Source organism: Salmo salar, chromosome 04 (assembly GCF_965601325.2).
Source record: "Salmo salar chromosome 04, fSalSal1, whole genome shotgun sequence".
Lineage (NCBI taxonomy): Eukaryota > Metazoa > Chordata > Actinopteri > Salmoniformes > Salmonidae > Salmo > Salmo salar.
This window is the reverse complement of record NC_138294.1, coordinates 7,831,630-7,903,718: the sequence shown is the minus strand read 5'-3', so window position 1 is coordinate 7,903,718 and position 72,089 is coordinate 7,831,630. Positions and strand designations below refer to the sequence as shown.

The window sequence follows — 72,089 nt, the reverse complement described above, 5'->3', positions numbered from 1 at the left end:
TGTACTGTATGGAGGAAACTGGGAGCTATACTACTCTGTAACATGTTTAACTTGTATACTGTATTACTGTAGTGTTTACTGTACTGTATGGAGGAAACTGGGGGCTATACTACTCTGTAACATGTTTATCTTGTATACTGTATTACTGTAGTGTTTACTGTACTGGATGGAGGAAACTGGGAGCTATACTACTCTGTAACATGTTTATCTTGTATACTGCATTACTGTAGTGTTTACTGTACTGGATGGAGGAACCTGGGAGCTATACTACTGTGTAACATGTTTATCTTGTATACTGCATTACTGTAGTGTTTACTGTACTGGATGGAGGAACCTGGGAGCTACACTACTCTGTAACATGTTTATCTTGTATACTGTATTACTGTAGTATTTACTGTACTGGATGGAGGAAACTGGGAGCTATACTACTCTGTAACATGTTTAACTTGTATACTGTATTACTGTAGTGTTTACTGTACTGTATGGAGGAAACTGGGAGCTATACTACTCTGTAACATGTTTATCTTGTATACTGTATTACTGTAGTGTTTACTGTACTGGATGGAGGAAACTGGGAGCTATACTACTCTGTAACATGTTTATCTTGTATACTGCATTACTGTAGTGTTTACTGTACTGGATGCTATGTTGTTGTTGTAGAACTGAAAGACAACCACCACGTGGTACAACATGTCTATTTACAGGAGAACAGGAGGCTGCCATTATGTAAATGGTAGTTGAACATAATGCCATAAGACTGCAGGAAAGCCATCAACAGAGGATTGAAAACCCTGCCATCTTCCATAACATCAGAGTGAGTTTATCAACCAAAACCCACATCCTTAATAAACATCATCTCTGGATGAAGCACATCTACAGTCCCATTTGAAAGGAATTCCCAAAGAGTGAAGGATAAACACTACAAATATCTGCAGTAAGTAATATACTAGTATTACTCTCTAGAAACATCAGAGACTCATTGATGTTACCAGTAATATACTAGTATTACTCTCTAGAAACATCAGAGACTCATTGATGTTACCAGTAATATACTAGTATTACTCTCTAGTAACATCAGATACTCATTGATGTTACCAGTAATATACTAGTATTACTCTCTAGAAACATCAGAGACTCATTGATGTTACCAGTAATATACTAGTATTACTCTCTAGAAACATCAGAGACTCATTGATGTTACCAGTAATATACTAGTATTACTCTCTAGTAACATCAGAGACTCATTGATGTTACCAGTAATATACTAGTATTACTCTCTAGTAACATCAGATGACTCATTGATGTTACCAGTAATATACTAGTATTACTCTCTAGAAACATCAGAGACTCATTGATGTTACCAGTAATATACTAGTATTACTCTCTAGAAACATCAGAGACTCATTGATGTTACCAGTAATATACTAGTATGTAGCTCTCTAGTAACATTAGAGACTCATTGATGTTACCAGTAATATACTAGTATTACTCTCTAGAAACATTAGACTCATTGATGTTACCAGTAATATACTAGTATTACTCTCTAGTAACATTAGAGACTCATTGATGTTACCAGTAATATACTAGTATTACTCTCTAGAAACATTAGAGACTCATTGATGTTACCAGTAATATACTAGTATTACTCTGTAGTAACATTAGAGACTCATTGATGTTGCCAGTGAACTTTACTATTCAGCAATTACAGTATTTACTGTCATTTCAGAAAATCATGGAGTTGGATTCAAGTCCCATCCTCCAGGAACTCATATTCATAGATGAGGCTGGAATCAATTTAGCGAAGAAGAAGAGGAGAGGAAGGAACATCATTGCACAATGTATCATCATTGAGGTACCTGTCCAGCGCAGGGGAAATGTCACCATAATATTATGTGCAGCTATGAGCCACAATAGGGTCCTCCACCACCATGCCACCCTTGGACCAGACCACACTGCCCATCTCCTTCATTTCCTCAACACCTTACATGACAGTCTTTACCAGCCAGAGCAGAGAGGGTCAGGTGATCCTGAGAAGCTAATGTATGTTCTAATTTGGGACAGCGTGAGTTTTCATCGGGCTGCTCAGGTCAACTGGTTACCCCGGTAGAAGATTAGGATGAAGTTAAATCCATTTAACCTGTTAGGGCTAGGGGGCAGTATTGACACAGCCGGATAAAAAACGTACCCGATTTAATCTGGTTACTACTCCTGCCCAGTAACTAGAATATGCATATAATTATTGGCTTTGGATAGAAAACACCCTAAAGTTTCTAAAACTGTTTGAATGGTGTCTGTGAGTATAACAGAACTCATATGGCAGGCCAAAACCTGAGAAGATTTCATGCAGGAAGTGGCCTATCTGAGAAGTAGTGTTTCATCTTGGCACTTTTTATTGAAGACTGAGGATCTGTGCAATAACGTGACACTTCCTACGGCTCCCATAGGCTCTCGGAGCCCGGGAAAAAGCTGAACGATATCGAGGCAGGCTCTGGCTGAAAGACTTTATTGCTTTTGGCAAATGGCCACTCAGAGTACTATGGGCTTAGGCGCGTGCCCGCGTCGACCGAATGCTTTCTTTTCTTTTGTCTGTTTACCTAAACGCAGATTCCCGGTCGGAATATTATCGCTTTTTTATGAGAAAAATGGCATAAAAATTGATTTTAAACAGCGGTTGACATGCTTCGAAGTACGGTAATGGAATAATTCGATTTTTTTTTGTCACGAATTGCGCCATGCTCGCCACCCTTATTTACCCTTTCGGATAGTGCCTTGAACGCACGAACAAAACGCCGCTGTTTGGATATAACGATGGATTATTGTGGACCAAACCAACATTTGTTATTGAAGTAGAAGTCCTGGGAGTGCATTCTGACGAAGACAGCAAAGGTAATAACATTTTTCTTATAGTAAATCTGACTTTGATGAGTGCTAAACTTGCTGGGTGTCTAAATAGCTAGCCCTGTGATGCCGGGCTATCTACTGAGAATATTGCAAAATGTGCTTTCACCGAAAAGCTATTTTAAAATCGGACATATCGAGTGCATAGAGGAGTTCTGTATCTATAATTCTTAAAATAATTGTTATACTTTTTGTGAACGTTTACCGTGAGTAATTTAGTAAATTCACCGGCAGTGTTCGGTGGGAATGCTAGTCACATGCTAGTCACATGCTAATGTAAAAAGCTGGTTTTTAAATATAAATATATAAATATGAACTTGATTGAACAAAACATGCATGTATTGTATAACATAATGTCCTAGGGTTGTCATCTGATGAAGATCATCAAAGGTTAGTGCTACATTTAGCTGTGGTTATGTTTATGTGACATTATATGCTAGCTTGAAAAATGGGTGTCTAATTATTTCTGGCTGGGTACTCTGCTGACATAATCTAATGTTTTGCTTTCGTTGTAAAGCCTTTTTGAAATCGAACAGTGTGGTTAGATTAACGAGAGTCTTATCTTTAAAATGGTGTAAAATAGTCATATTTTAGAAAAATGTAAGTAATAGTATTTCTAAGGTATTTGAATAACGCGCCACAGGATTCAACTGGCTGTTGAGTAGGTCCCACCTAGCCCATAGAGCATGGGTGTCAAACTCTGGTAATTATATTTGGCCCGTGAGACAATACCAAATTACTACTCGAGCTGGCCCGCAGGTATTATACAACCCATTCACCGCTAATACTACGAATCCCATAATGCTCTGCTGTTGTTTTCGCGCGCCAATCAGGACAGGACCCAGAAACGCCCTCTCCTCTGTGACAGTAGTCATAGCAACATAGACGCTACAACTGTCAGCGCGCTATCCCTTCCCAAAAATGGCGAAAAGAAAGGCAGAAAACAGGAGCTTTCTGGACAAGTGGGAGGCAGAATATCTGTTTACATATGTGAAAGACAAACCTGTTTGTCTTGTTTGTGGAGTCAACGTGGCTGTAAGTAAGGAGTACAACATTAGACGACGCTATGAAACGAAACACCATGACAAATACAAGGACCTGGACATGACTCAAAGGAGCCAGAAAGTAGAGGAGATGAAAAGAAGTTTGGTTTCACAAGAAAAAAGCCACATTGCAAAGTGAGGCTGCTGTAAAGGCTAGTTATATAGTGGCAGCAGAGATCGCAAAATCAGCCCGGCCCTTTAATGAGGGAGAGTTAGTGAAAAAGTGCATGATGAAAGTTTGTGACCTCGTATGCCCAGAGAAAAAGCAAGCATTTTCAAACGTGAGCCTGAGCAGGAACACAGTAGCTGATCGCACATGTGATCTTGCCACCAATCTGTATGACCAGCTGATGGAAAAGGGAAAAGATTTTGTTGCGTTCTCCCTCGCTGTGGATGAGAGCTGCGACGCATCTGATACTGCTCAGCTGTCAGTCTTCATCCGTGGAGTATTATCATTTTATTTGTAAAATTATTAGCCAGTGGAAAAAGTTTATTTTGGTATTTAAATCAGAAGGCTGCAAATAGAAAAGAGGCATACGATTTTTATTTAAATTTTATTTATTTAATAAATGAATGCCATTGATGTGTTTTTTTCATTTGAAATTCGATTTTGCATGTCTCCACTATTAAATTATATATTGTATGGTAATAAGCGATGCTTGTTCCATATTCAATGTTAAAGCAAAACTTGTTTGGGTCCATATTAAAAGGTTCATTTGTTCAATGTTGGCCCGCAACTTTGTTCAGGTATTACATTTTGGCCCACTGGGTATTTGAGTTTGACACCCCTGCCATAGAGGTTAACCAGTTTTATTTATACATTCTTTAGTAGGTGTCATGATGTGGCCCTTTCTGTATATAGATCGTGGCATCCCCTCTCTCTCACTCACTCTCTCCTACACCCAGGTTCTGTTATCTCAGGCCATAAATTCCTGGCGGAGACTCTCCCCCTGGTCATGCAGAGAGAGAGAGACACAGAGAGAACAAAGGATTTCACATGAACTCCTAAATCCCCAACATGGGAATTTGAAACATAATGTCCACTTGTGAGAAGGTGGGAATGGTCCGTGGACACTTACGGGACGGGTATGACGAGTGTGTTTCATTTGGTGACCTCAGAGAGGACAGGAAACACACATAACTATATCTCTGAATGCGAACATTTCTCAATTATGAGGTTTGCATCTAATACTAGTATAAAATGAATGAGTAAAGATGAAACAATTTGTGAAACATGTAATGTGATGTTAAACCTTTAATGTGAGAGAATTGTATTCCCTTTAAAGTTTAACTAAGTCATTGGCCCGCCTCCGTGAGCGGAGACATGATCTGTCGTCATGGATCCGCCCTTTCCTGTTGTTATGAATAAAAACCCCTCCTGAGGAAATCCTCTTTAGACCATAAAAACCTCAGTGTCCTCTAAGGTTGTAATGGTTGTTGAATTCCTAACTGTACCCCGTGGAGCATTGGCTACACAACGGGAAATGGTTCAACTCTGAAACTATCGATCCGACAGAATAAGAGCAAATCTTAGATACTAATTAGTAGTCCGCAGCTAGAAATTATGTCAACCTGGGATGAGAAGACCGACAACCGCCAAAACATCTATTCTATAACAACATTTCTGATTGGTACTCTGAAGTATCCATTGATGCATTTCTGTGATTATTTAGTTAGTTAGTAAATAAATGATTCAGCCAATTGGCGTATGGATGATTCATAGTAAAGGCTGGGTTCGTGCAGATAAACAACAGTTTACAACGTTTGGAATGAGACTAACGTGAGGTAAAGAATAATTCATTAATTAGAACACTAATTGATCAGATGAAAAAATATCTGAAGAGTTAAATTAGGAAAATTATAACATTGTAATCTGATGATTTTCCTTGGTGCCCCGACTTCCTAGTTAATTACATTTACATGAAAAGTTTAATCATGTAATAATAATAACAGAGAATTGATTGGATTAAATAAGTCTTCACGTTTAATGATGCCAAAGACACGACACCTGTCTGGTCCAGCGATGGAAGGTTTGTGCCCATAGGCAACGTTGTTGTCAGTGATGTCTGTTGAGGACCTGCATTACAACAGGCCTACAAGCCCTCAGTCCAGCCTCTCTCAGTCTATTGCGGACAGTCTGAGCACTGATGGAGGGATTGTGCGTTCCTGGTGTAACTCGGGCAGTTGTTGTTGCCATCCTGTACCTGTCCCCCAGGTGTGATGTTCGGATGTACCGATCCTATGCAGGTGTTGCTACACGTGGTCTGCCACTGCGAGGACGATCAGCTGTCCGTCCTGTCTCCCTGTAGCGCTGTCTTAGGAGTCTCACAGTACGGACATTGCAATTTATTGCCCTGGCCACATCTGCAGTCCTCATGCCTCCTTGCAGCATGCCTAAGGCACGTTCACGAAGATGAGCAGGGACCCTGGGCATCTTTCATTTGGTGTTTTTAGAGTCAGTAGAAAGGCCTCTTTAGTGTCCTACATTTTCATAACTGTGACCTTAATTGCCTACCATCTGTAAGCTGTTAGTGTCTTAACGACCGTTCCACAGGTGCATGTTCATTAATTGTTTATGGTTCATTGAACAAGCATGGGAAACAGTGTTTAAACCCTTTACAATGAAGTTACTTGGATTTTTACTAATTATTTTTGAAAGACAGGGTCCTGAAAAAGGGACGTTTCTTTTTTTGCTGAGTTTATTTCAGGTGTTTATTTTTCTAAAACCCTGTTTTTGTTTTGTCATTATGTTGTATAGTGTGTAGATTGTGGGGGGAAAAAACTATTTATTCAATTTTGGAATAAGGCTGTAACATATCAAAATGTGTTAAAAGTCAAGTGGTCTGAATACTTTCTCAATGCACTGTATCACAACCAGTAAATCTTAAACTTTACACAAATCTTTTATCATCTACAATGTTGATTTATGGTCATTTTAATTCAAATTGCTAAACTTGATCAACAAGTTGTTTTATCTCATAACATTTATGATTTTGTCATTTTTTAAAATAGTTTGGTCAATTTAATTATTGTCTTTTGTTTGCATGTGAGCATGTCTTTTTAGTCGGTTCTAAAAGTGGGGATGTTTCATAGTATTTCTGATTATCTTAACTGACCAGAACCAAAGAACCATTTTGTTTTACAGAAAACCACAGACCCACTACTGCAATATAGGCCTATGGAATGGCCTCACCTCAACATGGATCTAGTCCAATCAGACGTCTCACCTCAACATGGATCTAGTCCAATCAGACGTCTCACCTCAACATGGATCTAGTCCAATCAGACGTGTCTCACCTCAACATGGATCTAGTCCAATCAGACGTGTCTCACCTCATCATGGATCTAGTCCAATCAGACGTGTCTCACCTCATCATGGATCTAGTCCAATCAGACGTGTCTCACCTCAACATGGATCTAGTCCAATCAGATGTGTCTCACCTCAACATGGATCTAGTCCAATCAGACGTGTCTCACCTCAACATGGATCTAGTCCAATCAGACGTGTCTCACCTCAACATGGATCTAGTCCAATCAGACGTGTCTCACCTCAACATGGATCTAGTCCAATCAGACGGGTCTCACCTCAACATGGATCTAGTCCAATCAGACGTGTCTCACCTCAACATGGATCTAGTCCAATCAGACGTGTCTCACCTCAACATGGATCTAGTCCAATCAGACGTGTCTCACCTCAACATGGATCTAGTCCAATCTGACGGGTCTCACCTCAACATGGATCTAGTCCAATCAGACGTGTCTCACCTCAACATGGATCTAGTCCAATCAGACGTGTCTCACCTCAACATGGATCTAGTCCAATCAGACGTGTCTCACCTCAACATGGATCTAGTCCAATCAGATGTGTCTCACCTCAACATGGATCTAGTCCAATCAGACGTGTCTCACCTCAACATGGATCTAGTCCAATCAGACGGGTCTCACCTCAACATGGATCTAGTCCAATCAGACGTGTCTCACCTCAACATGGATCTAGTCCAATCAGATGTGTCTCACCTCAACATGGATCTAGTCCAATCAGACGTGTCTCACCTCAACATGGATCTAGTCCAATCAGACGGGTCTCACCTCAACATGGATCTAGTCCAATCAGACGGGTCTCACCTCAACATGGATCTAGTCCAATCAGACGTGACTCACCTCAACATGGATCTAGTCCAATCAGACGTGTATCACCTCAACATGGATCTAGTCCAATCAGACGTGACTCACCTCAACATGGATCTAGTCCAATCAGACGTGTCTCACCTCAACATGGATCTAGTCCAATCAGACGTGTATCACCTCAACATGGATCTAGTCCAATCAGACGTGACTCACCTCAACATGGATCTAGTCCAATCAGACGTGTCTCACCTCAACATGGATCTAGTCCAATCAGACGTCTCACCTCAACATGGATCTAGTCCAATCTGACGTGTCTCACCTCAACATGGATCTAGTCCAATCAGACGTGTCTCACCTCAACATGGATCTAGTCCAATCAGACGTGTTCACACTGATATTGATCTAATAGGCAACAGTGACTTTTTTAATGCAACAGAATAAACAGTAAAAACACATTACATTTCAATAGGTGCAATAACTTATCTCTGTACACTATTCTGATTAGATACTATTTAATGCTGAGTTTGGACACAGGTTTTTATAGGAACACTAAGGCACCTGGACCACATATTGAGATGTGCCTTTTGTAAAGTAAATCAGCTGTTACATAAGGTGACAGTTGTAGGACTGTTAACAAAGTAGCTGAATTGTCCAAGACCGAAGCCTGGGGTCACCCAAATAAAAGTAATCCAGAACTTTCTCTTGTAAAGAATTACAAATCTACCACTTTCATATAAACACCTGGACACACAGCAGAACATCTACATTGAATCAATCCACCAAACATCCTGATTTGTTTTAATGAACACTTTTTATGACACTAAAATAACCTTCAATTACAGTATATATGAAGGGATTATTGTCATTGTTACATTATATAGGCTACAGTAAGTTATATTCTTCCATTTTAAATAACAGGCTCTCCCACCATCTAGAATCACCAGGTCTGCTTGCAGATCAACAGAATGTCTTGGAAAGACAGACCTTTACACCTCATAGGCCTGTCCAATACATTGTTGATTTTTTATTATTTATACTTTCCTTACAAGTTGGGATTTAAATTGATGTACACTCCATGATGTCTCAGTGAAAAATGTATTATATATTTATATATTAATTATGAAAACAATTTAGAAAACGTCACTCAAATCCTGTTAAAATGTATATAGAGGTATTGGTCTCATGCTACGGTATATAAATGATATTGTTCCATTTTAAACAGCCTAACAGGCTCTCCCACCATCTCTAATGATCTGGTCTGCTTGATGATGAACAAAATGTAGACCACAGCATGATTATTATATGACTACCACATCTCTGTACCCCTCAACACACAATCCATGTTTGATGCTCTTTTCATTTACAATTTAACCCTTAGAATGCAATTTCTATGGTCCTGTGGAAATGTAATTAACATTAAAAAACAATCCCCATTAAAATACATCTATTTAAACTAGAGATATTTTTTGCATCTCAATCCAGCTCATCCACCAATATCTCCATTCCTCATCTGAGGTGAAAGGTCACAGAGCTGTGTTTGTCAGACCTTAAAACATTCAGAAAATGGGTCTTCTCACGAAAATGTCTGTAACGTCCGATCAGTTTGGCCTGTAAACTATGGAAAGATGAGACTCAGGAACACGATGATGTTCTCCGTTTTGCTCTACGACCCCATAAGCATCGTCTGAAGTCATACAGTCCATCTGCCAACTTCTGTCTGTAGTGTCAGAACCGTTTGGACAACACACTAACATGACCCCACTATGGAAAGGTGAGTCTCTCAGGAACACGTACAGGTTGTTATGATCTAGGACACACTAACATGACCCCACTATGGAAAGGTGAGTCTCTCAGGAACACGTACAGGTTGTTATGATCTAGGACACACTAACATGACCCCACTATGGAAAGGTGAGTCTCACAGGAACACGTACAGGTTGTTATGATCTAGGACACACTAACATGACCCCACTATGGAAAGGTGAGTCTCTCAGGAACACGTACAGGTTGTTATGATCTAGGACACACTAACATGACCCCACTATGGAAAGATGAGTCTCTCAGGAACACGTACAGGTTGTTATGATCTAGGACACACTAACATGACCCCACTATGGAAAGGTGAGTCTCTCAGGAACACGTACAGGTTGTTATGATCTAGGACACACTAACATGACCCCACTATGGAAAGATGAGTCTCTCAGGAACACGTACAGGTTGTTATGATCTAGGACACACTAACATGACCCCACTATGGAAAGGTGAGTCTCTCAGGAACACGTACAGGTTGTTATGATCTAGGACACACTAACATGACCTCACTATGGAAAGGTGAGTCTCTCAGGAACACGTACAGGTTGTTATGATCTAGGACACACTAACATGACCCCACTATGGAAAGATGAGTCTCTCAGGAACACGTACAGGTTGTTATGATCTAGGACGTCCACAAGCTTTACAAGACTCGTCTGAAGGTCTCCTGGTACCAGTTTAACACATTTATGGAAGTATATATGGAGATAGTTTAGTTCCCAAAATAAGGGGTTAAATATACGTAAATAAAATTATATTATGAGTTTCCTGGACTTTCTTATATCTCTCAGATGCCCCCCCAAAAATACCACAAAATATAAAAATCCCAAGACAATTTGGCCATAAACAGACATTACATCGTGACAGACAATCTGCTAGAAAACTGAGGAAAAAATGTACAATGTACAAATGAAGAGAGCATAGCCTTGCTATTGAGAAAGGATTGGAACAGGCAGAGAGAAGACAGGCTACGTGCCCGCTGCCCATAAGGTGGAAACTGAGCTGTACCTTCTAACCTCCTGACAAATGTACAACAATATAAGAGACAGATATTTCCCTCAGATTACAAAGACCTCAAAATCATTTGAAAACAAATATAATATTGACAAGCTCCTGTATCTGACAGGTAAAATACCGCCGTGTGCAATCATGGCAGCAGAATGTGTGACCTGTTGTGATGAGAACAGGTTAACCAGTGGAGAACAAACACCACAGTAAAGTGAAAAAGCTCCTAGTGGAGGCAGCTGGCTGAGAGGGCCCTAGTGGAACCAGCTGGTTGAGAGGGCCCTAGTGGAACCATCTGGCTGAGAGGGCCCTAGAGGAGCCAGCTGGCTGAGAGGGCCCTAGAGGAGACAGCTGGCTGAGAGGGCCCTAGTGGAGCCTCCTTTACCCTCCTCTCTCCACTACCCTCCTCTCTCCACTACCCTCCTCTCTCCACTGCCCTCCTCTCTCCTCTACCCTCCTCTCTCCTCCTCTCTCCTCTACACTCCTCTCTCCCCAACACTCCTCTCTCCTCCACCCTCCTCTACCCTCCACCCTCCTCTACAATTCTCTCTCCCCTACCCTCCTCTCTCCCCAACACTCCTCTCTCCTCTACACTCCTCTCTCCTCTACACTCCTCTCTCCCCAACACTCCCCACTCCTCTGTCCTCCTCTCTCCTCTGTCCTCCTCTCTCCTCTACACTCCTCTCTCCCTCCCCTTATCTCTCTTAGCAACTTATCTAGGATCAGTGGTTGAACACACTACAGCAAACTGATCTGTTAAAAAAAACTCCACAGGAAACTGCTGACAGAGCAGCAACATTTCACATAGTGTTCTATAATATCACCTCTAACTTTCTACTGCTTGAGTTCACCTCTTATAGAATATTGGATTAATGTTCCAGCACCTAAATATAAACAGTACCAGCACCCAAAATGAGTACTGATGAGGTCTCATGTTAGAGCAGGAGAAGGGGGGATGTGGTGTAGAAGCTAGAGGTCTGTTACCCAAGTCAATTCAACAGGTCTGATGCTATATGTCAGGGTCAGGCTGGGCTGGGACAAGAGAGGAAAAGGTTACTGGTTATGATGACATCACTGGTGAGAAGTCAGTGGTACAATGATATTTTCTCTCTCCCCCCTCCTCCATCTTGTCCTCCCCCTTCCCTCCCCTCTCTCTGGTTCTTACCATTACTCCCTCCCTTCCCCCAAGTTGCGTATGTTATGGTCTTATCTCAACATGTCTACAGATTCTCCCTGTATTTGTTGGCTTGGAAATGTTGATACCAGAGACTGTTATCAGAAGAAACTGTGTAACCAAGCATTTATAGCCACTCAGAAATGCATTATCATTAATTAGAAGGTTGGTTATCCTCCAACAATGTCACAATGGATGGCAGAAATGTCTCGTTATGTATCACTGGATTTGATTTACTGGTCAACTTTCATGAGGTCAGGATGCCTTATATGGAATACTGTACGACAAAAGGAGTCTGTATTAAAAGATGACCACTTCATGTCTTCAATAGCTGCTGGGTTGTTCAGTCCTGTCCTGGTGGTCTGCTGTCCTGTGGGTTGTCACTCTGGCCTTGACCTAACACACCTGAAACCAATAATGAATGTTTCAATAAGATCCTAAAGCTGAGTGGGATGTGTTGGGTTGGTGGAGGACGGGCCGACCCAGCTACACCTTACAGTATGTACAAAAGTATGTGGACACCCTTCAAATTAGTGGATTTGGCTATTTCAGCAACACCCGTTCCTGACCTGTGAATAAAATCAAGCACACAGCCATGCAATCTCCATAAACAAACATTGGCAGTAGAATGGCCTTACTGAAGAACTCAGTGACAATCAACATGGCACCATCATAGTATGTTACCTTTCCAACAAGTGAGTTCATCATTTGTACCCTGCTTTAGCTGCCCCGGTCAACTGTAAGGGCTGTTATTGTGAAGTGGATATGTCTAGGAGCAGCAGTGGCTTAGCCAGGAAGTGGTAGCTCACACAAGCTCACAGAATGGGACCGCGAGTGCTGAAGTGCATCGCGGGTAAAAATCAACTGTCCTCGGTTGCAACACTCACTACCGAGTTCCACACTTCCTCTGGAAGAAACTTCAGCACAAGAACTGTTTGTCTGGAGCTTCATGAAATGGGTTTCTATAGCAGAGCAGCAGCACACAAGCCTAAGATCACCATGCGCAATGCCACGCGTAGGCTGGAGTGGAAACGCGTTCTCTGGAGTGATGAATCACGTTTCACCATCTGGCAGTCCGAACCACAAACCTGGGTTTGGCAGATGCCAGGAGAACGCTACCTGCCCCAATGCAGAGTGCCAACTGTAAAGTTTGGTGGAGGAGGAATAATGGTCTGGGGTTGTTTTTCATGGTTCCGGTTAGGTCCCTTAGTTCCATTGAAGGGAAATCTAATCGCTACACCATACAATGACATTCTAGACTATTCTGTGCTTCCAACATTGTGGTAACAGTTTGGGGAAGGCCCTGTCCTGTTTCAGAATGACAATGCCCCCTGTACACAAAGCGAGGTCCATACAGAAATAGTTTGTTGAGATCGATGTGGAAGAACTTTATTGGTCTGCACAGAGCCCTGACCTAAACCCCATTGAATACCTTTAGGGATGAGTTGAAACGCCGACTGTGAGCCAGGCCTAATAACCCAACCTCACTAATGCTGTTGTGGCTGAATGGAAGCAAGTCTCCACAACAATGTTCCAACATCTAGTGGAAAGCCTTCCCAGAAGAGTGGAGGCTGTTATAGCAGCAAAGGGGGGACCAACTCCATATTAAGACCCATGATTTTGGAATGAGATGTTAGATGAGCAGGTGTCCACATACTTTTGGTCATGTAGTGTACATTCCCCTTCCATGCAAATGTGTAACTCTCTTTGCAGATGAGATTAAATCTAATTTAATTAATTTGCTTTTGTCAGTTTTTTAAATCATTAATCTCAGAGGTCAGGGTCAAGCTGAGCCGGACCAAGAGTGGAAAAGGTTACTGGTTATGTTCCTCTCACCTTACTCTCCACTCCTCAACCCCACAGAGGAATTATGTTCCTCCCACCTGACTCTCCACTCCTCAACCCCACTGAGGAATTATGTTCCTCCCACCTTACTCTCCACTCCTCAACCCCACAGAGGAATTATGTTCCTCTCACCTGACTCTCCACTCCTCAACCCCATAGAGGAATTATGTTCCTCCCAGCTTACTCTCCACTCCTCAACCCCACAGAGGAATTATGTTCCTCTCACCTGACTCTCCACTCCTCAACCCCATAGAGGAATTATGTTCCTCCCACCTTACTCTCCACTCCTCAACCCCACAGAGGAATTATGTTCCTCCCACCTGACTCTCCACTCCTCAATCTCAATGTCTGATTCATTCCTGTAACATATACTGCAGTGAATTGTAAACAGTAGAGAGGTGTCATTCCTGTAACATATACTGCAGTGAATTGTAAACAGTAGAGAGGTGTCCTTCCTGTAACATATACTGCAGTGAATTCTAAACAGTAGAGAGGTGTCATTCCTGTAACATATACTGCAGTGAATTATAAACAGTAGAGAGGTGTCATTCCTGTAACATATACTGCAGTGAATTCTAAACAGTAGAGAGGTGTCATTCCTGTAACATATACTGCAGTGAATTATAAACAGTAGAGGTGTCATTCCTGTAACATATACTGCAGTGAATTCTAAACAGTAGAGAGGTGTCATTATTGTAACATATACTGCAGTGAATTGTAAACAGTAGAGAGGTGTCATTATTGTAACATATACTGCAGTGAATTGTAAACAGTAGAGAGGTGTCATTATTGTAACATATACTGCAGTGAATTGTAAACAGTAGAGAGGTGTCATTCCTGTAACATATACTACAGTGAATTATAAACAGTAGAGAGGTGTCATTCCTGTAACATATACTGCAAGAGGGGAATCACACAAGACTGATCTCAGTTAATTCATACTGTATGTTGTAGTCTGTCCAAGAGGGGAATCACACAAGACTGATCTCAGTTAATTCATACTGTATGTTGTAGTCTGTCCAAGAGGGGAATCACACAAGACTGACAGCCTGTAATTTTATTAAAAGCATTTGATTACATGACAGTTTAGAGAGCAACATCATAACAATAATCTACATCGTAATCAATAATCGATATCATAACATTTATAATCAATAACATTATTATCTATATAATACTAACAACATCACAATAATCTACATCATAATCAATATCATAACATTTATAATCAATAACATCATGAGAGGTAAACAACAACAAACCCCTTTATTAAAAAATGTTTCAAAATACAAAGAATGACCAGATGATTATAATAATACATGAACTAATAATGGAAACACTTCAAGATAAAGAATCTAAGAGACACTAAATAAGATAAAGAATCTAAGAGACACTAAATAAGATAAAGAATCTAAGAGACACTAAATAAGATAAAGAATCTAAGAGACACTAAATAAGATAAAGAATCTAAGAGACACTAAATAAGATAAAGAATCTAAGAGACACTAAATAAGATAAAGAATCTAAGACACTAAATAAGATAAAGAATCTAAGAGACACTAAATAAGATAAAGAATCTAAGAGACACTAAATAAGATAAAGACTCTAAGAGACACTAAATAAGATAAAGAATCTAAGAGAACACTAAATAAGATAAAGAATCTAAGAGACACTAAATAAGATAAAGAATCTAAGAGACACTAAATAAGATAAAGAATCTAAGAGACACTAAATAAGATAAAGAATCTAAGAGACACTAAATAAGATAAAGAATCTAAGAGACACTAAATAAGATAAAGAATCTAAGAGACACTAAATAAGATAAAGAATCTAAGAGACACTAAATAAGATAAAGAATCTAAGAGACACTAAATAAGATAAAGAATCTAAGAGACACTAAATAAGATAAAGACATGAAGACAAAAGCAAAAAGCAATTTATTCTGGAACACAAAACAAACGTAATTGAGCTACTCTCTTAAAATAATCAAACCCCATGTTACTCCAAACCCCATGTTACCCAGAACCCCATGTTACCCAGAATCCCATGTTACCCAGAACCCCATGTTACCCCAAACCCCATGTTACCACAACCCCATGTTACCCCAAACCCCATGTTACCCAAAACCCCATGTTACCCAGAAACCCATGTTACCCAGAAACCCCATGTTACCCAAAACCCCATGTTACCATAAAAGCCCATGTTACCAAAACCCCATGTTACCCAAAACCCCATGTTACCCAGAAACCCATGTTACCAAAACCCCATGTTACCCAGAACCCCATGTTTCTCTGGTGGTAAAAACCAAACTAAAAGGAATAATGGTGGTTGCAGTCACTCCTTTTAGATTTCTTCCAAGGCTCTAGAAAGAGAAACTAATTCTGAACTTGTTATTAAAATTAGAACCACTTCAGGTTTGTCTCCACATTTTAAACACCAGTCCACTGCTGACCATCCATTTAAAACACAAAACTGACCTAAGATCAGCATGTAGGGTCAGCTTCATTCTACTCCTACTCCGTCCCCTGGGCTGCTCTCTCCTCTCCCGGTCCAGCTTCAGCTCTGGAGCTCAGAGAGACCATCTCCATGGCATTGACATAAAGATCCATGCTGCTCACCCTGTTCACTCTCTTCTGCCTCCTGGTGGGCTAGAGAGACACAGCACCAACAGTCAGACATTTACTCTCTAGTATCTCCATTCTCTCCCCCTCCCTCTCCCCCTCACCCTCTCCCTCTAGTTTAAATGACTTGTAACGTCTGAGAAAATGTCTTTACCTTGTAGTACAGGTAGGAGGTGGTGATGGCTGTCGGTAGGATCAGCAGCACTACAACGTGTCTGATGATGAAGGCTGGCAGAGGAGAGGCTGCAAACAGAAACACATTTGATGAGGGGACTGATCACCACCAGATAGATCTGTGTGAAATCTGTCAGTGACAAAGTTATAAGTCTGGTTCATGTTCAGTTACCTGTGATGGTGAGGGAGAGGAGCTCACTCTCAGAGGAGAAGTTATGAGAGAAAACATATTTGTCATAAACACATCTGTAGTTCCCTTGGTGGGAGTCATCTGCAGCAGGGAAGAGGAAGGCAGCAGAGTGATTGACAGCTGGCTGGGTCTGGGTTCTGTTGGAGCCGGTGAACGTGAGGAGGAAGGAGCCTCCTGGGTACTGTGGCTGAGTGGAGCAGGTAATGGTGAAGCTGTAGCCCCTGAACACCTCGGGGCCCTGGTGGCCCCCTGAGACCCCTCCCATTGAGTCAGTCAGGGAGATATCAGGCTGGACCAGGAGATCTGTAACAATAACAGAGAACAAGAAAAACCTCTTCAACTAGTTTCCTATAGATATGACAATAACATCAGCATGTAACAGTGCTAGCCACCCTCCCTCACAACATGAGTAGTGGGCCTACAGTCACTGAGACAACATATGTTGATATCAGGCTTAAGCAGGACATCTGGAACAAGAGGAGAGAAAAAGAAAACGTAGCTCCTCAACTACTTTCCTCATTTAGATATGACAATAACATGACATGTGACAGTGGTAGTGAGTAGAGACGTTCACTGAGATAACATTCAAATACAAAAGCATTCTGGGATATTGAAGTTGTCTTTGATTCCTACTTGACTGAGTGATCTATTTTGAAAAGCAGACAAACTAAACAGAGGTGGATAGGAAGTTGTATGAATGAAGGAAATCAGTTGAATATAATTATAATACACTACATAGCCAAAAGTGTGTCTGTAGTGAGTGTTGCAACCGAGGACAAAGAATTCTTACGCTCTACGCTCTTCAGCACTCGGCTGTCCCGTTCTGTGCGATTATGTGGCCTACCGCTGAGCCGTTGTAGCTCCTAGACGTTTCCACTTCACAATCACAGGACTTACAGTTGACCGGGGCAGCTCTAGCACGGCAGGAAATTGATCAACTGACTTGTTGGAAAGGTGGCATCCTATGACAGTGCCACGTTGAAAGTCACTGAGCTCTTCAGTAAGGCCATTATTCTGCCAATCTTTGTCTATGGACATTGTATGGCTGTGTGCTCTGTCAGCAATGGGTGTGATAAAATAGCAGAATGTACTCATTTGAAGGGGTGTCCGCATACTTTTGTATTGTAGCGGTTTCAGGGGTTTTGTGGTGGATGGACATTATGTGCCTGCGAGGTTTCTTAGTTTTTTGGCTGCCAGGACCACGGACAACACTGTAAAGTATTCTCCAGAGGGAGGACCACGGACAACACTGTAAAGTATTCTCCAGAGGGAGGACCACGGACAACACTGTAAAGTATTCTCCAGAGGCAGGACCACGGACAACACTGTAAAGTATTCTCCAGAGGCAGGACTACGGACAGCACTGTAAAGTATTCTCCTGAGGCAGGACTATGGACAGCTCAGGGAAGTACTTCTAGACTGCAGCAGAACAGCCACACCTGTCTCCAGGTGTAATCAGAGCCAAACTGCAGACAGGTGAAACCAATCAGGGCCTCTACTTAACTGCGCCCTGTTTTTTTTTTCTTTGACCCTGGCAGGTAAAGGAGTAGGAGGTTATTGGAGAAGACAAAGCATACGGTGAAGAAGGAGGTTTTAAAGGACAGACTACAATGGAAGATCTGTTGAAGCAATTAGTCACTTCCAGTAACATGCAACAAGAAGCCAATGGGCAGCAAGCGGAAACCAATCACTTGTTATTGGAGGAACGAAAGAAGTGTCAACTGCAGATGAATATGGACATACAAAGTTAACTGATGAAATCACTGCAGTGAAAATTACTCAACAGACCGCTGGTCTACCCATCGTGGCCACTCGGTATCTGCAGAAAATGACACCGGATGATGAGGTTGAGGCTTTCCTTAACCTGTTATGGCTAGGGGGCAGTATTTTCACGGCTGGATAAAAAACGTACCCAATTTAATCTGGTTACTACTCCTGCCCAGTAACTAGAATATGCATATAATTATTGGCTTTGGATAGAAAACACTCCAAAGTTTCTAAAACTGTTTGAATGGTGTCTGTGAGTATAACAGAACTCAAATGGCAGGTCAAAACCTGAGAGATTCCTTTACAGGAAGTGGCCTGTCTGACCATTTCTTGAACTTCTTTGCCATCTCTATCTTTTACTAAGGATCTCTGCTCTAACGTGACACTTCCTACGTCTTCCATGGGCGCTCAGAGCCCGGGAAAAAACAGAATGTCGTCATCCCAGCCCCAGGCTGAAACACATTATCGCCTTTCTCAAGTGGCCGATCAAGGGACTGTGGGCTTAGGCGCGTGACCTGGCCGCCCCCGTCTTTGTGATTTTTCCTCTGTTTGCCGAAAAGGAGATTCCCGGTCGGAATATTATCGCTTTTTTTACGAGATAAATTGCATAAAAATTGATTTTAAACAGCGGTTGACATGCTTCGAAGTACGGTAATGGAATATTTTGATTTTTTTTGTCACGAATTGCGCCATGCGCACGACCCTTATTTACCCTTTCAGATAGTGTCTGGGACGCACGAACAAAACGCCGCTATTCGGATATAACGATGGATTATTTTGGACCAAACCGACATTTGTTATTGAAGTAGCAGTCCTGGGAGTGCATTCTGATGAAGACAACAAAAGGTAATCAAACTTTTATAATAGTAAATCTGATATTGGTGAGTGCTAAACTTGCCGGGTGTCTAAATAGCTAGCCCGTGATGGCTGGGCTATGTACTTAGAATATTGCAAAATGTGCTTTCACCAAAAAGCTATTTCAAAATCGGACATATCGAGTGCATAGAGGAGTTCTGTATCTATAATTCTTAAAATAATTGTTATGCTTTTTGTGAACGTTTATCGTGAGTAATTTAGTAAATTGTTAGCAAATTCCCCGGAAGTTTGCGGGGGGTATGCTAGTTCTGAACGTCACATGCTAATGTAAAAAGCTGTTTTTTTTATATAAATATGAACTTGATTGAACAAAACATGCATGTATTGTATAACATAATGTCCTAGGTGTGTCATCTGATGAAGATCATCAAAGGTTAGTGCTGCATTTAGCTGTCTTCTGGGTTTTTGTGACATTATATATATATCCCGTGCTACTGGGTCGCGACTGTCCATATTTTCAAAAATTGTGGAAAGGAATACAGGACAAAGGAGATGGCTGTGCCAGTAATAGGGCATGCCAGGTACATTGTCCAGTGAAAATAAAATGAAACCGCTACCAAAGTACTCCCTGACCTATGAAAGGAAAATGTACAAGTTGGTACTTACCTGCCTGACTCCATAGCCGACGCTCGAGTTCTCTTGGGAGAAGAAGGGGAATGAAACGACGAAGAGGCAGGAAACCCATTTGGGGTAAATGGGCAAGAAATGGTGGAAGGAACAGGAAGTGCAGGGCGAGGGGCCAGAATTTTTATGCCAATGAGATTTTTCCTTTTGAGTTAACACCATATAGGGGAAGGTTTGGTACTGCTCAGCTGAAAGACCCCACACTATGTCAAGGTAATAGATTGTGTACCTGTAAATCCTGCTAATGTACTCACCATTCCCCCCCCCCCCCCCCCCCCCACCTTATACCAGGTCACAAAGTCCAATGATGTCACTGTGAAGCAGCTGTTGGTCCCAACCCAGTTTCGGAGGACAACGCTGAACCTTCGTCTGACTGGGGGTGTATGCGGATGTGGTAAGGTATTGTCAGGGGTGTCCTGACTGTCAGAGAACCTCACCCCTCCCTGATTTATGAAATCCCTTAATCCCATTGCCAGTGATAGACACACCATTCAATATAATTGCTATGGATTTAATTGGACAATTACCACGGTCTGCAAAGGGTTTTCAACATATACTGGTCGTAGTGGATTATGCCACCAGGTATCCCGAGGCTATTCCCCTGCGTAGTGCTAACACCAAGAGCATCGCCAGAGAGCTGCTACAGATGTTTTCCAGGGTAGGTTTACCCCGAGAGATCCTAACGGACCAAGATACGGTGTTCATGTCCAAGGTGATGAAAGATTATTGTCAATTGCTTCAAATCAAAAGGATATTGACCTCATTCTTTCAGTAGAGGATGCCTTGTTGCTCTTCAAAAGTGCTTTCCTCTCCATCTTAAATAAACATGCCCCATTCAAAAAAATGTAGAACTAAGAACAGATATAACCCTTGGTTCACCCCAGATTTGACTGGCATTGACCAGCACCAAAACATCCTGTGGCGTTCTGCATTAGCATCGAATATCCCCCGCGACATGCCACTTTTCAGGGATGTCAGGAACCAATATACACAGTCAGTTAGGAAAGCTAAGTCTAGCTTTCTCAAACAGAAATTTGCTTCCTGTGCACTAATTCCCCCAAAATTTGGGACACTGTAAAGTCCATGGAGAATAAGAGCACCTCCTCCCAGCTGCCCACTGCACTGAGGATAGGAAACACTGTCACCACCGATAAATCTACGATAATCGATAATTTCAATAAGCATTTTTCCACGGCTGGCCATGCTTTCCACCTGGCTACCCCTACCCTCGCCAACATGTCAGCACCCCCTGCAGCCACTTGCCCAACCCCCCACCATTTCTCCTTCACCCAAATTCAGAGTTTATGTTCTGAAAGAACTGCAAAATCTGGATCACTACAAATAAGCTGGGCTAGATAATCTGGAACCTCTCTTTCTAAAATTATCTGCCAAAATTGTTTCAACCCCTATTACTAGCCTATCCAATCTCTCTTTCGAATCATCTGAGATCCCCAAAGATTGAAAAGCTTCCGCAGTCATCCCCCTCTTCAAAGGGGGTGACACTCTAGACCCAAACTCTTATAGACCTATATCCATCCTGCCCTGCCTTTCTAAAATTTTCGAAAGCCAAGTTAATAAACAGATCACAGACCATTTCGAATCCCACTGTTCCTTCTCCACTATGCAATCTGGTTTCCGAGCTGGTCATGGGTGCACCCCAGCCACGCTCAAGGTCCTAAACAATATCATAACCGCCATTGATAAAAGACAATACTGTGCAGCCGTCTTCATCGACCTGGACAAGGCTTTCGACGCTGTCAATCACCGCATTCTTATCGGCAGACTCAATAGCCTTGGCTTCTCAAATGACTGCTTCGCCTGGTTCACCAACTACTTCTCAGAGTTCAGTGTGTCAGATCGGGGGGCCTGTTGTCTGGACAGTCTCTATGGGGGTGCCACAGGGTTCAATTCTCAGGCTGACTCTTTTCTCTGTATATATCAATGATGTTGCTCTTGCTGCTGGTGATTCTCTGATCCACCTCTACGCAGACGACACCATTCTGTATACATCTGGCCCTTCTTTGGACATTGTGCTAACAAACCTCCAAACGAGCTTCAACGCCATATAACACTCCTTCCGTGGCCTCCAACTGCTTTTAAATGCTAGTAAAACTAAGTGCATGCTCTTCAACCGATTGCTGCCTGCACCCTCCTGCCTGACTAGCATCACTACTCAAGACGGTTCGGACCTAGAATATGTGGACAACTACAAATACCTAGGTGTCTGGTTAGACTGTAAACTGTCCTTCCAGACTCACATTAAGCATCTCCAATCCAAAATGAAATCTAGAATCGGCTTCCTATTTCGCAACAAAGCCTCCTTCACTCAAGCTGCCAAACATACCCCCGTAAAACGGACTATCTTACCGATCCTTGACTTCGGCAATGTCATTTACAAAATAGCCCCCAATACTCTACTCAGCAAACTGGATGTAGTCTATCACCGTGGCATCCATTTTATCACCAAAGCCCCATATACTACCCACCACTGCGACCTCTATGCTCTCGTTGGCTGGCCCTCACTACATATCCGTCGCCAAACCCACTGGCTCCAGGTCATCTATAAGTCTTTACTAGGCAAAGACCCGCCTTATCTCAGCTCACTGGTCACCATAACAACACCCACCCGTAGCACGCACTCCAGCAGGTATATTGCACTGGTCATCCCCAAAGCCAACACTTTCTTTGGCCACCTTTCCTTCAGCTTACCGATCACTGTACCTGTACACAGCCAATCTCTAAATAGCACACCGACTACCTCATCCCCTTATTATTCATGTGTAGCTCTGTTGTTGTTTGTGTCGCACTGCTTTGCTTTATCTTGGCCAGGTCGCAGTTGTAAATGAGAACTCAACTGGCCTACCTGGTTAAATAAAGGTGAAATAAAAAGAAAAAAAGTGAAGACGGTCACTGCGATCCAGAATTGGCCTCGACCAGTAAATAACAGGTACGGGCTTTCCTGGGAATAAACGGTTATTAGACTTTTCATCCAGGGTTATGCATCATTTCAGGACTCCTGTTTGACCTGAACGGTAAGGCCCAACCTGCCACCCGGCTGAAGAGGCATTTCAGAACCTGAAAACAGCCATGTGCACTGCCCCTATGTCGTATTTGCCGGATTTCTCGAAACCTCTGATTGTACAGACAGATGCATCAGACATTGGAATTGGAGCTGTACTCTCGCAGGAAGTTGATGGAGAGGAACATCCTGTGCTGTACATTAGCCGTAAGTTGATTGCCGGCGAAACCAAATATGCAACAGTGGAAAAAGAGTATTCAAATGGGCTCTGGAGTTTTAAGAAGAAAGGAAATTAAGATTTCAACGAGGGTTGAGTTTTTGTATATCAGGAACGTTGCCGAAGCCTGATAGTAATAAACCGGTTTAACCCTTCACTTGGACTGGTGGTGTGTGTTTGTGTAAACCGCCTTACAAAGATCTTGGCGCCGAAACCACCACAGTATATCTTGTTATTACCTGAGCAGATCACTGTGAATCCAGAACTGAGAGCAAAGGTTCTCCCACACTCCCTCAGTGCAGGCTCAGACCCATTACAGATAACTCCAAACACTCTAGTGGTGCTTCCAGGTAGTACTGAAACAGTGGAGCCACAACCCAGCTGTCTACACACTACTGCAGCGACACGTGTACTGGCCCTGTCCCACTCCACAGCTCCCACAGTCCTCCACTCTCCCTGGTCGTTCCTCTCCACTCTACCAGCACAGCGACTGCCTCCTCCCACCAGCCTCACATCATCAGGCTCTGAGAAAAGAAAAGAGAGAGACAGTAATCTTACTATTTTCTCACTAAAACACACCTATATTGTCTCTCATATTCTTTACTCCAGGTGAGAAACAATGTTGATTGAGTGACAAACTGTTTCTTACCTGAGCAGGTGAGTCCAACAGCATTACCAGGTAGACAGGTGTTGTTTTCTCTGTCTGAGGTGTCACAGTCCAGGAGAAGGGACTCTTTGCCTTTACACTGGAACTCTTTATCCCAGGTCTGTAGAGCTGCAGGAGCCTCACAGCCAAGCTCCCCACAGACTACCTCTGCATCCTGCCGGTCAAAGTCAGCTTCACACACTGAGACCCAGGACTGATTGGACTTCACCTCCACTCTCCCAGAGCAGAGACCAGCTCCATCCACAAGCCGCACAGACTCTGGAGAAAAAGACTTGGTTGAACATTCAATCAGTTTTGTTGATGACACGTTCATAGACTAGACACTAATGTTGAATAACATATTGTAGTTTGCTATATTTGATACTGTAAGAGGTAGAAATGGGTTCTTAGTCACTCAGAATAGGGTTGGGAATAATGCAATTAGGAGACAGGAATAAGTTCACTTCACTTTATAGAAAATAAACAGCTGGACATCCATCAGGAAGCTTCACTTCAGTACCATCTGAACTGTAATGATCTGCCCATGAACATCTCCCATAAACCAATATGACAAACACAAATATAATGTTTAAATACATCTGACATCTCTCCCTCTATTTAAATGAAATAAAAACACATAAAACATGATACACGGTAATACTGTAAAATGTATAAATTAATCTCTGAATATGACCAGTCTCTTACCTGAACAGATCACATGATGATAATATCCCCCATTACAGACACTCGGCTCTCTTCCTATGATCACACACTGTCTTATAGAAGACTCATCTCCATAGCAACTACTTAGTGTGACTCTTCTTCTTCCATCTTCAAACAGAAGTCCTCTAGATTCAGCTACAGGATTCCCACAGTCCAGCTCTCTACACACAACCTTAACCTCTCTCATCATGCCCCACCACCTAGAACATAGACCCAACCACTCTCCTCTGTAGAAGACTTCCACTGTCCCAGAACAGGAAGTGGTCCCATTCACCAGTCTGACTGAGAGTTCAGCTGTAAACAGCAGAGAGGAAAACACAGTGGTGAGGACAGATGATGACAGTGATTCTGTTATTCTAACAGCAGTAATGCTTTGTGGTTGACAAGTATTAGTAGTTCCATAAAACACTACTTGTGATTGGGGTTTAGAATGGTTTGTATAGACACATGAATTTCTCCATGTGGGATAATAAAGTTGACTAATATTGAACTGCTATATCCCAGGAATGGCGCCGGAGGAAATGGCTGCCTTTTTACGGGCTCCTAACCAATTTTTTTTTTCGCGTTATTTGTAACTTATTTTGTATATAACATTTCTGCCACCGTCTCTTATGACCGAAAAGAGCTTCTGTATATCAGGACAGCGATTACTCACCTCGTTTGGACAAAGATTTTTTCTTTAACCTGTTGGGGCTAGGGGGCAGTATTTGCACGGCTGGATAAAAACGTACCCAATTTAAACTGGTTACTACTCTTGCCCAGAAACGAGATTATGCATATAATTAGTAGATTTGGATAGAAAACACTCTAAACTTTCTAAAACTGTTTGAATGGTGTCTGTGAGTATAACAGAACTCATATGGCAGGCAAAAACCTGAGAAAAATTCAACCAGGAAGTGGGAAATCTGATGCTTGTAGTCTCAAGTCTTCAAGTCATTGCCTATCTAACACACAGTGACTTAGGGTTCATTTTGCACTTCCTAAGGCTTCCACTAGATGTCAACAGTCTTTAGAACCTAGTTTCAGGCTTTTGCGGTGAACACAGAGTGAACAAGAAGGCCGGGAAGTTGGTGACTCAGAAAATGACATGAGTTTTGTGGTGCGCATTAACGTGATGAGGTAGCTGTGTTCCATAACGTTTTTCAAGACATTGGAATCGTCCGGTTGGAATATTATTGAAGTTTTATGTTAAAAAGGCCCTAAAGATTGATGCTATACAACGTTTGACATGTTTCAACGAATGTAAATATAACTTTTTTTGACTTTTCGTCGTGAAATTTTGGGTGCACTTCCTACAATTGGAGTAGCTCACTGAACGTGCAAACAACAAGGAGGTATTTGGACATAAATTATGGACTTTATCGAACAAAACAACATTTATTGTGGACCTGGGATTCTTGGAAGTGCCTTCTGGTGAAGATCATCAAAGGTAAGTGAATATTTCTAATGCTATTTATGATTTTAGATGACTCCAAAATGGCGGGTATCTGTATTGCCTAGTGTATTTTTCTGAGCTCAGTACTCAGATTATTGCAAAGTGTGCTTTCCTCTTGAAGCTTTTTTGAAATCTGTCACAGCTTTAGCATAAAGGAGATGTTCATCTAGAATTCTTTGAATAACAGTTTAATATTTTATCAATGTTTATGATGAGTATTTTTGTAAATTGTTGTGCTGATTCACCGGCAGTATTGGAGGCAAAATATTTTCTGAACATCACGCGCCAATGTAAAATGCTGTTTTTGGATATAAATTTGAACTTTATCGAACAAAACATACATGTATTGTCTAACATTGAGTCCTAGGAGTGTCATCGGATGAAGATCGTCAAAGGTTAGTGCTTAATTTTAGCTGAATTTCTGGTTTTTGTGACCCCTCTCCTGCTTGGAAAATGGCTGTGTGGTTTTTCTTGTGTTGTTGCTCTCCTAACATAATCTAACTTTATGCTTTCGCCGTAAAGCCTTTTTGAAATCGGACAATGTGGTTGGATTAAGGAGAGGTTTATCTTTAAAATGGTGTAAAATAGTTGTATATGTGAGAACTTAGAATTATGACATTTTGTTGTTTTGAATTTGGCGCTCTGAATTTTCACTGGCTGTTGAATAGTGTGAACCGTGGGTGGGACGGTAGCACGCAGCCCTGAGAAGTTAAGGGTCTCTGCCTTGGCCATGCTGTCAATCCAGCATGATTTTTGCTGCCCTCAAAAAAAACTGTTAACTCAGAACTGGGAAGAAACGAGCTCCGACTGGGAAAATACGTTTTGAATGGTCATCCAACTCGGAATTGTAAGTCTGGTATTCGGGCCTCTTTCTAGAGCATCGGCCTGACGTAATCATGATTCGACCTTGTTTTTTCAGAGTTTTCAGCTGTCTTGAAAGCACCATAAACACAGAGAATGCCAGACTTTGATGACAACATTTGCCCACTGTCACATTGGTAGAAGGGGTGGGAGAGAAGCGCAGGAATGCATAATAGGGTTTTTTATGATACCCAAATTACAGCATGCAATGTAAAGGCACGGGAACGAAGACCAAACAAAAACGTACACAAAACACAGGGTTGAGACCCAAACAAAAGAGCGAAGAGTCCCTCGAATAAATACACGGGACGAGACCCGAAAACACACGCGCACAATGATACAACACGGGACGAGACCCGTAATCATCTGCACAATACATAATTTGTACATCTCAATTGTCAGTAGAAACCACATTTGTTTAAGCAAGTCAGCCATATCAGCTATTTGTTTCTATAAGGCAGTAAATGAGGCTGAATGAACTGTTTCGCTGCCAGACAAGGCTCCGCTGATAGCCAGGTGTAGCAGTGGTATATTGCATTTAATTCATTGTTTAGTATTGTGTTGTGTAGTGGCTTTGCTGGAATACATCCCACATTTTTGGAGCTGGCTGAGAGGGCCCTAGTGGAGCGGGCTGGCTGAGAGGGCCCTAGTGGAGCGGGCTGGCTGAGAGGGCCTTAGTGGAGCCAGCTGGCTGAGAGGGCCCTAGTGGAGCGGGCTGGATGAGAGGGCCCTAGTGGAGCGGGCTGGCTGAGAGGGCCCTAGTGGAGCCAGCTGGCTGAGAGGGCCCTAGTGGAGCCAGCTGGCTGAGAGGGCCCTAGTGGAGCCAGCTGGCTGAGAGGGCCCTAGTGGAGCGGGCTGGCTGAGAGGGCCCTAGTGGAGCGGGCTGGGTGAGAGGGCCCTAGTGGAGCCAGCTGGCTGAGAGAGCCCTAGTTGAGCCAGCTGGCTGAGAGGGCCCTAGTGGAGCGGGCTGGCTGAGAGGGCCTTAGTGGAGCCAGCTGGCTGAGAGGGCCCTAGTGGAGCGGGCTGGGTGAGAGGGCCCTAGTGGAGCGGGCTGGCTGAGAGGGCCCTAGTGGAGCCAGCTGGCTGAGAGGGCCCTAGTGGAGCCAGCTGGCTGAGAGGGCCCTAGTGGAGCGGGCTGGCTGAGAGGGCCCTAGTGGAGCGGGCTGGGTGAGAGGGCCCTAGTGGAGCCAGCTGGCTGAGAGGGCCCTAGTTGAGCCAGCTGGCTGAGAGGGCCCTAGTGGAGCGGCCTGGCTGAGAGGGCCTTAGTGGAGCCAGCTGGCTGAGAGGGCCGTAGTGGAGCGGGCTGGCTGAGAGGGCCCTAGTGGAGCGGGCTGGCTGAGAGGGCCCTAGTGGAGCCAGCTGGCTGAGAGGGCCCTAGTGGAGCCAGCTGGCTGAGAGGGCCCTAGTGGAGCGGGCTGGCTGAGAGGGCCCTAGTGGAGCGGGCTGGCTGAGAGGGCCCTAGTGGAGCGGGCTGGCTGAGAGGGCCCTAGTAGAGCGGGCTGGCTGAGAGGGCCCTAGTGGAGCGGGCTGGGTGAGAGGGCCCTAGTGGAGCGGGCTGGGTGAGAGGGCCCTAGTGGAGCGGGCTGGGTGAGAGGGCCCTAGTTGAGCCAGCTGGCTGAGAGGGCCCTAGTGGAGCCAGCTGGCTGAGAGGGCCCTAGTGGAGCGGGCTGGCTGAGAGGGCCCTAGTGGAGCGGGCTGGCTGAGAGGGCCCTAGTGGAGCCAGCTGGCTGAGAGGGCCCTAGTGGAGCCAGCTGGCTCAGAGGCCCTAGTGGAGTGTTTCATTTTTGTATATAGTTAATATATGTTATTTTTAATATACTTTCTCTTTTGAAACTTTTGTGTTTTTAATGTTAACTGTTTGTGATTGTTGGGGAGAGACGAGAAATGAACATCAACATGACCTTTCATGATGTGATGGGGAAGATAGACTTATCGCTGGTATGGTGTAACAACACCCATGTGTACACACATTCCACTTCCATGTGAACATCTATTTGCAGATGAGTTTACAGTATATCTAGTTTAATAGATCAGCTTTTCTTTTTTTTCTCTATAGTTCAGTTCCAGAGGTCAGAAGTCAAGCTGAGCTGGGCCAACAGCAGAAACGATTACTGGTTAGGATGATATCACTGGTGAGAAGTCAGTTATTAAAATATATCTCCCTTCCTTTAATATTTCTCTCTCCTCCACAAATATGTCTCTCCTCTACCCTCCTCTCTCCTCTGCCCTCCTCTCTCCCCAACACTCCTCTCTCCCCTACACTCCTCTCTCCTCTGCCCTCCTCTCTCCCCAACACTCCTCTCTCCTCCACCCTCCTCTGCCCTCCTCTCTCCCCAACACTCCTCTCTCCTCTGTCCTTCTCTCTCCTCTACCCTCCTCTCTCCTCTACCCTCCTCTCTCCTCTACACTCCTCTCTCCTCTACCCTCCTCTCTCCTCTACACTCCTCTCTCCTCTACACTCCTCTCTCCTATACCCTCCTCTCTCCTCTACCCTCCTCTCTCCCCAACACTCCTCACTCATCTGTTCTCCTCTCTCCTCTACCCTCCTCTCTCCCTCCCCTTATCTCTCTTAGCAACTTATCTTGGATCAGTGGTTGAACACACTACAGCAAACTGATCTGTTAAAAAAACTCCACAGGAAACTGCTGACAGAACAGCAACGTTTCACATAGTGTCCTATAATATCACCTCTAACTGTCTACTGCTTGAGTTCACCTCTTATAGAATATTGGCTTAATGTTCCAGCACCTAAATATAAACAGTACCAGCACCCAAAATGAGTACTGATGAGGTCTCATGTTAGAGCAGGAGAAGGGGGGATGTGGTGTAGAAGCTAGAGGTCTGTTACCCAAGTCAATTCAACAGGTCTGATGCTATATGTCAGGGTCAGGCTGGACTGGGACAAGAGAGGAAAAGGTTACTGGTTATGATGACATCACTGGTGAGAAGTCAGTGGTACAATGATATTTTCTCTCTCCCCCCTCCTCCATCTTATCCTCCCCCTTCCCTCCCCTCTCTCTGGTTCTTACCATTACTCCCTCCCTTCCCCCAAGGTAGCCTTGTGGTTGATTAAAAGAGACCCCCCCCCCCCCACATATTTGCATAGTTGCGTATGTTATGGTCTTATCTCAGCATGTCTACAGATGCTCCCTGTATTTGTTGGCTTGGAAATGTTGATACCAGAGACTGTTATCAGAAGAAACTATGTAACCAACCATTTATAGAGGCTGAGAAATGCATTATCATTAATTAGAAGGTTGGTTATCCTCCAACAATGTCACAATGGATGGCAGAAATGTCTCGTTATGTATCACTGGATTTGATTTACTGGTCAACTTTCATGAGGTCAGGATGCCTTATATGGAATACTGTACGACAAAAGGAGTCTGTATTAAAAACATGACCACTTCATGTCTTCAATAGCTGCTGGGTTGTTCAGTCCTGTCCTGGTGGTCTGCTGTCCTGTGGGTTGTCACTCTGGCCTTGACCTAACACTCCTGAAACCAATAATGAATGTTTCACTAAGATCCTAAAGCTGAGTGGGATGTGTTGGGTTGGTGGAGGAGGACGGGCCGACCCAGCTACACCTTACAGTATATACAAAAGTATGTGGACACCCCTTCAAATGAGTGGATTTGGCTATTTCAGCCACACCTGTTCCTGACCTGTGAATAAAATTGAGCACACCGCCATGCAATCTCCATAGACAAACATTGACTGTAGAATGGCCTTACTGAAGAACTCAGTGACAATCAACATGGCACCATCATAGGATGCTACCTTTCCAACAAGTCAGTTCATCATTTGTACCCTGCTTTAGCTGCCCCGGTCAACTGTAAGGGCTGTTATTGTGAAGTGGATATGTCTAGGAGCAGCAGTGGCTTAGCCAGGAAGTCATAGCTCACACAAGCTCACAGAATGGGACCGCGAGTGCTGAAGTGCATCGCGTGTAAAAATCATCTTTCCTCGGTTGCAACACTCACTACCGAGTTCCACACTTCCTCTGGAAGCAACTTCAGCACAAGAACTGTTTGTCTGGAGCTTCATGAAATGGGTTTCTATGGCAGAGCAGCGGCACACAAGCCTCAGATCACCATGCGCAATGCCAAGTGTCGGCTGGAGTGGAAACGCGTTCTCTGGAGTGATGAATCACGTTTCACCATCTGGCAGTCCGAACCACAAACCTGGGTTTGGCAGATGCCAGGAGAATGCTACCTGCCCCAATGCAGAGTGCCAACTGTAAAGTTTGGTGGAAGAGGAATAATGGTCTGGGGTTGTTTTTAATGGATCGGGTTAGGCCCCTTAGTTCCATTGAAGGGAAATCTAATCACTACACCATACAATGACATTCTAGACTATTCTGTGCTTCCAACTTTGTGGTAACAGTTTGGGGAAGGCCCTGTCCTGTTTCAGCATGACAATGCCCCCTGTACACAAAGCGAGGTCCATACAGAAATAGTTTGTTGAGATCGATGTGCTAGAACTTTACTGGTCTGCACAGAGCCCTGACCTAAAACCCATTGAATACCTTTAGAGATTAATTGAAACGCTGACTGTGAGCCAGGCCTAATCACCCAACCTCACTAATGCTGTTGTGGCTGAATGGAAGCAAGTTCCCACAGCAATGTTCCAACATCTAGTGGAAAGCCTTCCCAGAAGAGTGGAGGCTGTTATAGCAGCAAAGGGGGGACCAACTCCATATTAAGACCCATGATTTTGGAATGAGATGTTAGATGAGCAGGAGTCCACATACTTTTGGTCATGTAGTGTACATTCCCCTTCAATGCAAATGCGTAACTCTCTTTGCAGAGGAGTTTAAATCTAATTTAATTAATTTGCTTTTGTCAGTTTTTTAAATCATTCATTTCAGAGGTCAGGGTCAAGCTGAGCCGGACCAAGAGTGGAAAAGGTTACTGGTTATGATGACATCACTGGTGAGAAGTCGGTAATGAAAAGTTATTCAGTTGACTGCATGTTAGTCTGTCAGCCCCATCTTGTTGACATCTCCTTCTCTCTCCTCCCCTCCACTCTATCTCTCCTCCCGTCCTCTGTCCCCTCGTCTCTCTCCTTCCTCTCTCTCTGCTCCTCTCCCTCTCTTCCTGTCAGACAGCATCAGACCTGTTGACTTGGGTAACAGACCTCTATCCTCTACACCCCCCTTCTCCTACTCTAACATGAGACCAATATAATATATAATATGACAAGTATTAGTAGTTCCATAAAACACTACTTGTTATTGGGTTTAGAATGGTTTGTATGGACACATGACTTTCTCCATGTGGGATAATAAAGTTGACTAATATTGAAGTGCTATAATCACTGTAGATTTATACTCTACCTACCTGGTGGACTGACGCTTTGAGCCTGGAGATCTGAGGAGAAAGAGAGAGACAGAGGAGAAAGATAGAGAAAGAGATAGAGAGAAACAAAGGAGAAAGGGATGAGACAGAGGTTAAATGAACATCAACATGACCTTTCATGATGTGATGGGGAAGAAAGACTTATCATTGGTATGGTGCAACAACACCCATGTGTAAACACATTCCCCCTCTCTCCTCCACCCTCCTCTCTCCCATTCCGTCCTTTCTCCCCTCCCCTTCTCTCTACTCTACCCTCCATCCCCTACCCTCCTCTCTCCTCTACCCTTCTCTAATCCCTATCCTCCTCATCCCTACCCTGCTTTCTCCTTCTCAAATCTCTCGCCCCTACCCTCGTTTCTCACCTCCCATTCTATCTCCACTGCCCTGCTCTCTCCTCTCTCCCCTCCCCTCCTCTCTCCTCTACCTTCCTCTCCTCCCCTTCCCTCCTCTCCCCTCCTCTCTCCTCCACCTCCCTCTCTCTCCACTACCCTCCTCTCTTCTACCTTCCTCTCTCCACTACCCTCCTCTCTTCTCTCTCCCCTCCCCTCCTCTCTCCTCTACCTTCCTCTCGCTCCCCAACCCTCCAATCTCCTCTACCCTCCTCTCTCCTCTACAATCCTCTCTCCCCTCATCTCTCCTCTACCCTTCTCTCTACCTTAGCCTCTATCCCCTCCCCTCCTCTCTCCTCTACCCTTCTCTCCCCTACCCTCCTCTTCTCCCTCCCCTACCCTCCACTCTCCCCTACCCTCCTCTCTCTCCTCCCCTTCTCTCGCCCCTACCCTCTGCCCCCTACCCTCCTCTCTCCTCTACCTCTTTCTCTAACCCTCTTCTCCTCTCTCCCCTACCCTCCTCTCTCCTCCACATATCTCTCTCACCCCTATCCTCATCTCTTATCTACCCTCCTATTTCCACTACCCTACTTTCTCTCCTGCCCTCCTCTCCCCTACCCTCCTCTCTTCTCTACACCTCTCTCTCCCCTACCCTCCACTATCCCCTCCCATCCTCTTTCCTCTACCTCTCTCCCCTCCCATCCTCTCTCCCCTCCCATCCTCTCTCCCCTCCTCTCTCCTCTACGTCTCTCCCCTACCTTGCTCTTTCCTCTACTCTACTCTCTCCTCTCCCCTCCTTCTCCCTCCCATACCCTCCCCTTCTCCCTACCTTAGCCTCTATCCCCCTCCATCCTCTACCCTTCTCTCTCCCCTACTCTCCTATTTTCTCTACCCTTCCCTCTCTCCTACCCTCCTCTCCCCTCTACCTTTCTCTCTCCCCTACCTTCATCTCTCCACTATCCTCCTCTCTCCTCCACCCTTCTCTCTCCCCTACCCTCCTCTCTCTCCTCCCCTTCTCTCTCCCCTGCCCTCTGTCCCCTACCCTCCCCTCTCCTCTACCTGTTTCTCTAACCCTCTTCTCCTCTCTCCCCTACCCTCCTCTCTCCTCCACATATCTCTCTCACCCCTACCCTCATTTCCCATCTACCCTCCTATTTCCACTATCCTACTCTCTTCCCTACCCTCCTCTCTACCCTACCCTCCTCTCTCCTATACCCTCCTCTCATCCCTACCCTCCTCTCTCCTTTATCCTTCTCTCTCCTATACCCTTCTCTCTCCCCTACCCTCCTCTCTCCTATACCCTTCTCTCGCCCCTACCCTTCTCTCTCCTCTACCCTTCTCTCTCCCCTCCCCATCTCCTAACCTCCTTTCTCCCCTCCCCTCTCCTCAAACATTTTTTCTCCCCTCCCCTTCTCTCTCACCTATCTTGCTCTATGCCCTCCCCTCCCATCTCCCCCCCACTCGATTCTCTCTCCCCTCCCTTTCTCTCTCCTCTCCCCTTTCTCTCTCCCCTACCCTCCTCTCTCCCTACCCTCCTCTCTCTCTCTCCTCCTCCTCAAATCTCTCTCCCCACCCCTCCTCTCTCTTCCATCTCTCTCTCTCTCTCTCTCTCTCTCTCTCTCGACATATAGTGTTGGACCTGTTGATCTTGACTCAGCTCATAGACCTCTAGCATCTACACCCCTCCCTTCTCCTACTCTAACATAACACCAATATAATATATAATATATACTCTCATTCATTTACATAGAGACAGACACAGTCAATCATTGACACACTGAATATACAACAGTCAGATGCATGACACCATCACAACTTAACTGACATTAGTGCCTGTCCCCAGATGGACAGTTAGACTACAGTAAAGTACATTTACAGGTGATCACATCATTGTCCTGCTTTGAGACACATTTTTACTGTCTGCTTCCAGTTGCATGTTATTTTACTAACCCTGCAAATTATAATATATCTTACAATATCAAATCATATCTCAGTAACTGTCACAAGTGTATATCAGTATAACAGCATCTTACCTGTGTTCCAGAAGAGGATCATCAATATCCCTGCAGATATCATGTCTGTCTCTAACTGGGGCTCCACTGACATATACAAGTCACTGTCATAAAGTTTGGACTGAAGAGTGGAACATACTGCTCGGCTATATGACTTCTCTCTCATTAGTTCAGTAGGTCTTTGATGTGAGATAAACTTCTTAGCAGCTTATCTAGGATCAGTGGTTGAACACACTACAGCAAACTGATATGTTAAAAAAAAACTCCACAGGAAACTGCTGACAGAGCAGCAACGTTTCACATAGTGTCCTATAATATCACCTCTAACTTTCTACTGCTTGAGTTCACCTCTTATAGAATATTGGATTAATGTTCCAGCACCTAAATATAAACAGTACCAGCACCCAGAATGAGTTCTGATGAGGTCTCATGTTAGAGCAGGAGAAGGGGGGATGTGATGTAGAAGCTAGAGGTCTGTTACCCAAGTCAACTCAACAGGCCTGATGCTATATGTCAGGGTCAGGCTGGGCTGGGACAAGAGAGGAAAAGGTTACTGGTTATGATGACATCACTGGTGAGAAGTCAGTGATAAAATTATGAAGAGGACAGAGGGGGGGGGAGGGGAGAGGAGAGGGGGAGGAGAGGAGAGGAGAGGAAAGAGGAGAGGGGGAGAAGAGGAGAGGGGGAGAAGAGGAGAGGGGGAGAAAAGAGGAGAGAGAAGAGGAGGATGGGCGAAGGGGAGAGGATGTACTGTTTGTCTCCCACCATTCTACTCAGAGGACTATACCTTCTGTTATAAAGTGGGCGTTTCCAATATATTTACTTTACCAGTCATTTCAGTGAAGGGAACAAGTGCACACTTTAGGAGAAAGGAGAGATAATTGGTGCAATGCTTCTTTCTAGTCTACAGTCCTGCATCTGTGACACCAGATTACCACCTAGTGGTCATAAGAGGAACTGTCCTGTCAGTGTGTTTTTACTGCTGGCTCAAAACAACACATGACCTGCATACATGATATGATTCATGTGTGAGTACTAAAAGCATATGAATATAGTATATTATAGTATATTTATTATATATGTGGGTCTGATAAGTAAACACTCTTAATGTTTGCTGTTTTATCAGTAAGAAGAACATTGGGAACTATGTAACCAAACACATGTGAAACCTCATGATGTGAGTGATAAGAAGTGACTAAAAAGGTGAGTTCTGAACCCTGTAGACTACTGCACTACTTCTGAAGAAGACCAGAGTCATTTAAGAATGAAGACTGCTATAGTTCTGATGGTGTTGCTGTTCTGTCTGTCTGTCGGTCTGTCTGTGGGATGGACTCAAGGAGAGAGTGGAGGGGTGAGTTGTAGGTCTCTCTCCATGGCTGTCTGTATGTCTGTCTGCAGTATATAGACCAAATCAACAAAAGTATGTGGACACCTGCTCGTCAAACATCTCATTCCAAAATCATGGGCATTTGCATGGAGTTGGTCCCCCTTTGCAGCTATAACAGCCTCCACTCTTCTGGGAAGGCTTTCCACTAGATGTTGAAACATTGCTGCGGGGACTTGCTTCCATTCAGCCACAAGAGCATTAGTGAGGTCGGGCACTGATGTTGGGCAATTAGGCCTGGCTCGCAGTCGGCGTTCCACTTCATCCCAAAGGCGTTCGACATCGTTGAGGTCAGGGCTTCTGAAGTTCTTCCACACCAATCTCGACTAACCATTCATGTATGGAACTCGCTATGCGTACCGGGGCATTGTCATGCTGAAACAGGAAAGGGCCTTCCCCAAACTGTTGCCACAAAGTTGGAAGCACAGATTCCTCTAGAATGTCATTGTATGCTGTAGCATTAAGATGTCCCTTCACTGGAACTAAGGGGCCCAAACCATGAAAAACAACCCCAGACCATTATTCCACCAAACATTACAGTTGGCACTATGCTTTGGGGCAGGAAACATTCTCCTGGCATCCGCCAAACCCAGATTAGTCCGTCAGATTGCTAGAAGGTGAAGCATGATTCATTACTCCAGAGAATACGTTTCCACTGCTCCAGAGTCCAATGGCTGTGAGTTTTACACCACTCAAGCCGACGCTTGACATTGCCCATATTGATCTTAGGCTTGTATGCAGCTGCTCGGCCATAGAAACCCATTTCATGAAGCTCCTGACAAACAGTTTCTTGTGCTGATGTTGCTTCCAGAGGCAGTTTGGAACTTGTTAGCCTGTTGGGGCTAGGGGGCAGTATTGAGAATTTTGAAAAAAATATGTGCCCATTTTTAACTGCCTCCTACACCAACTCAGAAGCTAGGAAATGCATATTATTAACAGATTTGGATAGAAAACACTCTGAATTTTCTAAAACTGTTTGGTGTCTGTAAGTATAACAGAACTCATATGGCAGTCAAAACCCTGAGACAAATTCTGACAGGATGTGGATATCTGATGTGTTGAATTACTTTTAAGCCTATGCCATTGAAACACACAGGGACATATTAATCATTGAGCACTTCCTATGCCATCCACTAGATGTCACCAGTCTTTACAAAGTGGTTTGAGTCTTCTACTGTGAAAACTGACCAAACAAGAGACTTGGAACGTTGGTCATAAGCGGATTGCCTATACTGCTCTGGCGCGCGAGTGCATGTTTGGGTACTCTCGTTCCAATACGTTTTAAAAGAGAATGCAATCGTCCGTCTTGAATATTATTGAAGTTCTGATTGAAAAAGGCCCTAATGATTTATGCTATACAACGTTTGACATGTTTGAACGAACGTAAATATATTTTTTTCCCTCTTTGGTGAAGACAAGTCCGGCGGGCGTTGTTCATGTTTTTGAGTAGCCTACAGGACGCGCTAACAATACAGAGCTTTTTGGACATAAATTATGAGCTTTTTCGAACAAAACTACATTTGTTATGGACCTGGGATTCCTGGAAGTGCCTTCTGATGAAGATAATCAAAGGTAAGGGAATATTTACATAGTATTTTTGATTTTAGATCTCTCCAACATGGCGCCTAGTCTGTATCGCCAAGCCTATTTTTCTGAGCGCAGTACTCAGATTACTGGGAAATCACACTTTGCAATAAAGTTATTTTTAAATCTGGCAATGCGGTTGCGTTCACGAGATGTTCATCTATAATTCTTTGAATGACAATATAATATTTTACCAATGTTTTCGAAGAGTAATTATTTAATTTGTTGTGCTGATTGACTGCCGGTATTGGAGGGAAAATATTTTCTCAACATCAACGGCATTGTAAAACGCTGTTTTTGGATATAAATATGAACTTGATAGAACAAAAAATGCATGTATTGTCTAACATAATGTCCTAGGAGTGTCATCTGATGAAGTTTGTAGAAGGTTAGTGCATAATTTTAGCTGGTTTTCTGCTTTTGGTGACGCCTGTCTTTGCATTGACAAAACATTACACACAGCTATTTTCAATGTACTGTCCTAACATAATCTAACTTTATGCTTTCGCCGTAAAGCCTTTTTGAAATCGGACAACGTGGTTAGATTAAGGAGATGTTTATCTTTCAAAGGGTGTAAGATAGTTGTATGTTTGAGAAATTTGAATTATGACATTTAATTGTTTTCAAATTTGGCGCCCTTGATATTTCACCTGCTGTTGATAGGGTGTACCAGGAGTGAGACGCTTGCGTCCCACCTAGCCCATAGAAGTGAATGAGTGTTGCAACCAAGTACAGACGATTTTTACGCGTTACACGCTTCAGCACTCGGCGGTCCTGTTCTGTGAGCTTGTGTGGCCCAGTACTTCTTGGCTGAGCCATTGTTGGTCCTAGATGTTTCCACTTCACAATAACAGCACTTACAGTTGACCGGGGATGCTCTAGAAGGTCAGAAATTTCACAAACTGACTTGTTGGAAAGTGCCATCCTATGATGGTGCCACGTTGAAAGTTACTTCAGTAAGGCCATTCTACTGCCAATGTTTGTCTACAGAGATTTCATGGCTGTGTGCTCATTTTTATACACCTGTCAGCAACTGGTGTGGCTGAAATAGCCCAATCTACTAATTTGAAGGGGAGTCCACATACTGCTGTATATATAGTGTATCCCCCCAGCTGTCTGGTCCAGGAGAATATCACCTGTGATGCTGTCTGGTCCAGGAGAATATCACCTGTGATGCTGTCTGGTCCAGGAGAATATCACCTGTGATGCTGTCTGGTCCAGGAGAATATCACCTGCGATGCTGTCTGGTCCAGGAGAATATCACCTGTGATGCTGTCTGGTCCAGGAGAATATCACCTGTGATGCTGTCTGGTCCAGGAGAATATCACCTGTGATGCTGACTGGTCCAGGAGAATATCACCTGTGATGCTGTCTGGTCCAGGAGAATATCACATGTGATGCTGTCTGGTCCAGGAGAATATCACCTGTGATGCTGTCTGGTCCAGGAGAATATCACCTGTGATGCTGTCTGGTCCAGGAGAATATCACCTGTGATGCTGTCTGGTCCAGGAGAATATCACCTGTGATGCTGTCTGGTCCAGGAGAATATCACCTGTGATGCTGTCCGGTCCAGGAGAATATCACCTGTGATGCTGTCTGGTCCAGGAGAATATCACCTGTGATGCTGTCTGGTCCAGGAGAATATCACCTGTGATGCTGTCTAGAGTATTTGTTTCTTGTCTTATGATTTAGATGTGACTGTATTTTGACAGTTTCTTTATCTATTCCATACAATTGATGTAACATACAGTACAGTAGTATAAATAGGACTATTTTTATTCCTATGCGTATGCTAAATATATTTACTGTATGTTTGCATTTTTACTGTATGTGTGCTTACAGTATGCTGTTTGAAATGTATTGAGTCATGTTGAAATATTAAACTTACATTTTTGCATTTGTGTTCCTTTCTTGTTTGAGTACACAAACAATATACAGTTTAACAACAGCATCTTAGTCTTCACACTGAAATAGGTTCTGATAGTAGTGTTTTGAATATGTCACATTAGAGTGATGATGGTTGTCACTAAGTGAAGGGGTCACAAGGTGAGACGTGGTATGAAATAAAGTAATAATTTACAGCACACAGTATCTGCTGTAAAGACTGTTGTCATTGTGTGGAAACCAGGGTCTGGCCCCCAAAACAAAGTTCCTCTCATAATTATCCATAACGAGCCATCTCCACCCTGGTACCTCCCTCTACACAAACACCAAGTCATTCTATGGAACGCAGCTCCGAGAGAGAGAGGACAAGACCATCATCAATCAGTAGCTGGAGTTCCATCTCAGAAGCTCTACTGACCATCATCAATCAGTAGCTGGAGTTCCATCTCAGAAGCTCTACTGACCATCATCAATCAGTCGCTGGAGTTCCATCTCAGAAGCTCTACTGACCATCATTAATCAGTAGCTGGAGTTCCATCTCAGAAGCTCTACTGACCACCATCAATCAGTAGCTGGAGCTCCATCTCAGAAGCTCTACTGACCATCATCAATCAGTAGCTGGAGTTCCATCTCAGAAGCTCTACTGACCATCATCAATCAGTAGCTGGAGTTCCATCTCAGAAGCTCTACTGACCATCATCAATCAGTAGCTGGAGTGCCATCTCAGAAGCTCTACTGACCATCATCAATCAGTAGCTGGAGTTCCATCTCAGAAGCTCCTCTCAGTTCAGACACAGTAGAGCTCTAAGAACCTCATTCTTCTGCATTAAACAACCAGTTGATGCAGTATTATGACATCATCTTGTAATTTCACTAAGTGTATTGTCTAATGTGAACTGTGTAATCTACTGTAATTTACAGTACTGTAGTATATTACTGTCAGCACTTCTAAGGGCCATTTGAAACACGTATCTTACATTGTTTTCTATTGGATCAACTGGTAGTTAAAACGACTAAATTGAAAAGATATCAATATGTTGTGTTTTGGTGATTAAACCAACGTTCTCATTACATTTATCAATACACATATATATTGAATTAATGGTTGTGTGGTGAGAGATGTTTACAATCCAGATGAATGAATGACAGGTTTTGAATGAAAGACGGTCTGTGTTACAAGCTGACCAGTTAGGAGTTCTGTACTATGAGATGTGAATATGTACCACATAAAAGGTATAATGTTTTAACTCTTCATCGTTGGGAAGGGTCTCATGAGCATTTCACAGTAAAGTCTACACCAGTTGTATTTAACGCATTTTATTTATTTTTATGTATTTAAGACACTGCATCTCAGTGCAAGAGGTGTCACTGAAGTACTTGGTTTGAATCCAGGCTGCATCATATCCGGCTGTGATTGGGAGTCCCACAGTGTGGTGCACAATTGGCCCGGCGTTGCCTGGGTTTGGCTGGGATAGGCCGTCATTGTAAATAAGAATTTGTTCCTAACTGACTTGCGTGGGAGAATTTTCCAGTCATCTGGTGATTCTCAGTAACTATACTGTAAGTAGAAAGAAGAATCGATATAAGTTTAAATATTAGACATGTGTAAACAGAATAAAGGCTGAGCCCATGTGAGTGTACAAAGCTGGATCAACATCAAGTCAACTATTAGACATGTAAAAAACAGAACGTAAGCAGAATCTGTGTGGATGAGGCAAGGTAAACCAACAAGACGTGTCTGGTCTGAGCCATATCTGATCTTGTGAAGGCTACTGGACATACACATGGGTTAATCATACATAGACAACATCGGTCTGAACTTGTGAAGACTTTTGGACAGGAACATTAGCTTATCAGTGATGGGCAACAGTAGGAGTATGCATGTCAAGCCACCAATAGAATCTATGCCCCAATGTCTGAGCCAATAAGAGAATGGAAACTAAGCAAGACAACAAGATTCATAAAGTGGAGTGATGTTATGTAAGGGTCAGACTGTATAAAAGCCAAGTACTAAGAATGAAGAGTCAGTTCTTCTATGGAATTGCTCGGCTTTGTTACTGTTTGTAATAAAGTCTAATTGAAATCACAGGTTCCGGTTCTGGTGAAATATTTGATTCAATATTTCCACAACAGTCCATGTGTATAGACTGCAAGAACTTTGAAATGAAGTTGTTTTCAAGTCATTTTAACAACAACTCAAAAATAAAAATGTTAAACTTTCAACTAAAACAAAACGTATATTGGACCTCGGGTATAGACTTCTTTTCAATTACATTTTGCTAGGTGGGATAGCCCAACGTCAAAACACAGTTTTAATGTGTCCAAATCAATAACCAATATTCAGAAACAGTTTGTGATATTAAAAACCTAAACATAAAATGTACTATCTGTACAAATATCTGCAACAATAATCATATTACTTGTATAATAATCATATTACTTTTTAAACAAGCACCTTTTAAAATTCACAAGCACCAGAAACGCTGTTGTTTTGACAAGTAGCAATAAATCACTGATATCAATTAGGGGGGTGAATCAGGTTTTATGTGCTGTTGAAACTAACACAACTAAAAAAACACATGGAAATGGGAGATATATTTTACCTCACTGGTTAGAGGACAACCTGCAGAAGACAGTCAGCTACATTTTGGAGTGATGCATTTAAATTTAGAGGTCGCTAAACAAAGGAACGCAACACTTATTTGTCATTACTCATCGATATCATGTTGAAATCAATTTATTGAGAGTGGGGAGATGAGGTTGCATGTCCTGTTAAAACTAACAGCTCAAAAACCACATGGAATCTGGGAATAATGTGTACATCACTGGTTAGAGGACAACTTGTAGAAAACATCTAGCTACATTTTGATTCAAGTGGGTCACCAATGCTGTAAGTGTAACACAGCTCTTTTTTTGTTAGTCACTTTTTGTTAAATCACATAAATAGTACTCTTTCAATTCAGAGCCTGGATTTTTCCCCTGATGAGGCTAATATCCATATCATGCTGAAATCAATAGAACAGGGGGCAAACAATTAGGGTTCTACATTGTGACATCATTAAAATACTCCTACTACAATGTTAAAACATTCTACATTGTGACAGTCTACATTAAAATACTCTTACTACAATGTTAAAACATTCTACATTGTAACATCATTAAAATACTCCTACTACAATGTTAAAACATTCTACATTGTGACATCATTAAAATACTCCAGGTACAATGTTAAAGCATTTTACATTGTGACATCATTAAAATACTCCTACTACAATGTTAAAACATTCTACATTGTGACATCATTAAAATACTCCAGGTACAATGTTAAAGCATTTTACATTGTGACATCATTAAAATACTCCAGGTACAATGTTAAAACATTCTACATTGTGACATAATTTCATTGATATCATGAAACAACTCCTTCATGTATGTATTTTCTGATGTTTGATCAGAGATATTTTATCAGAGTATCTCTTGTCACATTGATCACAGCTATAAGATTTCTCTCCTGTGTGTGTTCTCTGGTGTACAATCAGATGGCTAGATGTAGTAAAACTCTTCCCACATTGACCACAGGTATAAGGTTTCTCTCCTGTGTGTGTTCTCTGGTGTATAATCAGATGGCTAGATGTAGTAAAACTCTTCCCACATTGATCACAGCTATAAGGTTTCTCTCCTGTGTGTGTTCTCTGGTGTGATACCAGGTTGCTTGACTGAGTAAAACTCTTCCCACATTGATCACAGCTATAAGGTTTCTCTCCTGTGTGTTTTCTCTGGTGCGATAACAGGCTGCTTGACTGAGTAAAACTCTTCCCACATTGATCACAGCTATAAGATTTGTCTCCTGTGTGTGTTCTCTGGTGTACAATCCGATGGCTAGATGTAGTAAAACTCTTCCCACATTGATCACAGCTATAAGGTTTCTCTCCAGTGTGAATTCTCATGTGTACTTTTAGTGAATTTGATCTTAAGTAACTCTTCCCACAATCAAAACAGTGGTGAGATTTCTCTCCTGTGTGTACTCGCTGGTGTATTTTAAGTTCTGATGAAGATTTGCAACCTTTCCCACAGTCAGAGCAGCAGTGAGATTTCTTCCCTGTGGGTCTCCGCTGGTGTTTCTTGAGGTGTTTTGATCGGGAGGGACTCTTCTCTGCCTCGTCAGCTTCATGTTGTTGAGGCTCCCCAGAGGATCCACGATAGTCACGTCTCGCTCCTGTGTGAACAACAAAGCCAGACAGATGGTTAAAGGCCCACAACAGCAGAATCCCACTGTAAAAGGTGATGCCAACAGCGTAGCCATGATGTTGTACAACAATTGACGTCTGTAATGAATGTTAACATTTTTAACAATTGTCTTAAGACAGTCAAGTGAGCAACAATAGTCATATTTTGTGTTGTTTTCACATTAGTAGTAACATCGATGATTATAGGCTAGAAATAAGTTATTACAGTTACTGAACCCCTAAGCAGTGTGCCAGGCAACCTTTGGTCACCAATATAGGTCCCTTTCTGTGTTTGCTAAAATAGGCACACGAGGGCAATGCACACGCAATTTGGTTGTAGAAACTCCTCCATGCTAATGAGGAAACCGCTAGTTATACCAATACCATAGACCTACTGTAGGACCCATAACTTCACCTAACAACAACATAGACCTACTGTAGGACCCATACCTTCACCTAACAATAACATAGACCTACTGTAGGACCCATACCTTCACCTAACAATAACATAGACCTACTGTAGGACCCATACCTTCACCTAACAACAACATAGACCTACTGTAGGACCCATAACTTCACCTAACAACAACATAGACCTACTGTAGGACCCATAACTTCACCTAACAACAACATAGACCTACTGTAGGACCCATACCTTCACCTAACAATAACATAGACCTACTGTAGGACCCATAACTTCACCTAACAACAACATAGACCTACTGTAGGACCCATAACTTCACCTAACAATAACATAGACCTACTGTAGGACCCATAACTTCACCTAACAACAACATAGACCTACTGTAGGACCCATACCTTCACCTAACAATAACATAGACCTACTGTAGGACCCATAACTTCACCTAACAACAACATAGACCTACTGTAGGACCCATACCTTCACCTAACAACAACATAGACCTACTGTAGGACCCATACCTTCACCTAACAATAACATAGACCTACTGTAGGACCCATAACTTCACCTAATAACAACATAGACCTATTGTAGGACCCATAACTTCACCTAACAACAACATAGACCTACTGTAGGACCCATAACTTCACCTAACAACAACATAGACCTACTGTAGGACCCATACCTTCACCTAACAATAACATAGACCTACTGTAGGACCCATAACTTCACCTAACAATAACATAGACCTACTGTAGGACCCATAACTTCACCTAACAACAACATAGACCTACTGTAGGACCCATACCTTCACCTAACAATAACATAGACCTACTGTAGGACCCATAACTTCACCTAACAACAACATAGACCTACTGTAGGACCCATAACTTCACCTAACAATAACATAGACCTACTGTAGGACCCATACCTTCACCTAACAATAACATAGACCTACTGTAGGACCCATACCTTCACCTAACAATAACATAGACCTACTGTAGGACCCATAACTTCACCTAACAACAACATAGACCTACTGTAGGACCCATAACTTCACGTAACAATAACATAGACCTACTTTAGGACCCATAACTTCACCTAACAATAACATAGACCTACTGTAGGACCCATAACTTCACCTAACAACAACATAGACCTACTGTAGGACTCAGTACTTCACCTAACAACAACATAGACCTACAGAGTAACGAGACCCTACAGTAAATCAAGCAGACAACAACACATTATAAACATCAATTCATTAGGGATGTTGGATCCAACGTCCAACGTCTATAAAGTTAAGGTGACCCAGAACCATTGGATTTACCAAACTCTGAAATTATTTAGGATTTCTGTGCCCATGAAAACAGTTTTCCCAGAGTAATACAAGGAGACACTAATAGTAGTTAGAGTGCATTTCAGAGATCTGAATACAAAACTGTCCGACAGCAAGATCCCGTATTTAAGTTGAAGTTAATCATATGACAAGCGTGATGTTATAACTATAACTAATGTTCCCTGAAGGAGGGAAACTAGGTACAACATACTATTAAATCCACACGTTATGACTATAACTAATGTTCCCTGATGGAGGGAAACTAGGTACAACATACTATTAAATCCACCCCTCGCTGGAAGCCCCACCTTCCACAGGTGATGAGCGTGAGGCTCGGATTTATTCCTTCAATTTAATAACGCTCTTCACCGACCCAGGAAGTGGCAGAGCCAAACAGGTGTTGTACCTCGTTTCCCTCCTTCAGGGAACAGTAGTTATAGTCACAAAGTTACGCTCCCTTTCAGTCGGTCAACTTCGGTACAACATACGATGGGGAAATACAATCATTCCACATGCCGACCCAAACGGACACTAATTGAAACGGCCCATGGCAGATCACCCTGACCAGACCCCGCAAGATACGTCAGTTTTGTCAATTTATTAATTGTCTTTTGTTTGAAACACTCCTGCGAATGTTGAGTAAGGACACACACCCGAATACACATATAGAAGTAGGACTAGTCTACCTGGCCTGCGCGCAAATGTAGGCCTATAAATGTGCCCATTTGGGGATGTCTGATAGTATTTCTGATCGTAAAATATTTCCAGCTCTCGTCCTTTCGATAACCACTCGGCATGAAAGGGAGAAATGATCCAGTGCAAATGTCATAAAATACCTGATTACTTCTTATCCCTTGAACAAATAGTTTACAGCTGTGTCTGTACAACTCACTGGCGTGGGAAACTCTGAGGGCCCAGAATATTTTATACAATGTTGCAAGCTTGCTATCCCGAGTTTTGGGCCGACCCAGGTGATAGTTGATACAATGTTTCATGTTTGTTGTAGACAGCCGTAGCCAATGTGATTTATAGCATATTTATTTTTTATCTGGATATTTTCTAACTGCTGGCTGCAATGTTTAAATGTTCTGGCTTTATGTGGGCTATTATTACATAGTTAGCAATGGCAATAAACATTTATTTTATATTTGTATAATTTTCATTTAGATAGAATATAGATTTACCACAGAATGATGTTGAGATACAAAGACGACTAGAAATAAAATGAAACTGTTCCAGTAAATTGTGAATATGAAAATCCAAACTGGCACCAGATCAGTAGAAATGGTCAGATAAATTGGAAAAGGTTGCCGACTGCTGGTGTAGCCTATTACCAGAAACTATAGGAGCATAACGACTGCTGGTGTAGCCTATTACCAGAAACTATAGGAGCATAACGTCTGCTGGTGTAGCCTATTACCAGAAACTATAGGAGCATAACGTCTGCTGGTGTAGCCTATTACCAGAAACTATAGGAGCATAACGACTGCTGGTGTAGCCTATTACCAGAAACTATAGGAGCATAACGTCAGAATTTATGAAGGCCAGCAGCAGCGGGAGGAGTAGGCTAAGGAAGAGTTTTTTTTCTTCTGGTTAGGCTATCTTGATCTCTGGCTCCCTCGAGTCATTTGTGTGTCTTAATTATTTAATCAAACAGCTTGCTTAAAGCATCAGACCAGTTCAGTACATAGCTGATTTTATTAAAACACATGGGGTGTGTATATTTATGGGAAAATACACATTATAACATTTCAACCAATCGATTGCTTAGAAAGGAAACACGACTCTTGGTTGACCAAGATTAGTATTTGATTTTCTCCTGTCGGGGACAGTCCTAGAACATATACAGCAACACCTCCCCCATTGGCATTCCTGTCTTTTATGTAGATGTTATATCCCTGTATCGCTCCTGCTGTATCAAAGGAATTATCTAAGTGAGTTTCAGAGGTGGCCAGTATATGACTGTTATCCGATGTCAACAAGTTATTGATTTCATGAACCTTATTTCTAAGGCTACATATATTAATAAGGGCCATTCCTTTCCCTTTCCTGGGCAGCTGACTGAGAAAACAAATACAAATGAAAACATTGTTTGGCTAATAGTCAGTCATTTTAAAGAACTGATTGGGTCTCTACTTGACACCAACAAACACCCCATAATATCTGGCCCTCTGCCCTTCCTAAATTGTGGCATTGAACAGTTCAGCAGACGTTTAGCCCTCCATAACTGGCTAGGAGACTATTGCAGCTCTGAGGGTGTAACATTTATTGACAGGAGAGAGCGAGATGACTCAAGGACTAAACTATATAAAGTGGCATTATACGCCCCGGAGTTGTTCATCACATTTAACAAACCAAACATTGAAATACCCTTATAGAAGGTAAAGTAAAAAACCAAACCAGTCCGCGCATCAATACTGGTATATGGTAAAATACAGTATACTGCCCAGCCCCAAGCCTAGGTTAAAACTATCATGTTGACCTTATGGATGGCCAGTCCTCGTATTCATAGTGTAGTGAATTCGGGGGTAGCCCTGAGATGAACTCAAACCTGGGTCCAGCGACTGTCAAGCCAACACCTTATAACTGTTACGCCAAGATGTCTGAACTTCTTGACGAGGTCGCTAGCTTTTGGGTTAAGGTTGCTACAATAGCTTTCTCTATGAATTTGAGAGTGGTTAGATTTCTCCAGCCCCCATCCCTCAGCTGTTTACCAAACCAAGTCTCAGGGCAGCCATTTTGTTGCTGTTTAAATCCTAGGTTGCCCCTTTAAAAAAGCCAAATCAATCAACCAACCAATCTGCAGTTGAAACAATAACAAAGATGTCATTCCACCACTGTTTTGGTAATAAGATGATGGATGGGGCTGGAGAAATTTAACAACTCTAAAAGTCATAGACAGACCTATGGATGCAAGGACTGACCATCCATGATATCAACATTATAGTTTTAACCATGTTGAGGCTATACAGTGTTGATTTACATTGTTTCTAAACATTGGCTTAAAAAAAGCTTATTTGGGGTTCTGATGTGGTACAACAAAGTTCATGAGGCATGTGATATATTCTTCAAGAATCAATGGCTATAAATAAATAATATAAATGTAGCAATTGGCATATTTCCCCTTTAACACCACACATCAGTTGAACAACTGCAGAGTTTGTTCTTCTGTTTTTAAGACAGTACTTACTAGTGTTAATCAGGTCCCGGTTTCTCAAAACCATCTTACTGCTAAGTTCCCCGTCAGAACCATAGGATGCCTTAAGATGCGTTTGGGAAACCGGGCCCAGATGTCCAGTTTCCTCCTCCTCCATTTTCGATGTGACAGTCATCTCCTCCTCTTTCACCCCAAAAACTGCATCCTCCTCTCTCTCTGCCTCCTCTTCTTTTACTGTAACAGCCTCCTCCTCTTTCAATCTGAACGAGTCTTCCTTTTCTTTCACTGAAACGTCTTTCTCTTCTTCTTTCACGGAAACACCTTCACCCTCTACTTGTTTTTGTATTGTAACATCCTTCTCTTCCTCCTCCTCCTTCACTAGAGCTTCTTTATCCGTCCAGCAGTCCTCCCCTTCTTTAGCAGGAGGAGAGTAGCTTAGTGAACTCATGGTCGGGGATGTTCGCTAGCTAGCTTTAGCGACTAGCCTAGTTCTAAGATAATTTAGCAAACCAGCTAGCTGACAAACAACGTAAATATATAATTAAATGGGCCAACAAGTACATACGACAGAAGTGTGTTTAATACACAGCGACTAAAATACACCAAAACAGTGTAAAGAGCGTGAATGTTGTAGCTATGTTTGCTAGAAAGCTACCGAGGTGTCTGACTAGCTGTTGTTGTTGAAGGAGCGTCCCGTCCACTAGATTATACGTCACACTGGCAGCATCGCCTGAACCTAAAAGACCCACATCGCCATCTGCTGACTGGAGTGGGTAGCAGTTGAGGAACCAAAAGTTAACTTTCATATATTTCAAAAAAGTTGATTATTATATTAAGTCGTTCAAAGAGAAGCATGTGTTGATCGTTTTAAATTATCACTCTTTAAAAATGAATCAAACTTTAGACCCACTACATATTTGCATTGAACCATACTTCTGACATGGATCATTTTGACCCCAGAGACATATCTTTTATCATAGCCAAAATGTGGTTTATTCAATTCTTCCAATTTGTTCAACTTCAACTTGTTCTTAATACATCTAAATCATGGTTTAGTGTTTCTGTATCAATATGGACTTTAAACAAATTCAAATCCTTTGGAGTAATTTTGACTCCAGCCAAAAGCACCTTTGATAAATAGGACGTTTATTTCAAATCAAAATCAAATCACATTTTATTGGTCACATACACGTGTTTAGCAAATGTTATTGCGGGTGTAGCAAAATGCTTGTGTTTCTAGCTCCGACAGTGCAGTAATATCTAACAAGTAATATCTAACAATTTCACAACATATACCCAATACACACAAATCTAAGTATTTGAATCTAGGTTTCTCTGTAGACATGATCCATCCCAACAGAGGGTGGAGGGGCACCTGTATCAGTGGTTTTGACCAGATAGACACCTGCAGACACACAGTATAGTGCCTCCTATGTACTCTCCTAAGATTGGACTTTTCTATACCACGTATCACGTGACTGTGTACAAAACTGCCAATGGTAGAAAACTTTGCCAGCGGTAGAAAACTCTGCCAGCGGTAGACAGTGCATTCGTTAAGTATTCAGACCCATTCACTTTTTCCACATTTAGTTACGTTACAGCCTCATTCTAAAATGGAATAATATTTTTTCCCCTCATCAATCAACACACAATACCCCATAATAACAAATAAAAAACAGATTTTTATACACTTTTGCACATGTATTTACATAAGTATTCAGACTTTGCTATGAGACTCGAAATTGAGCTCAGATGCATCCTGATTCCATTGATCATCCTTGAGATGTTTCTACAACTTGATTGGAGTCCACCTGTGGTAAATGCAATTAATTAGACATGATTTGGAAAGGCACACACCTGTCTATATAAGGTCCCACAGTTTACAGTGCACGTCAGAGCAAAAACCAAGCCATGAGGTCAAAGGAATTGTCCGTAGAGCTCTGAGACAGGATTGTGTCGAGGCAAAGACCTGGGGAAAGGTACCAAAAAATGTCTGCAGCATTTACGGTCCCCAAGAACACAATGGCCTCCATCATTGTTAAATGTAAGAAGTTTGTAACCACCAATACTCTTTCTAGAGCAGGGATTTGTAGTCTTGCATGTCGTCTACTTTGATGCTAATTAGCATTTTCGAATCCGAGAGTAAAGAGAGACAAATATATTGATAAAAGTATTTGTATTTATTATGGATCCCCATTAGTACCTGCCAAGGAAGCAGCTACTCTTCCTGGGGTTTATTATGGATCCCCATTAGTTCCTGCCAAGGCAGCAGCTACTCTTCCTGGGGTGTATTATGGATCCCCTTTAGTTCCTGCCAAGGCAGCAGCTACTCTTCCTGGGGTTTATTATAGATCCCCATTAGTTCCTGCCAAGGCAGCAGCTACTCTTCCTGGGGTTTATTATGGATCCCCATTAGTTCCTGCCAAGGCATCAGCTACTCTTCCTGGGGTCCAGCAAAAATAAAGGCAGTTAAACCATTTTAAAAACATTACAATAAATTCACAACACACTGTGTGTCCTCAGTCACCTTGTCCTAGAGATATTTACATGGTTATCAAAACGTCACACCAGGGTAAGCCTAAACAAAACACAGCCCTATGGGAAAAATGAATGGTGGAAAAACGATGTGAACCATCTCCCCGTTTGACCTCTAGTTTTTATGGATATTATGACTCTACAGAGCCCCACAGTGGACATGTCAAAATATGTTCCATTGATAAAGCACACTTTATTTAACCTCAATGTCATCTTGTTTTTACATGGCATTGTAGATGTTAGCGGTATATAGTATGTATTTTGGATGTTTTCAGTGTGTTTTTAACCCTTTCAGACAATGGGTTAATCGCAATAAAAAAATAGTGCACTAACATTACACAAAGTGAACTGAAGTCTGACAGCCCAAACAAAAACACAAATTCTCAGTCAAAAACACAAGTCAGAACACAGCCTCTCGATTCTCTCATGTGTTTTCAGGTTCTCTGACTGGGAAAATGTCTTTCCACAATGAGAGCAGTGGTATGTCTCCTCCTGTGTATTTGTGTGTATTCTTTCATGCTCTTTCAGGTACCTTAACCGGGTAAATCTCTCTCCACACTGGGAGCAGCGGTACATCTTCTTACCTGTGTGTGTCCTCTCATGCTTGTTCAGGTTTCCTACCTGGCCAAAACTCTTTCCACACTGGGAACATTGGAAAAGCTTTTCCCCTGTGTGTCCCCTCTCATGGTTTTGCAGGCTCCCTAACTGGGTAAACGTCATTCCACATTGGGAACAGTGGTAAGGCTTCTCTCCAGTGTGTATTCTCTTATGTATTCTCAGGCTCCCTAACTGAGTAAAACTCTTTCCACACTGGGAGCAGTGATGTCGGCCTGCTGGTTTGGACGTCTCGGGATCTGGTTTCCCTGAAGGACTCTTCCTGCTGTCAGAAGGAGAGTCTGGTCTCTCTCCTGTCAAAGACAAACAGATTATTTAATTAAACAGAGACCTGAATGAAACCTCCACATGATAAAACTTCCTATGACGTATAATCTAGACTAGATCCCTCAATCACCTAAAGTCAGTTTTCACAAGTATTATTAAGGCGACTACAAAATGCAGGTCTCTGTGTGGTTCTTAGTCAGAGACTCTGTCAGTCAGTATGGTCAGGAGGAGTTGAGGAGTCTGGTTGCCTTTTACAAGGAGCACTTGACTAAGGCATAATTACACCAGAGGAAGTCATGTCAGAGTACTCCCAGTACAAGAGATTTTCCCAGGACCCATCAGCTGGCCCAATGAGACATTTTCCTCAATGTCCTGCAGTCAGGTGTTTACTAGGATAATGTTACCAATGTCATAAACGTGAGCTGTATATTTTGGTAAAATCACAACACATAATTGAAAGAAACAAATTTGCTCAAGGCACATTATACATAATTGAATGAAACATGAATAAATAATTTGTTCATGTTATGAAAGAATTAAGCATAAACAAATATTTTTCTTTAGAGAGCCAGATTCAGGTGACGGAGGTCTCCTTGGTGCTTCCTGTCTCCACTGACAGAGGTCTCCTTGGTGCTTCCTGTCTCCACTGACGGAGGTCTCCTTGGTGCTTCCTGTCTCCACTGACGGAGGTCTCCTTGGTGCTTCCTGTCTCCACTGACAGAGGTCTCCTTGGTGCTTCCTGTCTCCACTGACAGAGGTCTCCTTGGTGCTTCCTGTCTCCACTGACGGAGGTCTCCTTGGTGCTTCCTGTCTCCACTGACGGAGGTCTCCTTGGTGCTTCCTGTCTCCACTGACGGAGGTCTCCTTGGTGCTTCCTGTCTCCACTGACGGAGGTCTCCTTGGTGCTTCCTGTCTCCACTGACGGAGGTCTCCTTGGTGCTTCCTGTCTCCACTGACAGAGGTCTCCTTGGTGCTTCCTGTCTCCACTGACAGAGGTCTCCTTGGTGCTTCCTGTCTCCACTGACGGAGGTCTCCTTGGTGCTTCCTGTCTCCACTGACAGAGGTCTCCTTGGTGCTTCCTGTCTCCACTGACAGAGGTCTCCTTGGTGCTTCCTGTCTCCACTGACAGAGGTCTCCTTGGTGCTTCCTGTCTCCACTGACGGAGGTCTCCTTGGTGCTTCCTGTCTCCACTGACGGAGGTCTCCTTGGTGCTTCCTGTCTCCACTGACGGAGGTCTCCTTGGTGCTTCCTGTCTCCACTGACAGAGGTCTCCTTGGTGCTTCCTGTCTCCACTGACAGAGGTCTCCTTGGTGCTTCCTGTCTCCACTGACAGAGGTCTCCTTGGTGCTTCCTGTCTCCACTGACAGAGGTCTCCTTGGTGCTTCCTGTCTCCACTGACAGAGGTCTCCTTGGTGCTTCCTGTCTCCACTGACAGAGGTCTCCTTGGTGCTTCCTGTCTCCACTGACGGAGGTCTCCTTGGTGCTTCCTGTCTCCACTGACGGAGGTCTCCTTGGTGCTTCCTGTCTCCACTGACGGAGGTCTCCTTGGTGCTTCCTGTCTCCACTGACGGAGGTCTCCTTGGTGCTTCCTGTCTCCACTGACGGAGATCTCCTTGGTGCTTCCTGTCTCCACTGACGGAGGTCTACTTAATCACACACATCCACATGTACAGTTGAAGTCAGAAGTTTACATACACTTAGGTGGGAGTCATTAAAACTTGTTTTTCAACCACTCAACAAATTTCTTGTTAACAAATTATAGTTTTGGCAAGTCGGTTAGTACATCTACTTTGTGCATGATACAAGTAATTTTCCCAACAATTGTTTACAGACAGATTATTTCACTTATAATTCACTGTATCACAATTCCAGTGAGTCAGAAGTTTACATACACTAAGTTGACTGTACCTTTAAACAGCTTGGAAAATTCCAGAAAATGTCATGGCTTTAGAAGCTTCTGATAGGTTAATTGACATCATTTGAGTCAATTGGAGGTGTACCTGTGTATGTATTTCAAGGCCTACCTTCAAACTCTGTGCCTCTTTGCTTGACATCACGGGAAAATCAAAAGAAATCAGCCAAAACCTCCATTTTTTTTTTTTTTTTACTTCCACAAGTCTGGTTCATCCTTGGGAGGAATTTACAAATTCCTGAGGGTACCACGTTCATCTGTATAAACAATAGTAAACAAGTATAAACACCGTGGGACCACGCAGCCGTCATACCGCTTTGGAAGGAGACGTACTTTGGTGCGAAAAGTGCAAATCAATCCCAGAACAGCAGCAAAGGACCTTGTGAAGATGCTGGAGGAAACAGGTACAAAAGTAGCTATATCCACAGTAAAACGAGTCCTTTATCGACCTAACCTGAAAGGCAGCTCAGCAAGGAGAAGCCACTGCTCCAAAACCGCCATAAAAAAAGCCAGACTACGGTTTGCAACTGCACATGGGGACAAATATCATACTTTTTGGAGAAATGTCCTCTAGTCTGATGAAACAAAAATGGAACTGTTTGGCCATAATGACCATCATTATGTTTGGAGGAAAAAGGGGGAAGCTTGCAAGCCGAGGAACACCATCCCAACCTTGAAGCACGGGGGTGGCAGCATGATATTGTGGGGGTGCTTTGTTGCAGGAGGGACTGGTGCACTTCACAACATAGATGGCATCATGAGGGTGGAAAAGTATGTGGATATATTGAAGCAACATCAAGACATCAGTCAGGAAGTAAAAGCTTGGTTGCAAATGGGTCTTCCAAATGGACAATGACCCCAAGCATACTTCCAAAGTTCAGGAAAAATGGCTTAAGGAAAACAAAGTCAAGGTATTGGAGTGGCCATCACAAAGCCCTGACCTCAATCCTATAGAACATTTGTGGGCAGAAGTGAAAACGCGAGTGCGAGCAAGGAGGCCTACAAACCTGATTAAGTTACACCAGCTCTGTCAGGAGGAATGGGCCAAAATTCACCCAACTTATTGTGGGAAGCTTGTGGAAGGCTACCCGAAACATTTGACCCAAGTTAAACAATTTAAAGGCAATGCTATCAAATACGAATTGAGTGTATGTAAACTTCTGACCCACTGGGAATGTGATGAAAGAAATAAAAGCTGAAATAAATAATTCTCTCTACTATTATTTTGACATTTGACATTCTTAAAATAAAGTGGTGATCCTAACTGACCTAAGACAGTGAATTTTTACTAAGATTAAATGTCAGGAATTGTGAAAAACTGAGTTTAAACGTATTTGGCTAAGGTGTATGTAAACTTCCGACATCAACTGTATCTCTGTCCGCCTACCTGCTAGGATGATATACAGGAAAGTGTCTGTCCACCTGCCTGCTAGGATGATATACAGGAAAGTGTCTGTCCACCTGCCTGCTAGGATGATATACAGGAAAGTGTCTGTCCGCCTGCCTGCTAGGATGATATACAGGAAAGTGTCTGTCCGCCTGCCTGCTAGGATGATATACAGGAAAGTCTGACTTCCTTAATAAATCCTATAGATACTGTTCATAATCTAGTCATACACCATGTCTGACTTCCTTAATAAATCCTATAGATACTGTCCATAATCTAGTCATACACCATGTCTGACTTCCTTAATAAGTCCTATAGATACTGTTCATGATCTAGTCATACACCATGTCTGACATCCTTAATAAGTCCTATAGATACTGTTCATAATCTAGTCATACACCATGTCTGACATCCTTAATAAGTCCTATAGATACTGTCCACTGTTTCAGAGTAGGAGTGGCCATGACCCTTCCAAATTGTAAGGATTACGCTAGCTGCTGTAACCACAGCAACATTTATTTCGGTGACAGAATTATAGAGTAACTTTGGAATATGCTAGATACACTACATGACCAAAAGTATGTAGACACCTGCTTGTCGAACATCTTATTCCAAGATCATGTTAATTCAAAAGGGGACTGGTCCCCCCTTTGCTGCTGTAACAGCCTGCATTCTTCTGGGAAGGCTTTCCACTAGATGTCGGAACATTGCTGTGGGGGACTTGCTTCCATTCAGCCACAAGAGCATTAGTGAGGTCAGGCACTGATGTTGGGTGATTAGGCCTGGCTCGCAGTCAGCGTTCCAATTCATCCCAAAGGTGTTCGATGGGGTTGAGGTCAGGGATCTGTGCAGGCCAGTTAAGTTCTTCTACACCGATCTCAACAAACCATTTCTGTATGGACCTAGGTCCAGGGGCATTGTCATGCTGAAACACAAAGGGCCTTCCCCAAATTGTTGCCACAAAGTTGGAAGCACAGAATGGTCTAGAATGTCATTGTTTACACCACTCCAGCCTACGCTTGGCACTCTAGCAATGATAAAGTACTTTATGATAACGCGAAAATTAAATAAACGATTTGGTATCATTTTTATTATGGAAGATTGAATAAGTTTGCTTCAAACGGTTAGCTTGGAATGATTTGTAGCCATCGTCTCGACTATCTGTGCATGAGAGTCCATTCAACTCAGTTTCCCTACCTGAAAAAAACGCCATTCCGTAAAGTGTATTCGCGCACGCAAATTCAGGAAGAAACTGAAGAGCAGATGGCCTGACCGCGTTTTGCGACTGTCGGCACACTTGACCGCAGTCAACAGTGGGCTCGGAATCGCCTCCAGTTTAGTACGATGGAATTGCAGTATTGAATGAAGACAAGTCCATTCCGTGAGACATTTAAGTTGTGATTTTGCGTGCAAATCCATTGTTAAAGTTTTGTTGTTGGCCAGCTTGTTGATGGTATTCACATCTTACAGTGTAGCTTTATCAATTCCTACATTAAAACGGCATTTAAGATCAGAACTAGAATAGAATGCCGTTTAAAACCACGCATCAGTAAAACAACTATTTTCAAGACAGGACTTACTGGTGTTACTCAGATCTTCTGTCTCCTCTTCTTCCCTCTCCTCCTCCTTCAAAATGACAGTTATCTCTCCTTCATTCACTCCAAAAAAAGTATAATCGTTTTCTTCCTCTTCTTTCTCTGTAACAGCCTCTCCCTCTACTTCTTCATTTACTGTGACATCCTCCTCTTCATTCTCCTCTTTCACGACAACGTTCAGCCAAATACCTTCTTTCTCCTTCCAGCAGACCTCTTTTTTAGCAGGAGGGCAGTAGCTTGGTGAGCTCATGGTCGGGGATGTTAGCCAGCTAACCTAGCTAGTTAGCGACTAGCCTAGTGACAGGCTCATTTATCAAGCCAGCTACCGTTACCTGACTAAACGGAAATATCACACTAAATGGGGAAACTAGTTAAAAGACAGAATTATGTTCCAAATACAGAGGCAAATATACACCGAAGCAGTCTGAACAGCTTGAATGTTTCGGCTAGGAAGCTACCGAGGTGGCTGACTAGATGTTGTTGAAGAAGCGTCCCGTCCACTACATTATACGTCACGCTGAAAGCATCGCCTGAAAAACACATATCGCCATCTGTTGACTGGAGTGGTTAACGCAGATAAATGTTTATTTTATTTCCAGACAAAAAGTGCATTTTTACATTTCTTTCATTAAATAATAATATAATAGTCAGACAACTGCAGATTTGTAATAAGTATGAATTTAAAACCTACTTCTACATTCTACCAACACAACAGATGTTTCTACTACAGTGAATATTAACCAATGAGGTGGGTCTTTCCACATTCTACCAACCCAACAGATGTTTCTACTACAGTGAATATTAACCAATGAGGTGGGTCTTTACACATTCTACCAACACAACAGATGTTCCTACTACAGTGAATATTAACCAATGAGGTGGGTCATCCACATTCTACCAACACAGATGTTTCTACTACAGTGACCTTCTCTTTGTATTTGTCTCGACCCCCTCTTTGGTCTCTCTTACTTCCCTCAGATCTGCTAGCCCCCACCCTACGAGGTTCTGTTTGGTGGCACGATTTATCTCGGGACGAATTCCACTGAGGAAAGCAATTTTTAATTCCTGATAATACGGGGCATCAAATCCATCCACTAACGGGGGTTCTATTAACCCACTATTAGCGTTGGACACGTCCTTTAATCTCTCTATGTATTGGTTTATAGTCTTATGAAATGTCCAAGGGTTTAAAAAAAATATCATGTATATCACCACAATTCTGTCGCAATTATTAATTTCCGCTCCTTATAATTCATTAGATTTAGGTAACTGCCTTTTCCATGATTCCGTCATTCAAATACAACTCCCATTCTCTATAAATCCTTAAAACAGGCCATTCAGACCACAAACAACGTACTTTATCGACTCTGTCTTTCTATTTAAACTAAACAAGCTATCAAAACAAACACTAACAACCGTATGGTTCCAGTCATAACATAACAAGAATTAAATTTTAGTCCCATGGTGCATGGGCTGGGAACCGAACCCGGGCCCCCTGCATGGTAGGCAAGAATTCTACCACTGAACCACTATTGTTCATGTTTACAATTTCAGTAGTTGTGTTCTACTCGGTCACAATGTTTACAGGGTGTTTTACAGTCTCTGGCGAAATGTCCTGTTCTATCGCAACTAAAAAACACATCTTCTCTCCGTCTTTGTCAGCGCGTCTCCCTGTTTTTCCCCTTCTGTCTACAGTGTCTCTATCCACTTTTCTCAATAAGTTTGCTAAATCCTGTTCTCCTCTCTGTCTATCCCTAAACTGTCTCTGTCTACGGTTCCTTGGTGGGGCCTTACAATCATCTGCCATGTTTCTGTGTCTCTTCCTCTCTACCTCCCTTGTTACCCAAATCATTGTTAGCAACGCCCTTATCCCTGGCCCCCTCCGCTCTCTTCCTAGCTTCTGCCAGCCAAACACGAGCGGTGTCAAGGCCCTCTGTGCGCTGCTTCTCTGTCTTATCCCCACAGACCCTATGTATTTGTTTCACCAGTGATTCCAATCTAACAACATTTAAACATCCATCAAAATCATACTTCTTCCTCCATTTCGGCCCAAAATAAATGTTCCTTTTATCTTTTCCCAGCATAAAACGTTCATCTCCCGTCAATACCGGGATTTCCTTAGAGGATTTACTACCCATGTTGTTAAAGGAACCAATCTAGAGTTTTAGAAATATTATTCGTAAGAACCATGAACTATCTTTTATTCATATGTGCTTTAATTTATACAACTTCGAACCAAATACAATTAGTGTCTACTCGTTGTTAATCTTAATGTGTATGCTATTTTACCGTTATTAACCTACAATTTGGGGAATAATTATTCGCATGCTATTTTACAAATTGCTTCTATCTCATCGCTCAAAAAGGACAAACGGCTTTTATCTTGCGCCTGTTGATTCTAGCAATATGTTTTCGTTATGATTTTAACAATGTGTTTTCGTTATTAAACCTATAATTTGGGGAATAATTATTCGCACGCTATATTTCTAATTGCTTCTATCTCATCGCTCAAAAAGGACAAACGGCTTCTATCTTGCGCCTGTTGATTCTAGCAATATGTTTTCGTTATTAACCTTCTATTCGCAATATAGAGTTGTTCTGCTAGAATGATTATACGTATCTATCCTAACCCGGTCTTTATCTCGCTCATAGACAAACACTGCAACCCGTTTTATTTTTAGGTTTGTACTGTCTGTCTTTTTCTCGTGATTTATTGACAGAATTCGCCTCACACGCAATCCCTCATCCCAGCATAGTTACTCTATCTCTCTCGAAACTTTATCTACAGCGGGGACTGTCGATCAGACATTAGGTCGCATACGTATGCAACTATAAACTACTTTCCAGGGGTCGTAAAGCCCTAGTTAACAGCCTATTTATCTGTTGCTTCATGTAACTGTTGACACCAATATCTGTTTCTCACTCCGCCATATTAGGTCTCACTTCACCCACAGATATCAGACCCAATGCCGTATTTAGGTACCGACTATCCCCTTATGTTTTTTTTTTACCCTTGTGCTACGTTATCAGGTCTCACCACAAGCCCTAGTTTAGTTTTATGCAGTGGCCACAGTTGCCCAGGGTCGATTTCGGACCCTGCGTCGTTTTCGAATTCGTCGTTTTGAATTTACAACTAATTCCTAACTTCCATCCGCGCAGAATACTTGATTCCCTTTAAAACCGATTTTTCTCCACGCGAACTTCTGAAGCCAGATCACCAGCTATACCATTCACCAATTTCAGCGTCTAACCCCCAGAGTACATTAAAATCCTCAACTTTCACTCTTATCAATCGCTTTTGCCTTTCATTCACAACAATCGCTTTCGCCTTACACTCTCAACAATCGCTTTTGCCTTTCATTCACAACAATCGCTTTTGCTTTTCATTCACAACAATCGCTTTTGTCTTTCACTCACAACAATCGCTTTTGCTTTTCATTCACAACAATCGCTTTTGTCTTTCACTCACAACAATCGCTTTTGTCTTTCACTCACAACAATCGCTTTTGCTTTTCATTCACAACAATCGCTTTTGTCTTTCACTCACAACAATCGCTTTTGTCTTTCACTCACAACAATCGCTTTCTCATCAAATTCCAACACCCAATTGTGTCCCTTATTCCATCATGCAATGCAGACATACAGGTGTATTTCTCATTTCATCAAGTAATGCAGACCTACAGGTATTTCACTCATTTCACCATGCAATGCAAACCTATAGGTATATCACTCATTTCACTATGCAATGCAAACCTATAGGTATGTCACTCACCCCTTATTTAATAATGTAATCATACAGGTGCTATATGAATAAAGTCTACTAACCTTATAATTTGCAGCTGAGGTTTTCAATGTTCGTTGAATCTCGTCACCACCTCTGTCGCGTACCAGTTTGCCACCGGCCTGTAAAGAACCCACAGAAAAGGGCCAGGTCTTTGATTTACGGATATTTCATCCGCACGGTTTCCGTGTCTCCTTGGAACGACAGCGGCAGTTTTTGAGATCCGGCTCGAAGGACCAATTGTTAAAGGAATTTAATATCTTGATGATAATAATCAATAATCAATTCGCCTTGACTAATGCCCAAGGTTTGTAAGACAATGGGTTATAATAATTAGGCAAGGACTCAGCTTTCTGCAAAATGTTTCTGTAGCTTTATTCAGAGAACGTTCTGGCGTCAGGATAACAAAACAGTCATTATATAGTTCTTGCTAACTTACGCACGTGCATTTACACACACTCCGTTGGTGACCTGCAACCCCCATAAACTTCTCACACTGTTTATCACCTTCTGGCTCAGCCTGTTCCTTTCCTTCAAGGTTAGGACCTCTCTGAAGTTTTACTCCCTTGACCATCTGCTTCTCTATCTCTCTATACTAATTGCATACACACATTTCTTTCCCTCTCCAGTGGTTCCTGGACTTTCCGGAACTAATCAGACCAATCGATCCCTACATTGATCATTACATTGATTATTCATTAAACCTGCTGTATGACTAATAATTCATCATGGTTTATTGATTCATTTACATTTATTAGATAATTCTCTTATCAATCTGTCAGTAAGATATGTCTACATGGGTATTGGGATCTGACCTCATTGATCTGTCAGTAAGCTATGTTTACATGGGTATTGGGATCTCAGCTACAGTATAATCCAGCAAAGGAGTCCTACCAGCTAGCAGTGTAACGAACCTTGTCTGATAACCAATCAACCATGACTTGAGCCTGTCGCCTGCAGTCCTTGGAGAAAAGTAGCTTTTTTTTCTGGTAAAGTTACACTGGGTACATGGGCCACATCAATAATATACCGTCCGGCACATTGTCTAGGAAAGTACTACGTGGCTGTGGTGGAAGATCAGACCTCACCACCATTTGACTGATGTTGGGGGCGTGTCTGAAGGCTACCCGTCGGGGTTCTTTAATCGTCTTTTCCACTTGTGGATCAATGATCAAGACGTGCCAGTGTTTTAATGATGTGGTCCAACTGTTTACCAAGTGGGGAGTACTGAAGGAAGCATTGAACATGTTGGTCTGGAGGGAGGGGAGGTTTGGGGAGAACTGAAGGAAGCATTGAACATGTTGCTCTGGAGGGAGGGGAGGTTTGGGGAGAACTGAAGGAAGCATTGAACATGTTGGTCTGGAGGGAGGGGAGGTTTGGGGAGAACTGAAGGAAGCATTGAACATGTTGATCTGGAGGGAGGGGAGGTTTGGGGAGAACTGAAGGAAGCATTGAACATGTTGGTCTGAAGGGAGGGGAGGTTTGGGGAGTACTGAAGGAAGCATTGAACATGTTGGTCTGGAGGGAGGGGAGGTTTGGGGAGTACTGAAGGAAGCATTGAACATGTTGGTCTGGAGGGAGGGGAGGTTTGGGGAGAACTGAAGGAAGCATTGAACATGTTGGTCTGGAGGGAGGGAGGTTTGGGGAGTACTGAAGGAAGCATTGAACGTGTTGGTCTGGAGGGAGGGAGGTTTGGGGAGAACTGAAGGAAGCATTGAACATGTTGGTCTGGAGGGAGGGGAGGTTTGGGGAGTACTGAAGGAAGCATTGAACATGTTGGTCTGAAGGGAGGGGAGGTTTGGGGAGTACTGAAGGAAGCATTGAAGCTGTCTGAAACGTTCATCCAGACAGTCCTCTGGGTAACCCTGCTGTCTGAAACGCTCATCCACACAGTCCTCTGGGTAACCCCGCTGTCTGAAACGCTCATCCAGACAGTCCTCTGGGTAACCCCGCTGTCTGAAACGCTCATCCAGACAGTCCTCTGGGTAACCCCGCTGTCTGAAACACTCATCCAGACAGTCCTCTGGGTAACCCCGCTGTCTGAAACACTCATCCAGACAGTCCTCTGGGTAACCCCGCTGTCTGAAACGCTCATCCAGACAGTCCTCTGGGTAACCCCGCTGTCTGAAACACTCATCCAGACAGTCCTCTGGGTAACCCCGCTGTCTGAAACGCTCATCCCGACAGTCCTCTGGGTAACCCCGCTGTCTGAAACGCTCATCCAGACAGTCCTCTGGGTAACCCCGCTGTCTGAAACGCTCATCCAGACAGTCCTCTGGGTAACCCCGCTGTCTGAAACGCTCATCCAGACAGTCCTCTGGGTAACCCCGCTGTCTGAAACGCTCATCCAGACAGTCCTCTGGGTAACCCCGCTGTCTGAAACGCTCATCCAGACAGTCCTCTGGGTAACCCCGCTGTCTGAAACGCTCATCCAGACAGTCCTCTGGGTAACCCCGCTGTCTGAAACGCTCATCCAGACAGTCCTCTGGGTAACCCCGCTGTCTGAAACGCTCATCCAGACAGTCCTCTGGGTAACCCCGCTGTCTGAAACGCTCATCCAGACAGTCCTCTGGGTAACCCCGCTGTCTGAAACACTCATCCAGACAGTCCTCTGGGTAACCCCGCTGTCTGAAACGCTCATCCAGACAGTCCTCTGGGTAACCCCGCTGTCTGAAACGCTCATCCAGACAGTCCTCTGGGTAACCCCGCTGTCTGAAACGCTCATCCAGACAGTCCTCTGGGAAACCCCGCTGTCTGAAACACTCATCCAGACAGTCCTCTGGGTAACCCCGCTGTCTGAAACGCTCATCCAGACAGTCCTCTGGGTAACCCCGCTGTCTGAAACGCTCATCCCGACAGTCCTCTGGGTAACCCCGCTGTCTGAAACGCTCATCCAGACAGTCCTCTGGGTAACCCCGCTGTCTGAAACGCTCATCCCGACAGTCCTCTGGGTAACCCCGCTGTCTGAAACGCTCATCCAGACAGTCCTCTGGGTAACCCCGCTGTCTGAAACGCTCATCCAGACAGTCCTCTGGGTAACCCCGCTGTCTGAAACGCTCATCCAGACAGTCCTCTGGGTAACCCCGCTGTCTGAAACACTCATCCAGACAGTCCTCTGGGTAACCCCGCTGTCTGAAACGCTCATCCAGACAGTCCTCTGGGTAACCCCGCTGTCTGAAACGCTCATCCAGACAGTCCTCTGGGTAACCCCGCTGTCTGAAACGCTCATCCAGACAGTCCTCTGGGTAACCCCGCTGTCTGAAACGCTCATCCAGACAGTCCTCTGGGTAACCCCGCTGTCTGAAACACTCATCCAGACAGTCCTCTGGGTAACCCCGCTGTCTGAAACACTCATCCAGACAGTCCTCTGGGTAACCCCGCTGTCTGAAACGCTCATCCAGACAGTCCTCTGGGTAACCCCGCTGTCTGAAACACTCATCCAGACAGTCCTCTGGGTAACCCCGCTGTCTGAAACGCTCATCCAGACAGTCCTCTGGGTAACCCCGCTGTCTGAAACGCTCATCCAGACAGTCCTCTGGGTAACCCCGCTGTCTGAAACGCTCATCCAGACAGTCCTCTGGGTAACCCCGCTGTCTGAAACGCTCATCCAGACAGTCCTCTGGGTAACCCCGCTGTCTGAAACGCTCATCCAGACAGTCCTCTGGGTAACCCCGCTGTCTGAAACACTCATCCAGCCAGTCCTCTGGGTAACCCCGCTGTCTGAAACGCTCATCCAGACAGTCCTCTGGGTAACCCCGCTGTCTGAAACGCTCATCCAGACAGTCCTCTGGGTAACCCCGCTGTCTGAAACGCTCATCCAGACAGTCCTCTGGGTAACCCCGCTGTCTGAAACGCTCATCCAGACAGTCCTCTGGGTAACCCCGCTGTCTGAAACACTCATCCAGACAGTCCTCTGGGTAACCCCGCTGTCTGAAACACTCATCCAGACAGTCCTCTGGGTAACCCCGCTGTCTGAAACACTCATCCAGAGAGTCAGCTTGTTTGTCATAGTCACTCTGTGTACCACAAAACCTGCTTATGCGACAGTATTGGCTGACGGAGAGGCTATTTTCTAGGGGTGTAGGGTGGAAGCTAACAGGGAATTCCTGTCCGTTGGCTTCCTGTATAGGTCTGTGCTAAAGCCACCCCTCTCCCTCTTAATCAAAATGTCCAGATAACTTGTTTCATGCACATCAAAGGTGAGGGTGAATTTTAGATGACAGAAGTCACATTTAGGTGCCAGGTGTAACTGAGGCCATAGATGCTCCATATCCATTACTTTGAGTGTTTTATATAATACAACTAAATGTGTTTCTGTGTTGCAGCGGCTGTCAAGAAATGGAACGGCAAGGCCACAGAACATGATATAAGAGGAGCTGTGGGAGACCACCTCAAGCCCCTGGTAGAGCCAGGGGTGGTGTTTACCACTCCTTCAGCAGGCTGGAAAAGTCCGACTGATACTGTTTTTCATACTAAGTTGGACTAAGATCTGTGTTGCTTTGCACATATTTCTTCATTGGGTTACAATATGTTCAAATCAAGCTTTATTTATACAGCACATTTCAGACATTGACACAACACAATGGCTTCACAGGAAAATACAAAGAAAAAACAAATGAAACAAAAACAGAAATATTTACCACAACAGGATAAAAAAAACGGAATAATAACAACTGAAAGATTAATGAGCATTGTAAGGAAATATCATTGATTAAAATATTAAGAATTGGATGCAATATCCAACCCAAAATATAAGCTTGTTTTAGTCCATTGTTTGTTGTTACGTTCCCCAGCAAGAAAACCAGAAATGTCTCTTAAATAGAAGAGGGAACTAACAAAGAGTCACTGACAATAACCACAACTAAACAGGTGGGGTTTTAGGAGGGGTTCTGAAAGACACTATGGGGGTGTCCACTAAAAGTTGACTAGTCACAACAACAGGGACCTAAAAGACAGCCACTAAATCTGCCCAAGAAGAGACAAACAAAAGAAAAACCCACACCAAACTTAAAGACAGGAAGCAAACCAAAAAGGTAGCGTAACTAAAGTTGTTGACCCTCCACGTCTTTGAAGACAACTGGCGTACTGGGCCAGACACTCTTAAATAGCACCTGGACCAGCTCAGGTGAAACACCTTCCCACTAACGAGATGGACAAGCCAGCACAGGTGGAACACAAACTGACTAATGAGGTGACACCAATCAGTGTGTCCTACGTGCTAACGAACGAGCTAGACGTGCTAACGAGCTAGACGTGCTAACGAGCTAGACGTGCTAACGAGCTAGACGTGCTAACGAGCTAGACGTGCTAACGAGCTAGACGTGCTAACGAGCTAGACGTGCTAAAGTCCAACCTCAAAACATAAATGGAAAAACCAAAGCCTGTAACACCTTCCCCCTTAAGACAACAAATACGTCCTATATTTTTGTAGGACAAGTTTGCTCACCACCAACAGAAAACAACTTCCATTTCACATTATAATCAACTACAATGCTTCACCAATATAAACATGGTGTCTACTGGCTGTCAACAATTAAAAACAAGAAAACACACGTATTTTTACATATATATTTTTCTACAATGTTATTTTTTTTAAACTCACTAGCTTCTAGAACTCTCGTCTTCCTAAAACTCACTAGCTTCTAGAACTCTCGTCTTCCTAAAACTCACTAGCTTCTAGAACTATCGTCTTCCTAAAACTCACTTGCTTCTAGAACTATCGTCTTCCTAAAACTCACTTGCTTCTAGAACTATCGTCTTCCTAAAACTCACTTGCTTCTAGATCTCTCGTCTTCCTAAAACTCACTAGCTTCTAGAACTATCGTCTTCCTAAAACTCACTAGCTTCTAGAAATCTCGTCTTCCTAAAACTCACTAGCTTCTAGAACTCTCGTCTTCCTAAAACTCACTTGCTTCTAGAACTCTCGTCCCCTTGGAACGAGCCCAAACAAAACTCATCTCCAATACAGAAAAACATGCAGTCAAAATAAATTGGGATCCATGGCAACGCACTGGCGAAACGCAAAACATTTTTGACTGCCCACCATTGAGAATTTCAGCAACCAAGTTGTCCTTACCACGGTCTGATTTCAAGAGGAAACTCCTGCAACATCCATAGTAACTTTCCACCTCATTGCGGAGCTTCTCTCTCTTTTCAGGGTTCACTAGATAGGAATGTTGTTGGATCTGGGCCCAATCCCCAATGTCATGCTCTAGTACATTTGGGTTGGCACTTCTGAGAGTGAACCCTGATATTCTAATAGCAGGGCAACAATGTCAATATAATTGTACCCAAAAATGGTCAGCTGATTGCATAAATAATTATGATTACTAAATGTTACATAATATGAAATATGAAAATCAAATGTGCACCCCTTTGTTAATATGTATTGTCAATAATTGACTGAATGGTAATACATGGAATAATATGAAGGAAAAAGGAAACCGCACACTGATCTTGACTTAATAAGATTAAAGATCAGTGATACTATCAAGAGAAGTGTGCGGTTTCCTTTCTCCTTCATCTTGTTCAACTGTTGCCATGCACCTGCAAAAAAGATTGCTCAGATGTGCGAGTGCCTTTTGAAATTTGAAGGCATAGAATAATAAAACATGTATATCCTGTTAGGGCTAGGGGGCAGTATTGACACGGCTGGATAAAAAACACACCCGATTTAATCTGGTTACTACTCCTGCCCAGTAACTAGAATATACATATACTTATTGGCTTTGGATAGAAAACACCCTAAAGTTTCTAAAACTGTTTGAATGGTGTCTGTGAGTATAACAGAACTCATATGGCAGGCAAAAACCTGAGAAGATTTCATGCAGGAAGTGGCCTGTCTGACAAGGTGTCGTTCTTCTTGTCTCTGTTTATTGAAGAGTGAGGATCTTAGCTGTCCCGTGACACTTCCTACGGCTGCCATAGGCTCTCAGAAGGCGGCAAAATGCTGAATCGTGGCTTTGCAGGCTCTGGCTGAAACAAAGTAGCGCGTTTGGGTAGTGGCTGGTTACAATACTGTGAGACTCATGCTCGTGCCCGCGTCGACCGAAAGCTTTGTTTTCTTTCCTCTGTTTAGCTAAATGGACATTCTCGGTCGGAATATTATCGCTTTTTTACGAGAAAAATGGCATAAAAATGGATTTTAAACAGCGGTTGACATGCTTCGAAGTACGGTAATGGAATATTTAGATTTTTTTTGTCACGAATTGCGCCATGCGCGCGACCCTGAAATTACCATTTCGGATAGTTTATGGAACGCACGAACAAAACGGCGCTATTCGGATATAACGATGGATTATTTTGGACCAAACCAACATTTGTTATTGAAGTAGCAGTCCTGGGAGTGCATTCTGACGAAGACAACAAAAGGTAATCAAACTTTTGTAATAGTAAATCTGATATTGGTGAGTGCTAAACTTGCCGGGTGTCTAAATAGCTAGCCCGTGATGCCTGGGCTATGTACTTAGAATATTGCAAAATGTGCTTTCACCAAAAAGCTATTTTAAAATCGGACATATCGAGTGCATAGAGGAGTTCTGTATCTATAATTCTTAAAATAATTGTTATGCTTTTTGTGAGTAATTTAGTAAATTGTTAGTGAATTCGCCGGAAGTTTGCGGGGGTATGCTAGTTCTGAACGTCACATGCTAATGTAAAAAGCTGTTTTTTAATATAAATATAAACTTGATTGAACAAAACATGCATGTATTGTATAACATAATGTCCTAGGGTTGTCATCTGATGAAGATCATCAAAGGTTAGTGCTGCATTTAGCTGTCTTCTGGGTTTTTGTGACATTATATGCTAGCTTGAAAAATGGGTGTCTGATTATTTCTGGCTTGGTACTCTGCTGACATAATCTAATGTTTTGCTTTCGTTGTAAAGCCTTTTTATAATCGGACAGTGTGGTTAGATTAACGAGAGTCTTGTCTTTAAATAGCTGTAAAATAGTCATATGTTTGAGAAATTGAAGTAATAGCATTTTTAAGGTATTTGAAAATCGCGCCACTGGATTAGACTGGCTGTTGCGTAGGTGGGACGAATTCGTCCCGCCTAGCCCAGAGAGGATATACACACAAACATCTGTCATAATCATATTACATGTATGTTTTTAAAACACCTTATAAACTGCACCAGCAACAACTACGCTGCTGTTTAGCAGCAATACATTACTGATATCAATTAGGGGGGAAATCAGGTTGTACGTGCTGTTGAAACTAACACCACTAAAACAACACATGGTAATGGGAGATATATTTTACCTCACTGGTTAGAGGACAACCTGCAGAAGACAGTCAGCTACATTTTGGAGTGATGCCTTACAATTTAGGGGTCGCTAAACAAAGGAATGAAACACTTATTTGTCATCACTCATCGATATCATGTTGAAATCAATTTATTGAGAGTGGGGAGATGAGGTTGCGCGTCCTGTTAAAACTAACAGCTCAAAAACCACATGGAATCTGGGAATAATGTGTACATCACTGGTTAGAGGACAACTTGTAGAAAACATCTAGCTACATTTTGATTCAAGTGGGTCACCAATGCTGTAAGTGTAACACAGCTCTTTTATGTTAGTCACGTTTTGTTAAATCATGTAAATAGTACTCTATCAATTCAGAGGCTGGATTTTTCCCCTGATGAGGCTAATATCCATATCATGTTGAAATCAATTGAACAGGGGGAAAACGATTAGTGTTCTACATTGTGACATCACTAAAATACTCCTACTACAATGTTAAAACATTCTACATTGTGACGTCACTAAAATACTCCAACTACAATGTTAAAACATTCTACATTGTGACATCATTAAAATACACTTACTACAATGTTAAAACATTCTACATTGTAACATCATTAAAATACTCCTACTACAATGTTAAAACATTCTACATTGTGACATCATTAAAATACTCTTACTACAATGTTAAAACGTTCTACATTTTGACATCATTAAAATACTCTTACTACAATGTTAAAACATTCTACATTGTGACATTTCATTGATATCATGAAACAACTCCTTCATGTATGTATTTTCTGATGTTTGATCAGAGATCTTTTATCGGAGTATCTCTTGTCACATTGATCACAGCTATAAGGTTTCTCTCCTGTGTGTGTTCTCTGGTGGTATATCAGGCTGAATGACTGTGTAAAACTCTTCCCACTTTGATCACAGCTATAAGATTTCTCTCCTGTGTGTGTTCTCTGGTGTGAAGTCAGCTGGCTGGATGTGGTAAAACTCTTCCCACATTGATCACAGCCATAAGATTTCTCTCCTGTGTGTGTTCTCTGGTGTGAAGTCAGCTGGCTGGATGTGGTAAAACTCTTCCCACATTGATCACAGCTATAAGATTTCTCTCCTGTGTGTGTTCTCTGGTGTGAAGTCAGCTGGCTGGATGTGGTAAAACTCTTCCCACATTGATCACAGCCATAAGATTTCTCTCCTGTGTGTGTTCTCTGGTGGTATATCAGGCTGAATGACTGAGTAAAACTCTTCCCACATTGACCACAGCTATAATATTTCTCTCCTGTGTGTGTTCTCTGGTGGTATATCAGGCTGAATGACTGAGTAAAACTCTTCCCACATTGATCACAGCTATAATATTTCTCTCCTGTGTGTATTCTCTGGTGTGAAGTCAGCTGGCTGGATGTGGTAAAACTCTTCCGTCATTGATCACAGCCATAAGGTTTAACAGGTTTAAGGTTTAACAAAGCTTTTGTTTACAAAAACTTTGTTAAATCAGCACAACAGTTTTCAGCTGTGCTAACATAATTGCAAAAGAGTTTTCTAATGATCAATTAGCCTTTTAAAATGATAAACTTGGATTAGCTAACACAACGTGCCATTGTAACACAGGAGTGATGGTTGCTGATAATGGGCCTCTGTACGTCTATGTAGATATTCCATTAAAAAAAATCTGCCGTTTCCAGCTACAATAGTCATTTACAACATTAACAATGTCTACACTGTATTTATGATCAATTTGATGTTATTTTAATGGACGAAAAATGTGATTTTCTTTAAAAAACAAGGACATTTCTAAGTGACCACAAACTCCTGAATGGTAGTGTACATGATGTATTGTTACACCATGTAGGAGGCAGTATAGACCTGGTCTGTTCATTATATTTATCTACATGATGTATTGTTACACCATGTAGGAGCAGTTTTTACTCACCAGCGTAACAATACAGTGTGGTTAAAGACTTAGTAACCTAGTTGTGTTCACGATCTGGTTACCTATAAGTACAAACAGTTGTTTTTGCGTTATTACATATGTTTTCATTTATTTTGGGATATCTTCTAAACTACCCCTATCTTCTGTCTGCCTCCCTGTGGCTCAGTTGGTAGAGCATGGTGTTTGCAATGCCAGGGTTGTGGGTTTGATTCCCATGGGGGGCCAGTATGGAAAAAAAAAAAAAAATGAATTGAAATGTATGCATTCACTACTGTAAGTTGCTCTGGATAAGAGCATCTGCTAAATGACTAAAATGTAAAAAAAATCAAAAAAATACCCACAATGCAGTATTTCTCAGCGTCATATGGAGGATCTGTGCTATTGAGTTTCTATGCTAGCTCGGTAGCTAGCTTAAGCTTGCAAACGTTAGCCACACCTCATGCTTTTCATGCACTGTGTGGTTGTGTTATCTAGAGGGAACCCATTAGCACGGTAGGCTCTGGTGCCTTCTTACCGTGGCCTCAAAACAAAAGAGAAAATCACACCTGCTTGCTCCTTTAAAAAAACAAAACTTTTAGGTAGGTACTTTACATTTGATACCGACAGCTACGAGTCACGCGTTAAAATCGCTAAGCAATATACTTCAAAGCAGTGTGCCGATGCCTGTATCACTTTATCAGCAACACGTGATCAATGATGTTTGAAGCTTCATTTCATCGAACAACCGCCTGCAGCTCACACTGCAGGCGACTGCAGACTAATTGATCTACAAATCACCTTGCATTATAAATAACTACTCATTGTTATTTATAAATCAGTCAGCCAGTCATCATTTACCCAGAATGCAGCATGGGCTTGATGCTCACGCACATGGCCAGTGGTTTAGTAGAAGACATAAAAGCTACGCTGCGCATTCGCTACGGTGTGGCACATCGTCTATAATAATTTTATATTACATTGGCTGTTCTAAATTCTGTGTTTTTTCAAAGCTTTGAGTAATAAAACTATTTCTGACACTATTGGTTGAAAGCGGCAATGCTTCAGGGAGATGTTCCC

The 72,089-nt window shown here is 42.8% G+C and overlaps 1 protein-coding gene, 1 long non-coding RNA gene and 1 other non-coding gene across 3 annotated transcripts; all 3 read right to left on the bottom strand.

Annotated features, from left to right (window-relative positions):
• Positions 1–24,750: 24,750 nt before the first annotated feature.
• Positions 24,751–34,868, bottom strand: LOC123744217 (uncharacterized). The gene is made up of 3 exons (XR_014391982.1): positions 34,781–34,868; positions 32,401–32,430; positions 24,751–25,056 (listed from the first exon to the last, which is right to left on the bottom strand). It is a non-coding gene; the product is annotated as an uncharacterized LOC123744217 (transcript).
• A 7,265-nt stretch (positions 34,869–42,133) lies between these two features.
• On the bottom strand, positions 42,134–49,447 carry LOC123744180 (uncharacterized). The gene is made up of 2 exons (XM_082974040.1): positions 48,788–49,447; positions 42,134–43,827 (listed from the first exon to the last, which is right to left on the bottom strand). The coding sequence occupies exons 1-2, from the start codon at positions 49,200–49,202 to the stop codon at positions 43,037–43,039; spliced, it is 1,206 nt and encodes a 401-aa protein (XP_082830166.1). The 5' UTR covers positions 49,203–49,447; the 3' UTR covers positions 42,134–43,036.
• A 432-nt stretch (positions 49,448–49,879) lies between these two features.
• On the bottom strand, positions 49,880–57,635 carry LOC123733068 (uncharacterized). The gene is made up of 2 exons (XR_014392069.1): positions 57,051–57,635; positions 49,880–52,197 (listed from the first exon to the last, which is right to left on the bottom strand). It is a non-coding gene; the product is annotated as an uncharacterized LOC123733068 (long non-coding RNA).
• Between the last annotated feature and the right edge of the window lie 14,454 nt (positions 57,636–72,089).

Bases quoted from the DNA above. Each gene is read 5' to 3' on its own strand.
- LOC123744180 (XM_082974040.1), bottom strand. From the start codon at position 49,202: ATGAGTTCACTAAGCTACTCTCCTCCTGCTAAAGAAGGGGAGGACTGC. The intron at 43,828-48,787 runs GTAAGTACTGTC...TTGTTCACACAG, and splicing joins CCGGGACCTGATTAACACTA to GAGCGAGACGTGACTATCGT.